The sequence below is a fragment of the Apus apus genome, chromosome 1 (genome assembly GCF_020740795.1).
Source record: "Apus apus isolate bApuApu2 chromosome 1, bApuApu2.pri.cur, whole genome shotgun sequence".
NCBI classification, from domain to species: Eukaryota; Metazoa; Chordata; class Aves; order Apodiformes; family Apodidae; genus Apus; species Apus apus.
Window position 1 is genome coordinate 125051050 of NC_067282.1, and position 70988 is coordinate 125122037.

A 70988-nucleotide genomic window follows, 5' to 3' on the forward strand; every position below is an offset into this window, starting at 1 on the left:
ATTTCAATTTGTTTTAAATAGTTATTGATCAGACATAGAATCTGTCCCATGAGAAAAGCCTAGGCTATGAATTTGTATGTTTTAAACGGTACAAAAACATTTCTTATTAATCACTTTGTGACTCCCTACAATACGGTACAAGAGAAAGTTGGATTGTCTGGATTCTGATTCTGTCTTGAAATAATGATATTGTGATATTTGAATCTAGATATTCTGCTTGAATATTTTACCTATTATATTGCTGTAGACTGCTCCTCTGCCCCCAGGTCCCCATTAACCCAGAGGAAAACTATAGCAACATGTCCTGTGTGAAAGGCAGTTTCTCTTTCCAGCCCATTTACCTGAGTCTTCGGGCAACATTTACAGTGTATCTGCCTCACTAGTTAGGTACCTCATCAGTTACTTCCCAGGTTAATTCCCCTCCTCAGCTGCATTATGTTGCCATCTTATTCTCGATACCAGCTCAGAGATCTTTCTCCTACAGACAAAGAACTCATATATTACTGAGTCAACACTTCCGGATCAGCATTTCACAGTCACCAGTTTAATGAGAGAGGTACATATCTCTGGTGCATTAGTTCCAGTCCTGCTTCCATGCAGTTCTGCCAATGCAAAAGTAGATAAACGTAGGAAATACAGCCCGTAATGATCACTTTAAACACCCCGTCATTCCACCAGATGGTATAATTTCACTTAAAGGAGAAAGAATAATTTCAGAAGCACAGATCTTTGCTTGGTTTTGGTGTCGGTCTCTGGGGTTGGATTAAAAATCCATCGATGGCAAATGTAGTTGCTGTGATAGTTCCCACTGTGCATCAGAAATACCGTGGTAGGACTGTGTGAGCAGTCTTCTTAACACAAGTTAAGAGATTGTGTCAGAGGCAGTGGTATCACCCTGAATCATTGAAGTTGGATTTGTAATTAGTACAGGTACAGGTGAGACAAGTAAGGGAAGAGAATTTGTTAGATTATCACTTCAGGAACAACTCAAATTTCTGTTACTTTGTCTGTGTGCTAAAGCTACATCAGGGTCCCAAAAAAAATTATTTGCAAAACAAGATCATGCTTGCTGGTTCTGAGTAGGAGAAGGAAGAAAAGTAATTAAGGTTGGAGTGTATGTATTGTATTGGCTGTTTTTCCAGGAAGAAAAATTCCAGCATACACCAATACAAAAAAAAAAAAAACCAAAAAACCCAAACCTCTTTACTTGGTTACCCTAAGCATTTTCTGTTTTGTTCTGGAAGCAAAATATGAAATGGCAAAATAAAACATACAAGGGTAAATTAAAAGACAGTTGTCATGTATTACAATATCCCTTCTGATAGAATCAGAAAAACTTCCACCTGAGTTAGTTTGAAACTTTGTGTGTTTTCAAAAGACACAGCCAAACAAAGTACTTGTTTACAATCTTGTGCAGGAAGGAGTTTCGTTTTCAGCATAAGTGTAACTGTTACAGAGATCTCTGCTATTGGCTTACGAGAAACTTGTGCCACAGACCCATATAAACCCCTTATTGGGGCATACTCACTGTCTACTGCTGCAGACATGAGGATGTGGGCAACTTGGTGTGTGGCCATGTACTTCGTTGGAGCAAGTAAGAACTAGCAGAGCCCTGACATCTGCTCGGCTGCTGAGAGAATGTAGCATTTTTGGGTTTACTGTGTTTTTGGTTTTCTTTGTCTTATAGGAGCTAAAATCACCCAGACTCCAGATCTTGTATTGAAGGAAGACAAGCAAGCTACTCTGACATGCAGTCAAAATGATAATCATAATTTTATGTACTGGTATCTGCAGCAGCCAGGGAAGGGGCTGCAATTGATCTATTACTCCAATGGTGCAAACGATGAACAAGAGGGTGACATTCACATCGGATACAAAGCTAAAAGATTAAACCTTTCAGACTTCCGTTTGGATATTGTATCTGTGAAGATGAACCATTCTGCTGTCTATTTCTGTGCCAGCAGTTTGAACACAATATTAAAAAGTCATTTGCTTTCTTTACGTAAACTTCTGTCCTTTTCAGCACCTTCCCTCAGAAGGGAGCAGCTCTCAGTACAGGAAAAGGGTACCTAGGCCAATAGCTTACTTGCAAACCAGATGTTGCCAAGGAGCTGAAAGAAGAGAGGCAAAACAGGTCTTTGAAGCATAGGCTAATAGCTGAGCTCTTCTTTTCTTCTCAGTAATTTATTCTTTATCTCATGAGAACAATCAATGAAGTTATTTAACCAAATGCAGGCATAAAATAAGGGAAAAGGAAACTACAATCTACACAGCCACAAATTATTGCCCCACTATGCCATTTTCTTACCTGACTCATAGCAGTTACTTGAAATATGTCTAAGATTAAAATACTTCAGAGAGAGTGACTTCAGGGCACTGGGCAAATGGTTGAGGGATCTGGGGCACAGGTGGTGTTTTCTTCTGTTCCTTCAGTGGTGGGGAACACTGAAAGTAACAGGAAAACACAACTGTGTAGCACATGGCTCAGAGGCTGGTGCCATCAGTGGAATTTTGGGTTCTTTGACAATGGGTATTTCCACATGGCACCAGGCCTCCTGGCCAAACGTGGGGTGGAACTGTCACCAAGGGGAAAAAAAAGATTCTTAGCCAGGAGTTAGTGGGGCTCGTTGAGAGGGCTTTAAATAAAGGTTGAAGGGGGAAGGGGATAAAACCAGGCCCACTACAGATGAGCCATGGGGTGACAAGAGGGTGAGCATTAGCAGGGCTCATAGACAGGGCTTTGAACTAGATTCAAAGGGGGATGGGCATGTAGGATGGTGTGCTAGTGAAGACTCTGCCATCTCAGTTGAGATAGGGCACAGAGATATAATGGGAAACAAAGAGGCAAGGGTTATAGATGGTTGAGAAATCATGGAAACACCTGAGAAGGGTCAGGTAGGAATTAGGACCATGCCCACAAAAAGTTGATGGGATCCCTAGCTGATCTGAAGTGCATCTATACCAATGCATGCAGCATAGGCAACAAACAAGGGGAGCTGGAAGCCATGATGCCACAGGAAAACCTCTTCTGACTGGAGTGCCACGACTGATGGCTACCAGCTTTTCAGGAGGGACAGCCAAGGAAGGAGAAGTGGTGGGGTGGCCCTGTAAATTACGAATTGTTATGAATATCTAGAACTCGAATATAGTGACAAAGCTTAGGGAAGGGTAACAAGGCTCATATTACATTGGGAGTCTGCTATAGACCTCCAAACCAGGGCAGTGAGGTGAATGAACTGTTCCATAAACATCTGGGTGAAATCTTGTGGTTGTTTGCCCTTGTTCTTTTGGGGGATTTCAACTTCCCTGGTATCTGCTGGTATTACAACACAGCAGAGATTGAACAGTCCCGGAGGTTCCTGGAATGTGTCAAAGATAACTTCCTGACACAGCTGGTTAGTGAACCAACCAGGCAAGGTGACTTAGTAGACCTGCTCTTTCTGACCAGGTAAGGGCTGGTGGGAGGTGCAATGGTTGGAGGCTGTCTAGGGTACAGCGACCACGAATTGTGAAAAGTTCTCTATTCTTAGAGCCAGGAGGGGGAGCAGCAACACTGCCACCTTAGACTTGCGAAGGCAAACTTGTTCTGTAGCCTGATTGCCAGAATCCCTTGGGAATCAGTTCTGAAAGGTATAGGAGTCCAGAAAGGCTGGATGCTCTTCAAGAAGGAGTCTTGAAGGCACAGGAGCCCATATGCTCTAAGGAGAGCTGGCGGCATAGAAGACCAGCCTGGCTGAACAGGAAGCTTTGGCTGGTGCTCAGGGAGAACAAGAGAATCTATGGCCTTTGGAGGAAGGGGCAGGCTACTCACGAGGAGTACAAAAATGCTGTGAGGCTCTGCAGGGAGGGAATTAGAAGGTTCAAAGCCCAGCTAGAAATCAATCTGGCCTCTATGGTAAAGGATAACAAGAACAACGTCTATAAATAGATTAACAACAAAAGAAAGACCTGAGAGACCCTCCATCCCCAGTTAAACGCGGGAGGAAACATGGTGATGGATTATGAGGAAAAGGCTGAGGTGCTAAATGACTTCTTTGCCTGAGTTGTTAGTAACAGGACCAGTTACATAGAGGGAATCCAAGTCCCTAAGTTAGAGACCAGGGACCTCGAGCAGAATGACCCCCCCACAATCCAAGAGGAAATGGTTGGTGACCTGCTGCACCACGTAGATGTGCACAGATCTGTGGGGCCAGATGGGGTGCACCCAAGAGTGCTGAAAGAGCTGGTGGGAATGCTCACCAAGCCACTTTCCATCATTTATCAGCAGTCCTGGCTGACTGGGGAGGTACCAGCAGACTGGAAATCAGCCACTGTAACCCCCATATATAAGAAGGGTCAGAAGGATGATCCAGGAAATTACAGGCCTCTTAGTCTGACTTCACTACCAAGGAAGCTGATGAAGCAGATCATCTCGAGTGCCATTGTGTAGTACATTCAGGACAATCAGATGATCAGGCCCAGTCAGCATGGGTTCATGAAGGGCAGGTCCTCTTTGGCTAATCTGATCTCCTTCTATGACAGGGTGACACACTTATTAAACAAGGGAAGGGCTGTGGCTGTTGTCTACCTTGACTTTATCAAGGCCTTTGACAAGGTTTCCCACAACATTCTCCTAGAGAAGCTGGCTGCTCGTGGCTTGGATGTGCCCATGCTTTGCTGGATAAAAATCTGGTTGGATGGCTGGGTCCAAAGAGTTGTGTTGAATGGAGTTAAATCCAGTTGGTGGCGGGTCAGGAGTGGTGTTCCCCAGGGCTCATTTCTGGGGCCACTGCTCTTTATTGATTATTTGGATGAGGGGACAGAGTGCATCCTCAGTAAGTTGGCAGATGACACTAAGCAGAGTGTCATTCTGCTTGAGAGCAGGGAGGCTCTGCAGAGGGATCTGGACAGGCTTGGTCGATGGGCCAAGGCCAATGGCATGAGTTTCAATAAGGCCAAGTGTTGGGTCCTGCACTTTGGCCACAACAACCACCAGCAGCACCACTGGCTTGGGGAGGAGCGGCTGGAGAGCTGCCCAGCAGAGGGGGACCTGGGAGTGCTGATTGACAGCCAGCTGAACATGAGCCAGCAGTGTGCCCAGGTGGCCAAGAAGGCCAACGGCATCCTGGCCTGCATCAGAAATAGGGTAGCCAGCAGGACCAGGGAGATACTCAGCCTTGAGCACTGTGTGCAGTTTTGGGCACCACAGTATAGGAAGGACATCGAAGTGTTTGAGAGGGTGCAGAGAAGGGAGACTAGGCTGATTAGGGGTCTGGAGAAAAGGTCTTATAAGGTGTCACCGTTTGACTCAGGTCCGACAACAATGCTCTCGATCCCCTCCCCCCCCCACCCAGTCAGGGAAGGAGAGAGAGAAAAGGAGAGAGACTTGGCTGGATTGAAAACTAAACTACACAGCTTTAATTAAAACACTAATGAATCACACAAGAAAATATATACAATTATATACAGATATATTCAGATATGGGCAAAAGCCTCTCGCCTCCCCCCACCCCCAGCAACTCCCACAGCACTCCCCTGAACTGGGAAGAGTCCCGAGAAATCCCGGAGCCGCTGCTGGAGAAAGCGGAGAGTTATGAGGGTCAGGAGAGCTCGAGCCTAAGGGTCGGCAGTGATGGATGAGCAGAGTCCTCCCCGGACGCCGGCCATGGATGGAAGAGAGCGGCGAGAAGAAGGAGGAAGCTGTCTTCTAAAATCTCTGTCCTTCCTCTGAGCTTACGTAGATATATGGAATGGAATATCTTTGGCCAATTTTGCTGTCTGTCTAACTCAGCCTCCCACGGGGGGGGTCAGAGATCTCCCCATAGTGTCTGAGCCGGCGGAGTGAAGGTGTAACCTTGAAGCCTCAGTAGTTAGAAAAACATTCCACTGTCTTATCAGCCTAGCAGAACACACAGTTGCTAGTTACAAGAAAGCTTACTGAAGGAAAAAAAATCAGTGAAAAGAAAAATTGGCTTAATCCTGGCTCAAGCCAGGACATAAGGAGAGGCTGAAGGAGATAGGACTGTTCAGCCTGGAGAAGAGGGGGCTGAGAGGAGACCTCATTGCTCTCCACAACTACCTGAAAAGAGATTGCAGTGAGGTGGGTGTTGGCCTCTTCACCATAGTGACTAGTGATAAGACAAGAGGAAAGAGGGTCAAGTTGCACCAGGGGAGGTTCAGATTGGATATTAGGAAAAATTCCTTCACAGAAAGAGTGATGAGGCATTGGAACAGGCTGACCAGGGAGATGGTGGAGTCATAGTCCCTGGAGGTGTCAAAAAAACAGGTAGACAGTTGGACTAGATTATCTTGAAGGTCTCTTCCAACCTGAATGATTCTATGATTCTATGACTTGTATGTGCACTCTGACTCCTCTCTCAACATTGCCAAGCAGTGGAAGCCACAATGCTGTTCACTGTGCTTGGAAAGGTTCCCCTAATCACAATAAATCCATATCATGAAGATTGCTGGTACTGATTTGAAGGGGGCTGAACAAAAGATGATATAAAAATAGAAGGTAAGCCACAGATTGGAATAAAATGACAGATAGTGTGATTGATGCATTGTGATTAGTCATTGCATGAGGTACTCTTTGGTGTAAGCACTCTGTGATTATTATATAACAAATTGTCCTAATTCATACTAAACCAAGAAAGCACTAAACAAAATCCTTGTGATGCATAAAAGTCACCTGCAGAATTTGCTAATTCTGAAAGAAATTAGAATAATTATGTGGTTCCAGTAAGAGTGTTTTGGAAGGAGGTGTAGAATGAGAACGTTCCATAATTAGATACAGCATCCCAATCTGAACTAAGTAATATTCATTAATAAGTCATTGTAAAAGCTGTAGGACAAATAAGTATCTATAGTACCACATATGCAGGATAAATCATACTGATCTTCAAGGGAAAATCTCAATTTGTGATTATTACGCAGCATTTCTTCATTGAGAAAGAAGTTATTGAATGACAGGCACGTCCTCTGGGGAAAAGGTGGCAGAACATGTATCTGAATCCTTTCAGTATCAGCTGACTGTCTAGGGAGCAGCTTTGCAGAAAAGCAGTTGAACATGAACAAACAGCAAGCCCTTTCAACAATGAAGGCTAATTACATGTTTAGGTGCCTTAGCATGTTGAAGAACTTCGGAGGTTGTTTGGAATGCTACCTCTACTGTACATATACCCCCCTACCCTGCCCCAGCCCAGTACAAGATGTCAGCAAATTGTAGAGTCTAGCAGTGAAACATTAGGAAGACCAGGGCAGTGGAGCAGAAGCAAAATAAGAGAAGCTGAGTGAATTGATTTTGTTCATTTTGGAGAGGAGAAAGCTAAAGGATGGCTTATTGTTTGTCTTCAACTGTATTAACAGAGCTGGAGTCTTAGAGGGGCACAATGGAAGCCAATGGGAATAAGCTGCACCAAGACAAACTCTGATTAGATGTTACGAAAAAGTACTTCCTCTTGAGGGTTCTTCAGCACTGGAACAGAGTTCTCAGAGAGCTTGTCAAATCTCTGTCCTTGAAGATATTCAGAAATTACCCGGGTAAAGCTCTGAGCAACATGATCTGTCTTTAGAGATAGCCCTATTTTGAAGAGCAATTTGGATTGAAACCTCCAGAAGTCCCCTCCCATCGAAGTTATTCTGCAAGTATATTATTTTTATCATCTTGTTTGCCTGGAAAAAGTGTAGTGTTTTGTTTGGGTTTTGTTTGTTGTTTTTTGTTTGTTTTTAAATGTGTAAAAGCAGGTCAGCAACCCCCAAAGCCTCCAAGTCTTTAATTTTTATGTCTTGCACAACAGGAACAGCAGCTGCACATGCAAAACCCATCTGCAGACTTCAGTAACAAGAAGATTGTGTGATAACATGCGACAAAAACCCCATCAACTTTCATAAAGCCCATATGTGTCACTATTTCTGTACAACTGTAATATGGTGAACAGAGAGCTGCATGCTGTGCCTCATCCTGAAAGGCTGGGACAGCACTGTGGTAACAGGCTGATGCTTTATCAAACCGTTCCTTTTTTTGACTAAATGTCAAACCGCATCCTGTTTTGCTGAAATTCAACAGTTGTTCCCTTAAAGAGATATTTTCAAGCACATTTTGGCACATCATCTGCTCTTGTTCTGAGGTACCATTTTCTAAAGCTGTGGCCTTCAGAGATACTTCCTTCTTCTGTTGAAGAACCTGGCTATGCTAGACAGAAGATCCCTTCAGGGTCTCCACTCTGTGCCTCCTACTCCTGCCTTGCTATTGTGTTTCCAAATGTTCTGCTTCCAAAGCACCACGAATATGTCTATCTTGGCCTACATTATTCCTGCCTCTAGTTAGGATACATTTACGCTTTAAACATATGACTGTTCTCCATTTATTCCCAAGTCAGATACTTCTGAATTACCACTTGCTTAATGTATGCCATAAGGTAATAGCTTCATAAAATGCAAAGTGGATGAAATAACTCCACAAACACTCTCCAGGATTAGTAATCCCTTGGTTTTATCATTTATGCTGCAGACAAATGGTGGCCACAAACAGTTTTAAAGAACCACACTGTGGTTCCCCTTCCTCCTCCCCACAGGTTAGATTCTCTTCCTGTTTTCTGAGTTGCAACCTTTTTTTTCCCTACTTTGCTTTTCTTGGTCTTTCTTATTTTCTTTTTCTTCCTAATTTTCCTTTTTTGTTACTCATCTTTCCACACATCTTTATAAAACTTCATTCATTGTCTTGTGCAATACCTCCCTCAAGTTCTTTCCCTCTTAAAACAGGGGCAGCAATGGTGTACCAAATTGAACTCTTTTCCCCTTCTAAGCATCAGAACAGATTCAGGTGGTCAGGGTAGAAACCAGAGGTAGAAACCTCTCTTGTTTTGATGCGTAAAAAAAGATGGCCACAACTGGTGGTATGATTTTATCATTCTTCACTGAAACCTAAAGCAATATGGTCGAGAGCCTTGAATGTATTTTTTGTAGAAATATGCTTGTTGGACACTTAATGCTGAATTCAAGATTCAGTGTGAGCATGTGGAATCAGGATCTGCAGTCTAAATGACAATTATACTTACATAACATTTACGTTATCTTTCCAACACAGTGAGTATTAAATATGTGATGCTATATATGCCACTTCAATAAAAATGAATAGGTTATTTGAACAGAATGTGTTTCCAAGTTTTAAAATATAAGGGTAAACAGCAAGTACAAAACTTCCTTTTTTTTCTGGATACGAACTAAATAGCTGAGCTGACTAAGGCTTAGGTACTAATTGAAAAACATTAATATTCTAGTTTGTTATGCTAAGCTATAAAATGAGCAGGGGACAAACTGATCCTCTGCATTCATCCTCTGTTGACTTTGTTTCTGTGCATGTCTGTCTCGTCAGGTCAAGATTTTTCTGAAATTTCTTGACTTATTTAATCTCAATGTCTCCTTATCCTACAGTCTTATAAATAATAATAATCAGGCAAACAAACTGACTACCTTCCAAAACCTATAGCCTACAAAACCTTTAACCTACAAAATTTCCCCGAAGAACAAAAAATGAATGTGTTTTGTTTTTAGCAAAGGAATGTGTTTTCTTACCTAAGTTAGTCAGCTTAGTTCCCCTCAAATCTATCATCAGATCTTTTTCAAACAAACAAATGCATTAATTGACAGGTGACTTCTAATCTATTAACTGAATTTCTGTTTGCTACTCCAGTGAACCTGGTGCGATCACCATGCTCATCTTGAGAAAGAACAGTGAGAAAAAAGCAACTGCTGTGCTTCTCCTGAAAGGGTGTCACTTCTCTGGCTAGTGTTCTGTTCCCTTTTCTACCAGCGGTGAATTCTGCATTTATTTTGGACAGAAATCAGCCTATATTTATTAGCAGTTGTGTGAGGGGTGATTTCTTCACTTCTTGAAGTCTTGCCATCATTACTTTATTTATTATCTCAATTCAAAATAAAATTAATTCTATGAAATTTTTTGTGTGCAATGTACAAGGTATCAAAATGATAATTTTATGTTCCCTTCTGGTATTACGACAGATACATGAGCTCATTAAAATGGTAGCTTTGAAATTGGTTTCCAAACTGGTTTTCTTATAGGTCTTGTTAATGGCTTGATAATGCCAGCTGGTGGCAGCCTGAGGCATGCTTGCAGTTTATCTTTTCCAAGAAAAATTAGGCATTCGCCAAGTTTATTCTTTTGCAAGACTACGTTGGTTGAATACAATGAAGGAGAGATGTATTTTCTTACCACCTGTAGCTATTCTGCAATCTTGAGTGCATGGGTCATCTTCAATACTGCAAAAACTGACCTAAATTATGTACAGGCCATTCTAAGCAATTAACATAAGGTATAGTAAAAGATCAGTAGCTCTCTATGTGGGGTCATCCTTCTTCTCAGGACTGTTTCTGACATGTCCCAGGGACTAGAGCAATTCCTTCTGGGCCACATTTCCCAGTCTGGACAACCTTACCATCACTGTAAAGATATCACAAGATAGGAATAGACAAAACAGAGTGCTTATCCTTTAGCAATATAAAAACACTAGCATCATCTCAATCACAAATCAGGGTAGGTGTGGTACAGGAGGACAGGAGAACCTTATGAGTGTTAAACAGAAGTACAGCACAGATGGAATGCTGTTCACACATCCTGCCAGTGCTTAATTTTTGCATAGGAGTCTAAAAATATATTTGTTATTTTATTTTATTCTCACTCTTAAATATGTAAGTTCTCTTTTGTCCAAGTAAATTTCAAAACTTCATTTACTTCCATTAACCCTTATTTTAGCTTCTGAGCAAAACAGTACTCTGAACAAAATAGCAACTCAGTCTTCATGACCTATTTATTACTTCATTTCTATTATGAGAAAAGCAGCAGTGAGGCTCTTCTACAACAGCAATAGGAATTACATTTCATAAAAAATGAATGGGAGAGCTGTGCTGGTGTATAAATGCTTCCATACTTTCTAGCTGGCAACATGCATGATATTGCAGACAATACCAAAAAAGACTAAAAACTTGTATTTTTTTCCTTCCTCTGCACCGGGTAAATTTATGACTGGTAAAACCACCGGATCACCCCTTCTTTCCTCCACCCCTTCTTTCCTCCACCCCCATTTTTCTTTTCTTCACTGAGCCTAAGTTTGGGCCCATCCTCACAGATTCTGAACAGCCGAGGCACAAAACCTATTGACATGTTTGGGATGAAACCTAGGCAGTATATTTTTCCTAATGCTGACAAAATGTACCACTGTCCATCTAAATAGTGCTGTGCAGTACACATGGGTTGATTGATGTCCTTAAATACACTAAGGTAGCTAAAAATTAATAATAAGTTCTAATTATTTTATTTGTGGTTACTGGATCCAATATCCCCATAGTGATGAGGCTGCTGCAGCTCCCCTTGTTGAGGTCAACCCAGTGTGTATTCCCAATAGCCATACAAACACATGCATAATACAAAAACAGGCATACACACAGCCAGCCACATAAATCAATATAGACAGAAACATCATGAAAACACAGATAGCACTAACAGACCCGGATATATGAGCCACAGAGGCCTGCAGCCCCACTCTACTTCCTGCTGTAGCTTCCCTAACTCACAGGCACAAACCCTTTCACACTCCTTCGTGCACACATACACACATGCACGCAAGTGCATCCCAGTAACTGGCCTTAGACAATTAATCTAACCAGCAACCGGCCCAGAACTCCCCAGTCCTTCAGTTACATTAAACACCCACATGCACAGTGAGACCCACACTTATAAAATACAGATCTGCCAGAAACTAGCCTTAGACATGCAGTCTGCTTGCTAGTTGGCCCTGGATGCTTACTCCCTCAGTCACTGGTTCTGATGTGTGCAAGCCTCTGAGGCCTGCAGCCCCACTGTAGTTGTTGTAGACACTGTAAGTACTGTATGAGAGCTACTGCTCTCATAATAGATAAGCTGCTCCTATAAGGATTGTCAGTTAGTGCTTTTTAATGTGAGTTCCATGTTATACTACACACCACTGGAAGTTGTGTTGTTGGACATCATTGTTACAAAAGACCAGATTAAAAAAACCCCAAAAACAACCAACAGCTCATGTTTCTTGAATGAAAAGGAAGTTAAAACTTTATTGCTATTTCAAGCAGCTGGATCCTTAGCCTCTGACCATTAAGAAGGTGTTAATTTTAAAGATAAGATACTGTATTATATGATAAAATACAGTAAAATGTGATATGGAAGTACAGGAAAAACACAGCAGTGATGGCAACAAAGTGGAAAGAACAGGAGAGAACAGAGAACCACCAAGAAGTAATATTCAGAAGTTCTTAGACAGAAACATAGATCCTTTGCTATGGAAAGGTAGACATAATTTGCTGCATTCCTGCTGAAGTAATGAAGAAGACTCTTCATTTATTCTCTACACAACTTCCCATTAGCCTAATTGAAAACAAAAGAGAATAAACAGATTAAAAAATCAAACAAAAGGAACAAATATTACAAACTATGTAATAATGGACTACATTTAACATGTCCCAACTGTTGTGTTATCTGACAGCATTAACAGTAATGACCGTGTTGTATCTCCATGCTTTCTCCCCTTTTTGTACGAAGAACACATCTTAACCTGTACAAATTACTTGTTTGCATACTGAACCAGTGTCTTTGCACACAATTTTTTGTGTTAGATTACTAATTTGGTGGCTTTCTATAACAGAGTGACTGCATCAGTGGACAAAGGAAGAGCTATAAATATTATGTACTTGGACTTCTGTAAGGCCTTGGATATGGTACCTCACAACATTCTTACTGTAAAATTGCAGGTATATGGGTTTAATGGATTAACTGTTACATGGGTAAGGAATTGGTTGTATGATCATTCTCAAAGAGTTACAGTCAATGGCTCAATGTCCAAATGGAATCCATTAAGGAGTGGTTTCCCTTAAGGCCCCATATTGGAACCAATACCATACTTTTTTCAGTGTGTCATTGATAGTGGGATTCAATGCACACTCATGAAGTTTGTAGATGACTCCAAGCTGATTGGTGCAGTTGACATGCTTGAGGAAAGGGATGCCATCCAGAAGGACCTGAACAGGCTTGAGGAGTGGGCCTATGTGAACATCATAAAGTTCAACTAGGCCAAGTGCAAGGTCCTGAACATCGGTTGGGGAAATTACTGGGATCAGTACAGACTGGGAGATTAATATCCTGAGAGCATCCCTGTAGAGAATGACTGGGGGATGAAAAACTGTATGACAACCTTTTACGTGCACTTGCAGCCCAGAAAGCCAATTGTAACCTGGGCTGCATCAAAAGAAGCATGGCTGGCAGGTCAAAGAAGGTGGTTCTCCCCCTCTACTCTGCTCTCATGACACCCTGCCTGGAGTACAGCATCCAGTTCTGGGGCCACCAGCACAAGAAAGACATGGACATGTTAGAATGTGTGCAGAAGATGGACACAAAAATGATCAGAGGGCCAGAATACCTCTCTTGTGAAGAAAGGCTGAAACAGTCGGGATTGTACAACCTGGAGAAGAGAACCCTCTGAGGAGACTTTCTTGCAGCCTTTCAATGTACAAGGGGGCTTTTAAGAAGAGAGAGAGAGACTTTTTACCAAGCCTTAGAAAGAACTAGGGGCAATGGTTTTAAACCAATACAGGGTAGCTTTAAATTAGATATAAGGAACAAATTTTTTACAATGTGTGTGGTAAGGCACTGGAACAGGTTGTTCAGAAAAGGTGTCAATGGCCCACTACTGAAAGTGTTCAAAGTCAGGCCTTTGAGGAACCTGATCTAGGGAAAGATGTTCCTGCAAGAAAGGTTGGAATAGATGCTCTTTAAAGGTCCCTTCTGAACCAAACCATGATTATGATCCAGTAAAGTACAAATCTACTCCCTATGGTATCCTTGAAAAATGACACAAAAACATAATTGAGACTGTGTTCCTTACTTACCCTCAACTCGACCAGGTCACTTTTCAAATACATCTCCCAGTCTCACCTTTAAAGTACTGAGGCTTCCGGGAAGTATCTTTTAGCCATATGAGAAACTTAGCAATAAAAAGTATTTCCTTGTAGTTAGTTAAACTTCTCTCATGTGTTCACATTTGTCCTGCTGTTCTTTGTAAATCTTTCTTCAGATTTGTGCCATGTAACTCCTCAAAACTCTTCCTTATTACTTTTACTGCAGGCATGAGTCCCAATGCTTATAGAAGAGTACAAAATATGTAATATTTCCCTTCTTTACTTTCTGCAGAATTTTTCCTTAATTCTCACCTTTTTGCATGTGTTTAAAGAGTATTTCAAGAAGGTATGCTAGATAGAATTGATTTTTTATTTTTTTAAATTCTGGAAAAAACAATAATAAAAAACTCATCACTAGCCTGCACAAAGCCCTGCAGCGCACATGGAGAACAAGCCTGCAGCTGAGAACAGATTTAATCTGTATTTGCTGATCCTTGTACTAGTAGTGAGTAAGCTCAACCTGCAAGTAGCATACCAGCCTACCTTGGCTTTCCATGCCAGACTGCTCACCAAAACCGCATAGAGCAAGGCTTTGCCACAGAGAATGAGGTAAGTGAGCTTCAGAGAATTTCCATACCACAAGTAGGACTCTGCAAATCAAACATCATTTATGTATTGACTTATCATAATCATAGCATACTAGACCTAATGTATCTTTAATTAAATAAGAAGGCTTGAAATATTTAGCTAAGCAATACAAATGAACGAGAGCTGAATGAACGGCTCTGTTGACACAAGATAGCAGAGGATGGGAACTAACACTGATTTACAGAACCAAAAAAGAAAACAAGTCTAGGAAAGACAGAGATTGGCTTTATGCTAAGAAAGTATGTCCTGACTGGGAATGTTTAACTGTTATATTGCCACACCTACTGAAAAACTAGTCTGTTCATGTGACTCCCTTCTCAGAAACTCAAATTAAACTGAATCAAAAGTATTTTTTTTTCACTTCTCATTGTCAGTGGCCTTGTGAGTGCTGCTGATATATCAGGGAATATTTACACATCCCAGAAAAACTTAGTATCTGCAATTCCTATTCTTACAGAACAGCCTGATCCTGGTTCAGCTGTAAGACTCCTGAAGCATTAAAGATCTGGGTGAAAAACAGGAGTGTGTGTCTATGTGTATACATAGACTAAAGAACATTATTTTTAATATGCGTATCCTTGTAGTTTGGAGGAGAATGTGATTTGTAATAAGAAGCATTCTGAGTTTGGTACTAAGAAATATTTAGAATTCCAGAATCTGAATCTTGATGTCATTATCACTTTGGCTAAGTACAATTTTTTCCTTTTGTGGCTGAGCAACCATCTTCCCAACAGAAGGCAGTGTTAAGGACTGGCAGAAATTATAAAAAGAGCAAATGACACTCTATAGGGAGGTTGCAAAATTTCTGTTATTTCAAAAGGGAATCATAAAGAAGAGCTAAAAACCCAAAACACAGCTGCATATAGCATACACATACAAACCTCCCAAAGTTCTTTCTTTCTCTTCCTTCCTTCCTTCCTTCCTTCCTTCCTTCCTTCCTTCCTTCCTTCCTTCCTTCCTTCCTTCCTTCCTTCCTTCCTTCCTTCCTTCCTTCCTTCCTTCCTTCCTTCCTTCCTTCCTTCCTTCCTTCCTTCCTTCCTTCCTTCCTTCCTTCCTTCCTTCCTTCCTTCCTTCCTTCCTTCCTTCCTTCCTTCCTTCCTTCCTTCCTTCCTTCCTTTCCTTCCTTCCTTCCTTTCCTTCCTTCCTTCCTTCCTTCCTTCCTTCCTTCCTTCCTTCCTTCCTTCCTTCCTTCCTTCCTTCCTTCCTTCCTTCCTTCCTTCCTTCCTTCCTTCCTTCCTTCCTTCCTTCCTTCCTTCCTTCCTTCCTTCCTTCCTTCCTTCCTTCCTTCCTTCCTTCCTTCCTTCCTTCCTTCCTTCCTTCCTTCCTTCCTTCCTTCCTTTTCTTTCTCACTTGCTTGCCTGCCTGCCTGCGTTTTTCAGTCTAACATACAAAACACTTAGATGAGGAAGTACAAGTTATTCTTGTAGTAGAAGTCTCACACACCTTGTACATAGTGTCAGTAAAACTAGAAATAACACATACAGATATTTGGCTGTAGGGAAACACACATACCTTTTGAGAGTGCACATCCTGAAAGACAAAAATCAACTGAAAGTCATGTTTCTCATCAATACAAAGAAAACACAAATTTTAGAAGTTTTAGTTTACAATAATTAATTAATTTTACTATACTCTATATTTTATTATGTTATATAGTATACTATGCTACACTGATTTTTTAAATGAAAATATGAGGAAGCCTTTGATAAACTATAGATATACAATGATAATGTAGATACAGAGGCCCAGGAATATGAAGAGACATATGCAAATACTTATATATATTTATATCTATGCCATAACAAATCCTTGTATGGAAGTTGCATATAGATGTTTTACATCATAACCCCTATCCTTTTGAATTGTGCTTTCTGGTTTGTACAGTATAGTGATAAACATTTTTTACTCACCAGCATCACCGTAGATGAATTTATGTATTGATTGCAGGGTTTCATTCTTAAAAAAATTGGCAGCACACTCAAAACGGTTCAAAGGGTTGAACCATTCCTGGGCTGAGATCCTCAGTCGGCTGGTCAATGAGAAGGTACTCCCATTCTGCGTGGAAAATTCATCTGTCCCCACCCCTTCTGTCCTCCTAGCATCATTCACCTTCCAGACCAGATTCAGATGATCAGGATAGAAACCAGAGGCCAGGCATACCAGGGTGGCCTTGCTCTTCTCTTGGATCTCTTGCTTTGATGGGGAAAAGATGGCCACAACTGGAGGTACGATATCATCATCTTTCCCTGAAACCGAAAGCAATAAGATCCTCTATTACTGTCTTCCATCAGAAATGCCTTAAAATTGTCTATTAGACAATTAATATATATATATTAAATAAATAAATAAAATATATATTAGGTAAGTAGACACCAGGAAACTGAAGGCTTTTGTCTTCACTCATTACACAGAAACATAAGAGGTCTGGCTACAGAAATGCTGGAGTGTTTGAATTTCTAGCAATATCTCTGCCAGAAAAATACAAAAGCTGAAAGGAAGCTGAGCAAACAGGTAAGCAGAAAAGTACCCAGTAGTATTGTAAGGCCTGTTATCTGTAATACTGTACTAATATTTAAGATTGTTATAAGGCACAACCATCTTCAACTGACTGTGTTATATTCCTGGAGATGTAGTAAGACATGATGGTTATTGCAGTTTTCAGAATTATACTGCCATGTGATAATCAACAATCATGATAAACCCAACAGGTCTGCAGAATGCATATGGAAACAGAAATGCAGGGACAACCATGGAGCAAAAGATAAAACTTACACTTTCTTGGTAGGAAGGCACTATAAATTGTAGATACTCTTCCTAAACCATTCCTTCCTTCCTGGAGTGGAGAGGAATAGCAGAAACTTCTATCTTTCATAGATCTTGACCCCTAAGACCTAGAGTTTGCCTTTAACTGTGATTCTGAACCATGATTCTCAGTGTTTACAAAGATCCCTTTTGTGAAAACATGTGAGCTCGTACAGATTTCAGTAGACGTAATTAGAAAGCAAAGGAGGTAACTCCCAGAAGAGTTAACATGGCTCTGCTTTGCTGCCAGTAGACATGAGCAGAGGTGGGTAACTTTTACTGCTTACTTCTAGCACTTGGCTTTATGATTTTTTTTTTACTATCTTAAAAGTATCTCTGACATAAGTTCATTGGTTCATAGCCTAAATGGCTAATAAGTGAAGACATGGAAACAGATAGGGAGTTCACAAAAGAAAAATGAGATTGAACAGACTAAAACAAAAAGACAAAGAGGATGGCAGGCAGAAAAGGAAAACAGAAAGAATTATAAAAGTACCCAAAAGACAAAGAAAGCCAAAGATTGAGCATGCTTGAAATGGAATAAGGAGACTGGTACAAGCAAGAGCAGAGACAATTTTAAAAAAAAAAAAAAAAAAAAAAAAAGAAGTGTTAATACCCATTCTGTTCTGATCTTTCACAGTGTTCATGGCAGATACTGGCAAAGTGCTTAATCACTTCCATGCATAACTCATACATTCCCTCACATATTCGTTATCTATCTCAGAGAAAAAGTTCCATTCCTATAATGGCAAGGTCAATTTCATGATTTCTTGTTATCTCTAACTCCTACTCTCTATTTACAATCACCTGTGCATACGCTACACATCATTAATGCAAGGGAAAAATTCAGCTGTCCTCCATATTGTGCATTTGGGTTAATCATAGCGACTTACCTATAAATCTGAGCGAAGTGCCAACTCCAAAGGTAAGTTGTGTAGTTAAAAAGCACAGTTATACATGAACAGACTATAGCCCACAGTGTCTTCTGTGGGTTATTCTTGCCAGTCACTTTGTTCCTTAAAGTGGTACTTTTTAAAGGAGCAGACATCAGTTTGCTAGCAGATACGACAGTAGCAGATAGAAAAGCATATTTTGCCCTGTATTCCAAAACACCTTCATATAAGTAATTCTAAATCCTTTTTTGGAAAGGGAGAAAGAAGAGAGAGCAAATAGGGGAAAAAAAGAAATAATAGAGGAGAAAAATCCACTGAGAGAAAAATAATATAGTCCTTTTTGAGAATTAGAAATCATGAAAGGACTATTAGAGGAAGTCTTTGTCCCAAGACAACGTTAGGCAGCTCGCCCCTGAAGAGGGGAGCAAAGTACCAGCAAGACTCCTCTTTCCCTGTCTGATTCAGCAGACACAAGAATACAGAATCTACCCTTGAAATGTTGCTTTTGATTGTTACATAGATGAACTGCAAGACCTTGCAGACCAAAAAAAGGATCTTTCATTCCCAACCTCTACAAAGTTTTGGAAAATGAGAGGAAACAGAATAATTTCTTCCTCTCTGCCTTCATGAAATTCTCAGTAAGGGAAGACAGAGGCAACAGACGCAAGGATGTAAAAATTCATGCCTGCAAATGTACACTTCCATATTAGCACATCTCATTTTATATAAGCAATTACTAAAGCGTTATTTTTGTCCTTACAGCTGCATGAAAGATCATAAATATTCAACTACTAATTAAAAATACTCTTGCCCCCTAAACCAGTATTACATATATCACAGAGTTCTCATTTCTGTCTTACCTAAGACTGTGAGTTTTGTCCCACTGCCGAAATACAGTCTTTCATTATTCACACTGTTTTGCAGCTGCAGGAAAACCTCTCCTCGACTCTCAGTCCTCTGAGCCAAACCTGTAGACTAACCCTCCCCTCATGGGGTATCAGCAAAGGAAGAAATACAAAGTAAATACTTTATGGTCCCCTAATAAAAAAAGAAAGGTCTGTAAGGGAACACCACCACATCTGTCTGTCTAATCAGGTGAGATCAATCTCAGAAGTACGTCTTCCGGAGTCCTTTTGCTTCAGGTTTAGGTTAATCAGGTGAAGTTTTTGCCACTTCTTTTAGGACATGTATCTATTTATCTAGGTGTGCTATTAGGAAATATTTCCTGTATGCAGAAAGTAATTTTCTTTGTTTATTTTCAGCTAAACAACCTCATTTCCCTAATTTCTTAATTTCCTTTCAACATCATGGCTATTCTTCTCTGGTACAATAAACATCTTACTTTTACTTACAAAATAACTGGCAATATGTAACACAGGGCCCTGGTCTGTTCTCCCCACTGTTGAAGTTTCTAAACATCCCTTCCTTTCTCCTTTCTGGGAAGCCAGCCTCTGGTTTTTAATTATCTCTGTTCTGTTAGCTATGTTTATTAGAGTTAGTCCAAAGTAGACTGGGTTGCTAGCACATCAGAAAACACCAGTTTAATAATCAAAGGGAGAAAAAGGTAGAAGTGAAGTTCTCTGAGAAGACCTAGGATTTGAAGTGGTTTAAAAGAGAAAACAAAAATTTCTTACCTATTACTGTAAGTTTTGTGCCATCGCCGAAAATCAGATTATTGGTCACTGTGACAAAGTGTTGTACCATAAGCTAAGAAAAGGAGTGCACTGCAGTTGACTTTAGTAAGCTGAAAACTTACACAATGTTTACTATATCTAGAATCCAAAAGATCCCACAATCTCTGTCTAAAAGGCTCTGGCAGAAAATCAGCTTGAAATCTCATTGTATAATTTGTAGCACTTATAAAATAATTTTCAATAGTTTTTTGATACTTATCTTTATTGTCTACATTTCACCTCAAGTTGTTTTACTAATTTTCCATAATCACCAGGTTATGTCATTCATATTACCTGCTATTCTTGTTTTACAGTTGTGGAAACCATGCAGATGTACTGAAGAGAGAGAAGTTGTCATTGTCTAGAAAAGTAATTCCTCTACACCTAGACTTTTAGTCTTGTACTCTAAGCCTTGTGAAGTCGTCCTTTCTGTAACTTGTGGAGTTAATAATAAAATTCTTGCTTTGTGGTTGTCACAGTCGCATGCTTTTTCATGTAGGTGGTTCACCTTTCTGGCATTGAACTGAAACAAATCCATTTGTTTTCCCTTCAATGGCAGGCAAGTCATCTTGAAGAGTCTTTCAAGATTCCATTGAATTTGCTGATAGTTAAGAGTAATCCAAATAAGGAGAGTCTAGAAGAGGCAATTGGCTGATGTCAGACAAACTCTTCATATTCATTAGAAAGAATAGCAGTGAGACTGTGGAGAATTACTAGAGAAAGCCTTTGGGCTCACAGGCATGAGTCAGTCAGTGGATGCTGGAGGCTTATTTAAGGGAGAAAACTCCAGTACATAGCACCTCTGAGAGATGCCCGCTAAGTGCCAGAATTCTTTTTCTAACACTTATCTCATCAATAAAGAACAAGTTTGCGGTCTATTGCGAACATTATTGCATCAGAAAAAAAATACTAATTCTCAAATACTGTAATAGGTTTAAGGTGCACCTGCAGTCAGTCTAGTTTGCTGAAAATTATTTCAATGTTTCAAAATCTCCTGGCTTGTTTTCCATAGAGGGCAGGCTCAGTTCTCAGGTGATGAAGTCTTAGCATACTGGGTCCATAAAAAAAAAACAAGACAGAACACGCTCATTATGCTGCAGAATTCTAGGTAGCTGTCTTAACACACTCTCCCACAAGGCTTAAGCATATAGGGTTTTTGTAAAGGCCTCCCATGGAACGTATCACTGTGGATCCCCTGTCCCCACAATGATACAACTTAGTACAAAAACAAAACCACCTATGGCTCCATCCTCTTATTTTTGTCACCCCGTTGCCATGAAAGATTGCTGTAGGAACCACAGGCCACATCCTTCCTTTGCCTGTGCTGTTTCTGTGAGATAGCTGGATTACCTCATCGTGTATCCATTATCCCTGAATTCATATTTATATCCCAACAATTTTTTTCCTATAGACAAAAAAAAATAATATTTTTTTCCTTTATTAGCCAATTTTAAATGCAGTTATTTTTTTACTTGGTAACTTCATTACAGTGTTCATTCTGCTTGCCTGGCTTGATTGTGAATATCCTCTCTGATCTGTGTGCCACTCGTCACAGTTGTTCTGAAAGGAAGGGAAGTAGGATGCTGAGCTCTTGTTTATCTCTGACTGCTCTGTTACAGGAAGCAGAATTAAAAAGTTCTCCCAGGTGCCTGTGACCCTGACTATGGTAATGCTTTGTCTAGGAGTAAGCGTGTGCCTTCATTTTGGAGACTGTCTGAAGAGGGTGGACACCGGCTGTGACAGGTAACAGGATACTTTTAGTAACTAAATGGAGACACAAGAAGGAAAGATCTGTGCCAGTGAGACTATGTGTGCCAGCACACACTGAGGCAATACAGGGACAGGCATGTGAACAAACCAGTTTAGGTTTGGGGCATACAGAGCCCTGACCTAGTCTTCTCACATGAAAAATAAAAACATAGTCTGCAACATGACCAAGTACTTACAGTAAACTTGTTCATATTGCTCTTTAATGGTTTCACTTCTTGATTAAAGAAAAGGCTGTAAGTACAGGACACAATATTTTGAAAGATGGCAATTATTCTAGGAAAATTTCAAGGGTTTTTTTTTGTTGTTGCTGCTGTTTTGTTAGGTTTTTTCATAAATCACAGAAGAACCCATAATTTCTGATACAGCCTGTACAGCTGGGAGCAGCTGTTAGTGCCCCAGGAAAGAAAATGAGCAACAGACTAAGCTGAAACATTTAGGACCAGGAGATAGGACTACAGAAGGCAAGGTATTACACAGCATTTCTATGTGTATTTCTGCAACAGCAAAACTTTATGCTTAAGTCACTAATTCTGAGAGTGACTGCACACATCTCTGTGTGTTTAGATTGAATTCTTTTAAAAAATATATTTGGGATTTTGTTTGTCTGGCTCTGCCCAAACAGTACCACTAATAGTGAGATACTGTTTTTCTTCCTTGAACATAGCCTGCCTCTGACCTCAGCACTGTGTATTGAGGATCTAAAAAACATTCTACTAACATTTCTTTAATATTATTCTTTCTCTCGCTCCATTAGTGCCCTTACTGTCACTAGCAGACTCTCTCTCATATGATGTCTTTAAGACCAAGAAAATTCCTTCTGTATTCATTTTGAGCGTTTCTATATGGTGCTGACATCACCCCAGGGCATGTTCATAAGGCAACTTCCAAGACATGCCAGTAGAGACCAGTCTTGTCCCACTTTAATGTTAATCTGTAACTTGTCAAAAAGAAAGGCCTTGTAGGCCATGAATTCAAACCAGTGAGAGGGAGAGAAGAGAGTAAAGACGGTACATTGATCTTCCATGTTTCTCATAGGAGGCTTCACGGACTAAACTGTGTAAAATTTCAGACCAGAGAGAGGTGGGAATATGCAAGCAAGAGATGTTTAGGTACACATTTTCTAACATTAATACATTTTAGTGGGGGAATTTCACAGGAAAGTAACAATCATATCACTTATATAGTCAGCCAGAACTACAGAGACACCCTGAGTTGTAGAGATTTTTGGGGGCACACTAGGAAGTTCTTTTCATAAAGATTCAGTACTTTTGACCATGAACATTTAAAACTAAGCAGAAGACACTTTTTAGGGCATCTCTCTGTACTGAAAAGGTAAGATGATGGAAAGAGAGGATGTGTAAAATTACATCCTGTGGTTGGTTGACCTTGGCTGGCTGCCAGGTGCCCACCAATCCCCTCTATTACTCCCCCTCCTCAGCAGGACAGACAGAGGAGAAAATAAGATGAAAAAAAACTTATGGGTCTAGATAAAAGCAGTTTAATAAATACATATTTTTTTTAAAACCCAGTAGGCCACATGCAGAAGCAAAGGAAAACAAGATTTATTTTTTTACTTTGCATCAGCAGGTAATGTTCAGCTACTTCCTGGAAAGTAAAGCCTCAGTACGTATAGCAGTTGCTCCAGAAGACAATCGCCTTAATAACAAATGCTCCCTCTCCTCCTCCTTTTGCTGAGGTTTTTATTGATGAGCCATCATATGGTGTGGAATACCCCTTTGTTAAGACTGGGTCAGCTGCTCTGGCTAAGTTCCCTCCTGACCTCTCGCCCAGCTTCAGCCTACTGGCCTTTGAAGCAGGGGTATGGCATGGAGAGAAGAGCAGTTTAAAGAGACAGCCTTGATTCCTTGTGAGCACTGCTCGGCAGTAGCCAACACTGGTGTGTTATTGATACCTTTCTAGCTAAAAAGTGCAGCTCTATGAGGGCTTCTGTGGGGAAAGTTAACTCCATCCCAGCCAGACCCAATATAGATCCCTATGCAGATAGTGATGCTATGCCATACTATATATTTATTTTTTCTTTATTACTTTCCCTTTGTTTCCCTTCTCTTCCAGCCTGTATCTACTCAAGCTTCTTGTTGGAGGCCATTGATTTGCACCCAAGTTGTTCCGTTAAAGAACAATATTGTTTACCAAAAGTTCATCTTCTGCTCCCAAACCAATACCTCTATTGGATGATTAACATAAGATTAACTGTCCTGTTATTTCTATTCTGAATCAGTTCTTGTCTCACAGGAAGCCTGAGAAACAGCAGCTGTGATGGGAATATCTTCTCTTTAACATCTTTGTTAATGATCTGGATGACGGGACAGTATATACTCTCAGCAACTTTGCAGACAGCACCAAACTGGAATGAGTGGCTGGTACACCACAGGGTCATGCTGCCATCAAGACAGACCTGAGAAGCTAGACAAATGGGCCAACAATAACCAAATCAAACGCAACAAAGGGAAATGCAAAGTTCACAGCTGGGGAGGAGTAATCCCATGAACAAATATATACTTGGGGCGATTCATCTGGAAAGCAAGTTGGGAGAGAAGGACCTGAGGGTCCTGGTGGACAGCAGGTGGAACATGAGCCAGCAATGTGCCCTTGCTGCAAAGAAATTGAATGGTATCCTGGACTGCATTAGACAAAGTATTGCCAGCATGTTGGGAAAGGTGACTCTCCCCTATATTCAGCACTGTTAAGGCCATACCTGGAGTACTGTGTCCGATTTAGGGCTGTTCACTACAAGAGAATTGGTCATACTGGGGAGTGTTCAGTGAATGGCCACAAGGACAAATAAGGATCTGGAGCACCTCACATAGGAGGAGAGGCTGAGACAGCTGTGACTTTTTAGCCTAGAGAGAGGAGGATCAGGAGGGATCTAAGTCATGTATGTAAGTATCTGAAGGGAGAGTGCAAAGGAGACATAGACAGGGTCTTTTCAGTGGTGCCCAGTGACAGGACCAGAGGAACTGGCACAAATTGAAATGTAGGTTGTTCCTTCTGAGCACAAGGAAACACTTTTTTACTGTTAAGATGACTGAGCACTGGAATAGGTTGCCTAGGGAGGTTGAAAAGCTGTCTAGACAGTCCTGGGCCACTGGGTCTAGCTGGCCCTGCTTGAGCAGGAGTTTTGAGCAAGGTGACCTTCAGAGGCTCCTTCCAATTTCAAATATTTTGTGATTCTGTGATTTTGTGAAACCCTCCCAGTACTTGCAGGATGATCACATCACATCATTATCTGCACAGAGGTGTGATTTACACAGCCTCTCCTTCCGTCATCTTATCTTTTAAGTGGCCAGTACAACCTCTAGGCTGCAGGTAGGCTATGACTGACAAACTGTTATTTATTATGAATATATCTGTTTACACAGATGTGCCTGAGATGTCACTGCTGAGCGTCTCAAATAAGTACCTTTGCTTATGGTTTCTGTAGCTACAGCTCCCATTCTGAAACAAAAGATGAAGGAGAATAAATCTGAGGATAGGGAGTGTGACAAGGAGCTTGGTTGGACTTAATGATTGTTAATATCTTTTTCGACCAAAAGAATTCTGATATTCTAAAGGGAGAAAATAACTGTTTCATGAGAAACTTCTTAGAATAACTGATTTTTGGTGCAGTGTCGCTTCAAGCTGGCAAAAGTAGCACTTCATATGAGAAAACTGTAAGTCAGAGTTGGAATAGGGACCTGTGACTGCAGAACTTAAAGATGTCAATGACCACTGTCTGTCATTTTCCACTATCACCTGGGAATTGCACAGCTGTGACCAGTCAACAGCCAACTCATTAATCTGCTGAACACTGAAGGCTACTGATAAGTATGTTTTTGCAGGGCCTTAAAATTGCATTTGCCACTCTAAAAATGTTCAAGAGTTGAGAATTCCTCTGTTCCCAAAGCTGATAAAACAGGTTTTCAGAGTTTATGCAAGAGGTCTGAGCTAGGACTGTAACATAATAGTTTTCAGGAACTGGAACACACAAAAAATACGTTAAAAACAAACACACAAATGAACAAAAACTCACTCAGAAGTCACTCCCAAAGTTGCCACCATGATGTTTATTGGTTTTTTATTCCAGCAGAAACTGCTTTTTCTAACAATTTTGCAGGGCTTTTGAATCACCAGTAACAATTCCAGACATCAACAGGGTGAATGTGTTTGGTAACTGTGTAAAGATGATCTTTATATAAGAAGATTAGAAGCTGAAGTGAATATGGAACTTGGTGTGTCTCTGCTGTGTGAGAGACAATACTTTCCCAGTGCTTCCCTGTGGGATGTCTGTAGAATGATATGAACAGTAAGTAGTTCATAGACCTGAGTGAGTTCTGAGGAGCACAAGTGCTCCCTCAGAGCAAGAAGTGGTGTGTTACGCTCTTTGCTGAGCAGCTCCCGGAGTCAGAAGAATATTAGCTACCAGGGTGTGCAAAGAATGGTGTGTGAAGCTAAGTCTTTAAAAAATGGCTTTGGAGGACTGGGGTAAGTCTAGGGTGCAACTAGATTTAGCCTTTTCAGAGCCTCCACCGTGTCCAGGGTTAAACTACAACGAACACAAATTTCTGCCATACATCCAGATTTCCCTAACCAAGAAGAGTTTAGCTTCTTTTAGAGTAAAGCCTGGAAGCAAAGTAACATTTATGTAGTATGGCCTATCAGAAGACCAGCATCCTGGCATGAAATCAAATGATTCATCCTGGCAAAAGTGATTAATCCTAGCAATTTCGGTGAAAAGGAGTTTGGGCATCTTTTACAGGATATGCTCCCAGCTGATTACCACTCCTTGCTCCCACCAGCTATTGTCATCACCTCCCACTGTTTTTTTTGTTGTAATCAAATATTATGTTTTGCTTCAGCATATCCATCTTTGCCACATCAGTGAGCAGCACGGTACATTTTCTGCCTGTGACAGTTATGTGCTTGATATGCTATGTCCTCCAAATGAGCCCATTGGACAAACTATCAGTCTGTGCTCAGTGGTGTGCAGGCTGTCAAGGACACAAAATACACAAAGTATATACAAGTATACAAAATACACAAGTATATAGCCATACTTTCTTAAAGATACCTTCTGGTCTTTTACATGCTGTTTCCTTTTTATTTTTTAAGAAAAGGTAAGTCCTAGGCTATGTGATGAAAACAGGAGCACAGACAGGCAGTGGCAGGTGGCAGAATTCTAATCATACCTAGCACTCACTTTTCCCAGACCCATCACAAAAGGGCAATTAGTTCCTCGAAGGCTCACTTCTGCAAGCAATGAAGACAGAGGCAAAATGGGAGAAAATTTCTGCCTTCAGTTGTACCTCACAAGGGAAACACCAGGTGACAGCAGCTTTTTGTGGTTTCCTTTCTCTGCCCGTGGGGTTTTGCTGTGAATAGATGCCTTTGTCCACCTCAGAAGTGTATGCATTTCAGGAGGAGGGAAGAGAGGGATCCTGCATTAAGTGGTGTGTGGAGCATGTGAATAAAAGTGCAGCAGGGCACACTGTTCCTTGTAAAGCTGTCAAGGGGCTGGCCCTTCCACACTGGAAGATATGCCTGGTCCCCTGGGTATGCTTCCTTCCACCTGTACTGGTGCCATATAACCAGAGCCTGGGCTCTCCTCTTACACGAATGAATCTCTCATTGGGTGAATGAATCTCTCTGTCTTTGGGTGGATCATCAGTATATGGAAGAACCATGTATTCTCCTTCTGCTTTATACTCTTTTCTTGGTGCTATGGTGGGGTTCATGGGGAACAAGAGGTTCAAGAGGTTCAGAACATGGCTATGCTTCTATAGCACAGATCCTAAGGGTATCTGCTGTCTTTCACTAACCACATCAGCACTGCCTCAATTCTTAATGGTGATTTATGTGTTTGTATTTCTGAAGGCTTTTTGTCTTTGAAGCTAGATGCTGCTGCACTGCTTTGTCTGTCTGTCTTCCCTCCAAAAAACCCTGACTCTATTCCCCCACTTCTTCCTTGTCTTTATTCTGCTCTTGATCTGTTCCTCTCCAATCTGTCTCACTCATATTTTTCAGAGACTCAGTCTCTCACTCAGGCAAGGTGAGGATTTTATTTTAGTGCTCAATCCCCCTGGTGTGCTGTGTGATCAGGAATATGTGGCTACATCCTTGGATGTCACATTCTTGATCGTCATCACAGAATGTTCATTACTGTCTCTGCTTATCTCAAACTTCACCTTGCTGTAACCTGCCTCATAAGAGTTCTGCATCCATGAAGAAGTACTGGCTACTAACTTCAGACCATTTCTCAGAGGCTGTTGGTACCAGAACATACAGGCAAGTGTGGTATAATTCTGGTAGCAGGAGATGTCCACAGTCTCTCCAGTTCTCTTAAAGGTTTCTTCTGGCCACTGTGTGATGAGGTTTCTGACCCCAGCACCTGCATGTATGTGAGAGAAAAAGAGAAATGGAGGAGAAGTACAAATGATGACTAAGAAAAGTCCCTTACTTCATACTAGCCCTGCATGGCCTGGTTGAGAGGTGTGCTGCAGATAGATCTGTCACTCACCAGGAAAAAGAGCAAGCAAAACAGACAGCATGGCCTATCAGCTGTCCCAGAAGTGTGTGACTGCTCATTGTGAGTCAAGAGAGAAGAGGCTAGAGACATCGATGCCCCTCCTCTTGTTCTGATTTTCACAACATAGGCAGTGTTCTGAGCTCCCAACAAAAATGTGAGAGTGCTTGAAGACCAAGTTTCTGGCTGTCATGTCTTTCATTCCAACATCATACATGCCTGGGTATTGTATCTGCCAGCCATGAACCTGAGAATATTTGCCTCGTAATTGATTTTTTTACTCATTTGCACCTGTGGATATAACTTGGGGCCATCTTTCCAGAAGGTTTATTCCTATAAATATAATCATATATTGTTTTATTCTAGAGACGATGTTCTTCATACCTCAAAGATGATACCTTAGAATTTATGTTAGACAGAAACAAAAATCAAGATAGCAGAGGTACAAAAATCATGTTTAATCACAGATTATTTACTCCCATTTTCCAGTCAGTGAAGTATATTCCCTGCAGTTTAGTCTTCCTAGAAACTCTAACTCACTTCCTAATTCTAAAAAGCAAGGCATCTTTGCGAGCCTTTTTTTTTTCTGAAAGCAAAAACTGTGGTTAGACATTAGTCTAATGAACACTCGTTTTTTCCAGTCTGCCAAGTATATCCCAGTTAGCCTTATCTTAGTCTATACCACTATCTATTCTTTTATGTATATGTAAGATTAAAAAATCTTGCATTTTTATAGTTTATTCTTTTCTTGCAAGTACTTTGAAATATACATGTTTACATTCGATTATTTTCTTCAGTAATCCTGATATTGCACCTTCCAAACAATAAGCATTATTACTGAAGTTTTCTCTTCTTCTTCCTGTTTTGTTGATATCGCCCCCACTGTCTCCAGAGCCTGAAGCCTGAAGCTCTAGAGACATTCATGTTCATAGTTGAACTTCTCCTTTATGAGGAAAGGCTGAGGGAGCTGTGTCTCTTTAGCTTGGAGGAGGTCTTCCTTCACAGCAAGGTTTTACTCTAGCATCCTCACTTGTATGTGGCTGCAAAGTTATCAGCAGAGAAGAGCAGCAGTTAACCACAGGTAGAACAACTTGGTGCCACATAGGGACTGACAGACACTTGGAACAGAATAGGGAACTGTTGCTGCATTCAAAGGTGTGTATGTCCCAGAGCTCTAGGAGCTTTATGAAGCTTTCATGGAAGCAGGACAGTCTTGCTAGTTGAGCATCCTGTCCAGATGGCATCTGTATCCTCAGATGGCAGCTGTAGCAAGGATGGAAGCATAGATGGATTACTTCAGACCCCAGAGCAATGCTGAGGAAAGAGCAATGGAGGGGCAAATGTTTGTCTCCTGGTGCTGGTATCATGGCAGCTCCTTAGGTAAAATGAGCTTTTCACTAGGTGCCTGGGAATAGACACAGAGAGGTGAAGTGAGGTTTAAACTGGAGGCAGAGGTGACTGTCTCACACAAATGTCTAAGTAGCAGGATTTGGATTTTCAGGAAGACTCATCCAAGGAGACAGCCAAACTTCCTTCAGAATGCTGGCAGCATGTCCAGTTCTGGGCTCCCCAGTTCAAGAGGGACAGAAATCTATGTGAAAGAGTCCACTGGAGGGCTACGAGGGTGTTTAAGGGACTGGAACACCTGCCCTATGAGGAAAGGCTGAGAGACCTGGGACTTTTCAGTCTAGAGAGAAGACTGAGGGGGGATCTAACTGATGTCTATAAATGCATGAGGGCTGGATGTCAAGAAGGCACGGACAACCTCTTTTCACTTGTGCCCTGTGACAAGGGGCAATGGATTCAAACTTGAGCACAGTAAGTTCCACCTCAACATGAGGAAGAACTTCTTTACTGTGAGTGTTACAGAGCACTGGAACAGGCTCCCCAGAGAGGTTGTGGAGTCTCCTTCTCTGGAGACTTTCAAGACCTGTCTGGATGCCTTTCTGAGTGATCTGCCCTAGTTTTTTTGGGGTTTTTTTGGTCCTGCTCTGGCAGGGGGCTTGGACTTGATGATCTTCAGAGGTCCCTTCCAACCCCTAATATTTTGTGATTCTGTGATTCTGTAGCAGCAAAGGTAATGATGGCTTCAGAGGCAACGTGGTGAGCAGTGGTGGACTCCCTGTGGACATGAGGTCCAATACCCTTGGCTCAAGGAGAAATGAAGCCCCCCCCACAAAAAAAAAAAAAAAAAAAGGGCCACAATAATTTTCAGGAAGGGCGGGGCTGCAGTGGGACTGCTGGATAGGACTTCCATAGGTGGGGGCAGATGTCACAGCTCCACGGCAGTGAGGAAGATGAGCAGAAAATATGCCAAAAGAGTAAAAAAACTGTTCTAAGAGAGGTATCAGGGCAGGGGTTTATGGGAAGATTTGAACTCTGTGGGGAAAGGTGAAGACCCTCCATGCCCTAAGTAATCAATGAGTATGAGGTAGGTCCATTCAGTGCAATGGCATTGCTGGGAGCAGGGGAATGCAGATCTTCTACATCTGGTTTTGTGTTTTCTGGAGATTTTAGTTCCCCTTCTCCAACCTTATACTCATTCTCCAGGAAACTGTCAGTAGCTTTGATGGAAACATTGCAGGATCTGGCAGTTTCTATGGCGGTAGCATAAGTTGAAATGGAGTTTCTTCCTGGCTTAATATTAGCCAGGATCGGGGCATTACCACAAACAGAATGAAGCCCAGGGAGCCGGGGCGAGGCATCTGATTTTTGCTTTCTGCCGCTTGCTCCATCACTCAGAATACCTCAGCGCTTGTGTCTCTTGAGTTGATCTTGGCTGTTCTTTGGACATCTTGAACTCCAGTGATCCACCTTAGCTCCCTCCACTCTCTCTGGAGAGTGTCTTCAACTACTCCAAAGCCCTTCCCTCTATCCTTGCCTCTGCCTCTCACTCTTCCCCTCCCTCTCCTGGTTTCCCAGTCCCTTTTCCACCCAAACCAGATGCTGTTCCTTAGGTGTCACAGCCTCCCTTGGCCACACTCCTCTCTAGAGGCCTCAGGTCTGTGCTTTGGACAAGAAGGAAAGAGGAGGGCAGGAAAAAAATATCTATTAAGGCAACTGGAGAATTTCCCGGACCTAAAGAAATTTTGCTCAAAGGCTGGAGAAGGAAACGTGCATTGCAATCAGTTGCTCTCCGAATTAGAGTTGAAGATTTATCCAAGTAATACAGGAACCCACTATAGGGGAAAGAAGGCAGGAGGGTGCTCTACCTGGGGATCCTTTCTGAGAGATTCTAGTGCCTGAACACAAGAGGAGTCATCTGGAAAGACATGCTCTAAGGAGAGTTTACTTTGCTTTGGAAGGCTAGGTATTTTACTCCCTGAACAAGCCCCTTCCAGAACTAGGAAACATTAGGGCAAATGTTCCCATTATTTAAGTCCTATCCCCACTTCTCATCTCAGACTGAACAAGAAGGACACAGCAGTAGTCAGATATACCCACTTTCTAACACACACACATCTTTATAAGGGCAGGTCTGACCTGGCCCCTTCCATTGTGCTCAAAAGAGGCCAAGCTGCTGGCAGGACCCTGTGTATGCTCTCTAGAAATTGAAGGTGGGTAATTAAAAAATTACTTTGGGTAATTATCCAGACTTTCTTGAAGGACTTTGGTAGCCCTGACTATTCTTGTCTAGGTCATGGGATACACTCTGGCAGATGGCTGAGAGTCCAGAGTGTTCTGCACTTCTTTTTGGTCTCTCACTGGGATATTTGAGCAGGGAACTGTCTAACACCAAGTAGTTTCTGGGGACAAGGGAGGTCAGATAGAGTGCTTTTTAACCTCACAGCCTTCAATCAATTTTTCTTCCACGAGTGTGTCCTCTCATTTTTTTTTTGAGGCCATATTAACCTTTTGCTTTTGCAAAAAAACCCTCAGAAGAGGCTTCACAGCTTTCCTAAAAGAGGAGGAATTTTCCTTCACTTGTTTTCCCTAGCTTTGTTTGCTACCCTTAATTCTTGTACAGGAAGAGACAGCAAGAAATCCACCCTTCTCCAGTCTCCCCATGCCATTCACAATTTTACACACCCCTGTCATGTCTTACCTACTCCATCTCTTCAGGAGACTGAGATATGGCTGAAAATAGAAGACACTGAAGAAAAGTGCAGACAGAGAGGACAAGGCGAGAGGCTAGGACAGGGTCCTAGAAAGGGCCCTCATCCTCTTAACTGGAGATGTGCTGGCTACACAGCAGCAGACTGGAAGTTTTACACAGTTGAGCCAAGGGTTTCTGGGGTAGTAGAAGCCAACAGGGAAGTACTGGAGAAATACCTCATAGGAATTATAGCCAGTAAGTCAGCTTGATCAGGAGCCCAACTAAATACCTCTATGCAAACATGTAGTATGGGGAATAAACAAGAAAAGCTAAGAGACATGCATGTGCTTCCAGTGCTACAATCTTATTGGCATAGTGGAGACCTGGTGGGATGACTCCTAGGAGTGGAGTTTTGGAATGTAAGGTTTAGGAAGGATAAGCAGGGTGGTGGAGAAGGTGGTGTCACCCTCTATGTCAGTGACCAGCAGTGTGCATGGAGTTCTGCCTGAGGGTGGTTGAGGAGGTGACTGAGAGCTTAAGGGTCAGGATTAAAGGAGTACAGAGCAACTGTTGAAGCAGCCAGGGTTCAGATTAGAAAAGCTAAAGCCCTCAGAGAATTAAATCTGACCAGGGACATCAAGGGCAACAAGAAAAGCTTCTATAGGTATGTTGGAAGGAAGACTAGGGACAATGTGGGGTCTCTCTGGAAAGAACAGTGAGACCTGCTTACCCAGGATATGGAGAAGGCTGAGGTACTCAATGACCATTTTGCCTCAGTCTTCACCAGCAAACTGCCCAAGTCACAGAAGGCAAAGGCAGGGGCTGGGAAAATGAAGAATCGCCATCTGTAGGGGTAGATCAGGCTCAAGACCCTCTATGGAGCCTGAAGATGCACAAGTCCATGGGACCTGATGAGATGCATCCTTGGGTCCTGAAGAAACTGTCAAATGAAGTTGCAAAGCCGCTGTCCATTAGATTTGAGAAACTGTGGCCATCCAGTGAAGTTCCCACTGACTGGAAAAGGGAAAGCAGAACTCCTGTTTTAAAAAGGGAAGAAAAGAAGACGTGGGCCTCACCTCTGTGCCCAGCAAGATCGTGGAGCAGATCCTCTGAGAAACTATGCTAGGCACATGGATTATAAGGAGGTGATTTGTAACAATCAACATGGCTTCAATAAGGGTAAATATATGGCTGCCAAATTTTGGTGGCCTTCTATGAGGAGGTTATAGCGTTAGCGGGTAAGGGAAGAGCCGCATGACAACCTTGTCTCTAAATTGGAGAGACATGGTCTTGATGAATGGACCACTCAGTGGATAAGGACTTGGACAGATGGTTGCACTCAGAGAGTTGTGGTCAATGGCTCAATGTCCAGCCGGGGACCAGCAATGAGTGGCGTTCCTTGGGGGTCAGTGTTGGGACCGGTGCTGTTAAACATCTTTGTCAGTGACGTGGTGACGTCTTTGTCAGCTGTGTGGTGCGGCTGACGTAGTGGAGGGAAGGAACACCATCCAAAGGGAACTTGACAGGCATGACAGGTGGGCCCATGAGGGGAAGGACTTGGGGATGTTGGTTGATGAGAAGCCCAACATGAGCCGGCAATGTGCACTTGCAGCCAACAAAGCCAACTGTATCTTGGGATGCATCAAAAGAAGTGGGACCTGCATGTTGAGGGAGGCAGTGCTCTACTCTTGTGAGACCCCACTTGGAGTGCTGTGTCCAGTTCCAGGGCCCCCAGCGTACGAAGGACATGGAGCTCATGGCACGAGTGCAGAGGAGGGCCATGACAATGATCAGAGGGCTGGAACAGCTCCCCTAGGAAGAAAGGCTGAGAACGTTGTGGTTGTTCAGCCTGGAGAAAAGAAGGCTCTGGAGGAACCTAATTGCAGACTTGCAACCTATTACGCATTGCAAGGGTAATGGTTTAAAGCTGAAAGAGAGTAGATTTAGATTGGATATTAGGAAGAAATTCTTTACTGGAACAGGTTGCCCAGGGAGGTTATGGATGCTCCCCCTCCCTAGAAGCATTTGAGGCCAGGTTGCTTTGAGCAACCTGGTCTAGTGGAAGGTGTCCTTGCCCATGGCAGGGGGTTTGCAACTAGATGATCTTTAAGGTCTCTTCCAACCCAAACCATTCTATGATTCTATGGAACTCCTCTTCTTTAATGCTCCTGGGAAGCTTAATCTCTGCCGGCCCATGGTCTCACCAGGTTTTCCTTTCCCAGGATCTTGCATCAGCCGGGACAAATGTATTTAGCTTATCTGAGTCCAGTGATGACACAGCTGACCAAAAGACTTGAACTAGGAACATGTACTCCTGGAAATGCAAGCTGCCATTGCTTGTCCTTTGCTCATATCTAGCACAGCTGTGCTCCATTCAACAACCCTCCTCCTACCTGTGGCCCTGGAGCCACCAGCATTCTGCTGCAGCATCACTGAAGTAAATGAGAGATTATTTGCAGCTGCAGAAGCAGCTCCAGGAGTGTATTTTTTGAAAGACCCACAGAAAACCCTTACAGTGGGTCTCTGGAATGTTGAACAGCATTGAGCAGATGAGGGTATTTACTTTTCAGGAAGGGAGGGATTTGTCATCCTCAAGAAAGGAGGGAGGGGCAGGAAGAGCTGTTCCAGTTTCAACCTGAATGCACAGGAGTTTCTTCATCCTTCGCAGTTTTCACTGAAAGGCCTGAAGGGCAGTTCTGAAGCAGTCTTTCTGCTGGATGATCTCTGCATCACAACCACCCTGTTTGCCTTCATGTGAGATCAGTATGCTCCATGAGTTGCTGTGCTGCCATGCACCCTGGAGTTCTGGGATTCACAGGAGCCTCTAAAAGGGGCCCCTGAGAGGCAGACAGGAGAGTGGGAGGGCCTTAGGTTCCCTGGGTGTCTGCCATAAAGGACTTAGGAACACAAGAACCGCAGGAACTACGACCCAGGACTTTTACTGTCAGCTCTGTCTGTAGCCTGGGAAGAGGTCAGGAGAAGCAAGTAGCACAGAGAGTCTCAGAGAGACCTTTTTCTACAAGGCAATTACCAGCCAGCCCTATGTGATGCCTTTCCTGCTGTTAAGAATAACTGATCAGGTAAAGATCAGAGTAGATTAAATAAGTGACAAGGTAAAGCAAAGCAAAGTTCCAAGATAAAGACAGGTGTGGTGGAGATTCCCAATTCAGATGCTGAATTATTGGATTTTCCTGAAATTTGGGTGGATACTAAACCAAATATTAATCCCTATGAAAAAAAGGAAAAGGTTGATGTTTTCCTAGCCTAGGTGTTACCCAAGAGATTATTAGAACGATGTCTCAGGAAAAAATTATTTTAAAAATCCTGAAGACAGCTTGTTTATATGCCAGTGACATCTGTTGGACAAAGAAGTTATAAATCTACAGGAAGATCAAATTATACATGATTCTGAATTAGAAATTGTTCTTCCTCTGCTTACTTATGAGGGGATTAGATAGCTTTGGTAATTCTTGCCATGCTTAGTGCTATTACGGATCTTTCCCTTTCCACAGGAACCTTCTAATCCTTATTTGTTACACCAGATAAACTATGTTTGTAAAAAAACTGTGCCCAGATACCAGTTTAAAGCTCAGGACAAGTCATGCAACTGCATGGAGGAGTTCCTGGCCTTGGACTCGTGAAAGAAACGAAGGAAAGTTTCCATCTGCACAGTGTGACTGTGCGTACCAGTCCTCCAGAGCTCTCAAAAAATGGATCAAGAAATGGAGTAGAAAGATTATTCATGTTTTGGTCTCTCGTGCCATTTCAGCATCTCAAAGCAAATGGCAACTGTTTACAGTCACTTGAGGTTACCCCATGTCTCCCAGGAGCTAATGTGATGACCTTGGTAGCTCCTTGGAAGATGATTATTCATCCAACACATTAAACTTTAGCAAACTCAGCATCATGACAGAAGTTATCACTCTTTCAGAGAAGGATTTCAGAAGATCTCACTACTTGTGTTCACAGTAATTTTGTTTATATAGATTGTATCCATAAGCATCAATGTTACGCTGAAAGTCTTCTGTGGAAAAAAATAGTGTTTATAGACCTTTCCAAAGCTAAATAAAAAGCGTGGTTCAGTACTTAGGCTGATACAATCATACAGATTGGGAGAGAGAAATCTTTCAAAGAGATGTGGAACACATTCCCACATTTGAACCACTGAACTTGAAGGTAGTGGGGGGCACAGAATAGGTTTTCTTACTCACTTATTGAAATTAATTTTGAATAATTCTATTTGGGAAAACACCGTGTTCTGTATGATAATGCACACACACCCCCCTTACTCAAGAAAAAGAATTTCTTGAAAAAACCGTGACAAACTTAACACTGAGCTTCTTTATTTTTCTGGTTTTAGAGATTTGGGGGTTTTGGGAGAGGGATTTGGTGTTGTTTTTTGTTGTGGGGGCAGGGTTTGTTGTTGGTTGATTTGTTGTTGTTTGCCTCTTTTTTATTATTATTTTTTTTTCTTCAGAATAAACGTACAGCATCTTATTGTCCATTAGCTAGAACATCCAGCTTCTGGTAAAAGTCCACATTTTTAAGAATGACACTGTCAACACAGAGGAGACTCAAAAGAGTTTGAGGATTGCTATGAACAGGTACTGCATGTAAGAATGAGGCAGAAAAACAACTTCACATCTTCCAAAGTGCAAAGGTATTTTTAAATTGAAGGCTGCCCTCTGAAATAATTTAAAATAGCTCTCTATCTTAGGAAAGGTTTATGGTTAACTGATACCTTATTTGCACTTTCTACCAGTGCCTGTTAATGCCCACGTCTGGATCTTCAGATTTTCCACTGTGTACTTTTGTCTGAATAAAACCTTGGACTAGAGATAAGGTGATTTCAAAAAATGTATTTCTAGCAGCTCACACTTCCATTCCACCAGTCTGGGCTCGAGGCTGTGTCAAGACCATGAAACACATACTCTTTCTCGCCTTTGTTGGTGTGGCTGGTGAGTATATTTTTTTACTTTTTACTTATGTCATTTATGAGGAAGATAATTTTCTGAGCAAATTTGCAAAGTAGTCTGTTGTGGGAAAGTGAAGTCCAGTTTCAACCTGTAGAAGTTTTAAGGGCGAGCACTGCAGCTTCTTTTGGCTGCTGTCTGTTTGTTTCGCTTAATGTGGCTCTTGACCGAGGAAGAATGAAACGCGTCCGTAGCTTCAAAAAACACTGTCTCCCTCTGAGGACTATGACGGTGCAAGATAACACCTCTGAAGGATAACTCAGAGTAGTTACCTCAGAAAGGTAACTCAGGAAGTCCTAAAGATACCGTCAATTTTTTGAGTAAGGGTGTGTGCTCCACGGAAATACCACTGCAGACTTGCTTTTTACTTGCGCTCAGTTCACTGTTGACTGCTGCTGCAGACAGGATTCTGAGACAGACCCACCTTTGGTCCAATCCAACAAGAACGTTTGAATGTTCTTCTGTTCACTCTGGGACTAGCAGCCAGTGCTTTAGATGCAGATAAGTGAGACACCAATCTAAGTCTGATCATCTTGTTTTAAGGAGTAGCAAATTAACGTCCATTAGACTTGCCCAGCGCTGCTACCATGAGTTTATACAGAAGAACAGCCTACAAGTGAGAGGCTTCAGTCAGTCACTGGGGAACAAGATGCCTTATGCCAGATGTTGACATATGCCACTTCTTATCTCCCAGTTGCCTTCCCCATCAACACTGATGATGATGACGACAAGATCGTGGGAGGCTACACCTGTGCAGCGAACTCTGTCCCCTACCAGGTCTCCCTGAATGCTGGCTATCACTTCTGTGGAGGTTCCCTCATCAACAGTCAGTGGGTCGTGTCGGCTGCTCACTGCTACAAGTCGTGAGTGGACTTATTCTTCTGTAATCTATTTCTTTCTTCTAGTTCACTTCTAGCAGGAATTCTGAGGGGAGAGGTTCACCTGTGCAAGCGACTCCATTCTAACAGAAGGCAACCAAGGAATGGGTGACTCATTCAGGAAGCCGGGCTGGGACATCATAAGGGGTTTTCTACTTCTGCAAATGTTTATGTGAATGCAGAGCACTTTCTGAAACGACAACGTGATGATCTAGCAATGAGTTGCAGGCTGTCCTTCCTTATAGATCGCCTTAATCTTGCTACAACTTAGTCACTAGAGGACAAGAAGAGGAACGAGGTCAGGGTGATAGCAGTCTGCCTCTTTCCAGAATATTTCTATAAGGCACTGTTGTATATGTAACTTGTTCCAGCTCAACAAAAGAGACCTGGAGAAATTCACCGTTTGTGCTGGCAGCGGGTAAGATCTCAGTGTGGATCCTAGGACTTAGTGCAGGACAAGAAAGATGACCTGCATGAAAAGAGCTACTACCATAGCAATGTTGAAGCAAGTGCATACGGTGACATGGAGGTTTGTCGCAGCCTGACAGTAGCAGTAAATTATATGCCATTCCTTCTCTTTTCCAGTCGCATCCAAGTGCAGCTTGGGAAGCATAACCTGGCAAGGAAAGAACCAACAGAGCAGTTGATTAGTTCAGCCAAAGTCATCCGCCACTCTGGCTACCGCCCTTCAACACTGGACAATGACATTATGCTCATCAAGCTTGACAAACCAGCCCAGATCAACCGCGCCGTCCAAACCGTTCCTCTGCCTACCAGCTGTGTGGCCACAGGCACCACATGCCTGATCTCTGGCTGGGGCAACACACTCAGCAATGGCAGTGAGTACTCATGAGGGCCCAGGGGGCACTCACAATTGACTCCCGACAGTACAGGGAAGTGCTGTGGGACAGGCCTTTTTCAGTGATTAGTCTGTGTAGGACAGTAACTGTTTAACTGCTCTAAAGGCCAGCTTTGATAAGGTCCTTCCTCTTCTTCTGTGCTATGAGCATGGACTCACTGAAGCCATCCAGGTGTTGTTGACCAGCATGTTCACACTGCCATAAATATTGTGGCAGCGCCAAGCACTGCCAAGTTAACTAATGTCAATAGAGTGGTTAGTTTGCTGAGAACAAGATCACGATCTGGGATTGTGGATCTAAAAATACTACAAGAAGCTGCATTCTTCTACGCTAATGGCCAGAGGTGTGGATGGTGACTGGTGTGCAGTCCTCTGATGACAGCTACAACTACACCAGAGGAAAGGATGGTTTTCCTGAGGCCCAGGTTTCCTCCAGCATGGGTGCTACAGGAGTAGCTCTGACCTCCACACTTGCCCGTGGATTATTTTCTAGGTATCAAAAAAATTAACATGGCTGCAGTCTAGAAGGGGGACCCATGGGTAGGGTCTGTTCGGTTTAAACAGTGAGAATCCCTGCTGTCATTCCTGTTCAGAGGAAAAATTAAAACAAGATGTTCAGGGATTACTTTTTTGCTAAGAAAGATCTTCTCTGGGCTCTGAAGTTATCTCAGAGATGTCATCAACCATGTCTTTCTGTTTTCTTATAGACAACTATCCAGACACCTTGCAGTGCCTGAAGGCTCCTGTACTCTCCTCCAGCAAATGCAGCAGTGCCTACCCTGGACAAATTACCAACAACATGATGTGTGTAGGATTCCTGGAGGGAGGGAAAGACTCCTGCCAGGTAAAATACCTACCTCTTCTTTCCCATATATTTCTCCCCTGCCTTTTGCTAGTAGGAGAGGCCACCGTATTAGAGAACCTGCTATACTCACTGCGCTGGCATGTCTGAACGTTGTCTTTTTGAACAACAGCAGAGACTTAGGCTGGAAGTTGCTTATTGAGCGAGGCTTTTTTCCCCCCACTCAGTTACTCATTGTCCTCTTTTCTTTCAGACCCCTAATACCTCTTGCCCTAATTCTCCACAAGCAGACTCTGCCACCTCCTGCACCTTGGGCTATTTAAAATGGAGAAGCACTGCACCAGTGTCAATAGTAACGGTGGGGACTGTAGAGCTTAGGATACAAATGTTAGTTTTGGGCACATTGAAAATGGAATAGCCAGTATGCCAAGGTCCAGGCAGTCTGGAAAACAAACACACCTGACAATTGCTCAGCACTTTACATCTGCCTAGCTCCATGGAAATATTTGGCAGAAAAATATTTGAGACACATGTATCCTAAGCATCTGCCAAGGCCTGCACCTGTCAAAAATAGGCAACTTAAGTCATCCTTAGCTGTGGTGCCCTTGGAGCGAGTAAGGTACAGTAACATCAGGCATAGTGTGGTAATCAGAAATTACCTGTGTAGAAAGAGCTCCACAGCACGCACTCGAGTGTCAGAGGTCTCTGGGATCCCTGGCTTATCACTCACGCTGATTCCATTTGCTGAAAACCTGTCTCCTTCATGTGCACAGGGGGATTCCGGCGGCCCAGTGGTCTGCAACGGGCAGCTCCAGGGCATCGTCTCCTGGGGTATTGGGTGTGCGCAGAAGGGCTATCCTGGCGTTTATACTAAGGTCTGCAATTACGTCTCCTGGATCAGAACAACTATGTCTGCCAACTGAGACACTCTGGTTCTATGTGACCTGCTTTTTTGCCTCATCATTTTCTTCTCTTTTGAGACTGGACATAAAAAAATTATCAAAAAATAAAGACTCTTAGGCACCCTTTCTTTGTGAGATGTTTCTTTGGGTCCTTCCATAGGCTGTGATGTGGAGGACAGAAGCAGGCAGTGTCACTCTGGGAAAAAATATTTCTTCTTTGTAGTGCCTCTCAACTAGCAGGGTCTCGGAACGTTTTCCAGGCTCATCTTCAGGACAGACAAGGAGGCTGAGAGCAGTAGCGTGGAAACAGTCCCAGTCCGCAGTCACTATCCCCATAATGTGTCATGGTCTTCAATAGGTAAAGAAGAAATTCCACTCTGCAGAGTATAGGTCATCCTTGATTCTCAGATTGTTGGAATATCCTCACAGGATCTGCTCTCTTACTTGGCTGGAACATCACTAATGCCTGCAGCACCACCAGTGGCTGGCTGGGATGAGTGAAAATAACACTCAGGCGCAGCAGTGGGTGGTATGAACCCTGCAGTTGCCTGGTATGTGTGTGCATGCAATCACAGGAACATGATGAGGCTGGATGGAAGCCTGAGTTTGAGGCAGAGAGGATGCTGTTGGGTTTTCCTTTCTTCATTCCACATTGGCTGAGATCTCCAGAAAAAGAGGTATTATGCAAAGGAGACAAAGATACGTGGCATGGTTTTTGCTTCTCCCACAAGATACGTCCCACATCTGACACTCCATTCCCAACTCCCTGAAACTTCAGGTGCCCTGACACCTGCAGTGTGGGATTGTCTTTGCTTGGCCCAGTGCTGTTCGTGCCATTGCCCTCGGCACAGAGCAGGCTGCTGACATGATGATCCTGGTGTACATTGTAACTTGACAGAGAGGAGCTCCACCAATGGGCCTTTCTTCTCCAAAGAGAGATCTGAAGGGAGAAAAAAACATGTTTTGAAGAGCAGTTCGCTCTCTCTGGGCACGAAGGAGAGGGTAATGTGAAGTGATGAGGAAAGCACAAAGCTCCATTGTTAGAGGGGCTGTGAAAGTGCAGCTAAGAGAATACTCTAGTTATGAATGGCTTTCAGTCCCAGCACCTTCCTTTCTGGAGCAGTTGCTGAATGTTCTCAGTCTGGGATTAGATGTCTGTGTAGAAAGAAGTGAAAGGAGGGTTTATGTTTCCTGACTAGGAAAGCTCAGCACTCCACTGTTCATGGGGCCGTGAAAGCTCTGCTAAGGGAACTTGGAAACCAGCAATAGGATTCAGTCCCAGCTCACTCTGCATGGGAGCAGACACAACCCAGTGGGGAGCAGTGGTGGGGCTGAGGTGGCCCTGGGCCCTGCACGGCTGCAGGCAAACTGCTCCATGCCTGTGATGCACATACTGCGCTCCACTGACTTACTTCTGTGGGTGAGCATGTGTGTGTGTTTGCATAAATGGGAGACAAGTGTTAGCACAGGAGCATGATGGGGCTGCGTGGCCTCTGAGCATGTGCATAGCACAGGGATGCACAAAAGAGGCACCAGATGAAGGGAAGAGAAAGAGAGTTCAGGAATGTATGTTTGTGTCTGTGCCCGTCAGCTCTCTCCTCTCTAGATACCAGCACACTCACAGACTGACCAGCGTGCAAGCTGCATTGTGGAATCTTCTCTGTGTATCCCAGTGCTCCATGTCATGTTGCCCAGGTGTTACAATCCGATAATCAGATCCATGGAGATTCTTTGCGATCCCACCAGGGCAAAACAAAGATAAAACAGTATTGGGTGCACAGACAGGCTTTTATTTAGGTACAGATCAGCCAGTAGGAGTTATAACACTATATTTGTCATAAGTTTATAATAGGTGTGATAACTAACCCTAAACTACGAAAGTGAAAGTTCAGGAAATGGAATAAAGAGTTAAAGGGAAGTCAACACCCAGAGCTCCAGCTGCATCCTGTTGGTCTTGTAGTCAAAGGTGGGAGTGGTGGAGGTCCAGTCCTAGGAGGTGTCTTGAGAGTGGCACTCTTTTATACAGTTAATTCCTGGAATAGGCCACGGCTGTCACCCAATCACTGTTCCACATGTTTAGCAAAATCAATTATCACCTTGTGCATTCCTTTGGTCCAATTATCCCTATCTTTTTCTGCCAGGTTGGTGATATACACGAAACACTCTTTGAGACTCTTAATTAATTCAAGCCCTGGTTATCACCGGGTGTCCTTGCTCAGTGTTAGCTGTGGCACCAATTGTGTGCCTCCTTGTCCACAGTCTCAGCACATCCAAAACCAAACTCCCCTGTTTGCAGTTGCCTGGGGCAATTGCCACATTCTTGACACATCGTGTGGGCTTGCTGAGTAAAACGGTTCAGTGAGTTGCTGAGACATCTCTTTAGTCCAGCAACAAACCCTGCTTAACTCTTAGATGTCTCAAGACAAACACCAGATGCCCTGAGTGTCTGAATACGCTGTTTATCTCTTAGATTGTTAGAGACAAGCACCACATATCCCAAATGTCACCTCAGGTGTCAGAAAGACTGCTGACCTGTCATCTTGGTGTCTGCTGTAGCATGACAGAGAGGAGTTCTGTAGCTGTTCTCTTTCTCCAGAGGAAGATCTCAAGGAGAGAAAAGGCTACCTTTTGTCTCTGCACTGAGACTGGCTTTTGGGAGACTGCACCATGGAGCAATTTCTGAGAACGGTATTCGCTGTGGGATATCATGCTACAAACTTCCCTTCTCCATGACAGAGAAGAGCTGATGCTCTACTTTTTTCGTAGCATTCTGCAAAGGAGTAGCAGGACAAGGATGGCCAGAAAGAGAGAAAATCTTGTCTCTTCTCTACATGGGGCACTATCCAATCCATGGGGTTCACCAATCTAAGGCTGTGGGAAATTGTTGCAGGCAGGAAATGAGGGTTGCAGTTTGTGTACACTGATGCACTGTCTGTGTTTCAGGGACATGACAGAGCCTCTGCACGTTTGTGTTGTGCTGTGGACCCACCAAGGCATGGCAGTGGAAGGCTAGCAAGTGATCAGGCTGCTCAAGGCTGTCATGTGCTTTGCAGTGAAGATGTTCCCCTGTGTCCTTTTAGCAAAAGGGTGCGGCTTCTCCAGCTTGCAATCCTTCTGTTGCAGGTCCAACTGGTTCCCATTGCATTCATTTCCACAAACTGCCTACAGGAGATTCAGGAATGACCCCAGATTCGTCAAAAGAAAAGGGAAAGAAGAACAAAGGCTGTGGGCTAAACTGAGCAGAAAACAGGGAGAAACCCCACACCCTCCCCCAGTACTCCAGGTATAGTGAGAGGAGGCTGAGCTAAATATGCCCATGGGAAGGGTCTCCAATTCCTACAGGGCTCCCTGGGGTGTGCAGGAGGCAGGGAAGTCCATTGGAAACCTTGCAGAGCACACGGTATTTGAGGAGTAAGTGCTCTCAAACAGGCCATGCTTGCTCTGTTGTGTCCTGTGCTTGAGAAGCCCATATGTTAGCATGATAAACTTCAGTGTGGGAACCTGCTGGAGTGTCCCAGGCTGGTCTGTGTATTCTGGCACTGGTGTATTCTGTGACAAAGATAGCGCTCTACCCTGTCAGGAAACCTTCTGCTAGCCACTCAGCTTGGTAACATAATCTGTAATGTATAGAATATGTTTGGGAAAGGTGAACTGTATGTGAATCGAGGGATGGAAGGCAGTGGTCCTGACACAGACACCACTGTACATGTGGTGCTGTGGTGCACACATCCCTTGGCCACAGGATAACCTCAGCCAAGTAACGGAGGAGCATGTGGGCAGCTCCCACTGGCTGCTACCAGCTACTGCGCCACCTGCCTGGCCTTCTTCTAAAAGTGCACCAAGAGCTTCTCACGGGAAGATCCTTTTTGTTTGGCAGTGAGGATGATCACCACGTTTGACTGGAGTTAAATGAGACAAAGTCTATGGAGTGCAGATTGAAGAGAGACAGAAAGACCCCACCTTCTGGTTGGGGAGCGAAAGGGAGGAAGAGAAGGGAAGAAGGCTTGACAGAAGTGAATATAAGGTAAATGAGTTAAACAAAAAGGGAAGCAGAGGAAGCAATGAGTGGAGAGGGATCGTCCTGCCATGCGCAGCACCGAGGAGGAGGAAAGCAGGTCCCTTTTGTGCAGAGGGAGGTTTGTGTTCAGCCACTGTGTTTCACTCTCAGCACAGTAATACATGCCAGAGTCGTTGAGAAAGGCATACTGTATTGTGAGGGTCATCGCATCTCCTTGTATCTTCGTGGCCTTGAAATGGCTTTGGAAATCCTTCTCAATATTTGCATCGGCACCTTCGAATGCATAAGCCACTAGGATCAGCCTGGAGTCCTTCCCCAGGGGCAGCCTGTACCAGTACATAACTGTGCTGGAGGATTTCTTCTTGGAACAGATCAGATTGACATCTTGGCCTTGTCGTACCACTCTGTCTGGGGTCTGTTCCAGAGCCAATGCTGGAAAAGAAAAGGAGGCATGTTGAGGAGGAGGAAAAAAGGAGAAACATGAAGTAGGTTGATAGAGATGAGGATGAGAAGGAAGACAACAGGCAGGAAAGCAGTGGAAGGGATGGGACAACACTTCAAATCTGCAGGTGAGTTTCCAGTCTCTCTCTGATAGATGAGGAACATTCCTGGGCAGTTTGTGTCCAAAAAAGGAACCATTCCAGGCCTGTGTACAGAAGATAAAAATAGACATTGCAGAAGATTCAAGGATTCCTGCCCACCTCGTTCAATGGCCATCCTCAGCACAGGAGGCTTGGGGAACGCAGTACTGCAAGCAACAGGGTATGCAGCTGGGACAGCAGCAGTAGAATTGGTGGAAGTGCTTGGGAGCCAGTTGGATTCACTTACCCATACAGGCCAGCATGACCAGAAAGAAACAGCAGGGAACCATGGGGAAAAAGCCTCTGTCCTTTTTGGGACCCGCCTTTTGTAGCTGCCCAGAGGTATGTGAAGAGGAAGCACTGAGTGAGCATGAGACATACTAGGGCTGGGCAGGACATGAAATGTGAGAAAGGATTGGCTGTGGAGGAGCACTGGGCAATGATGTACACAATCACAGGAAAGTATAAACCCTACCGAGATGTGGGGGGAGGGTTGAGAAGGGACAAGGGAGTTGCATGGACAGAACTATGTTGAGGTTGCATGGGAGTCTGTGTCCAAAGAAGAGTCACAGAGTTGTCAGGGCTGTAAAAGACCTCTGAAGATGATCTAGTCAAACCCCCTTACCAGAGCAGGATCACCTAGAGTACATCATGCCGGAACACATCCAGACGGGTTTTGAATAACTCCAGAGAAGGAGACTCCACAACCTCTCTGGGCAGCCTTTTCCATTTGTCTGTTACTCTCGCAGTAAAGTTTTTCCTTATGTTTAACTTGAACCTCCTATGCTCTAGCTTCTGCCCATTGCCCCTTGTCCTGTCATCCTTTAGATATTTATAAGCATTTATAAGATCCCCCCCTCAGTCTCCTCTTCTCTAGGCTGAGCAGATCCAGGCTCCCTCATAGGACAGATGCTCCATTCCCCTAATCATCTTGGTGGCCCCACACTGGACTCTTTCCAGCAGTCCCTTATCCTTTGCGAACTGAGGAGCTCAGAACTGGATGCAGTACTCCAAATTTTACCTCACCGGGGCAGAATAGAGGAATGCTGAGAGGTTCTTTTACTCTTCTGAAATACTTAAGAGTCAGAATAATGAGGTTTGAAGAGCACACATGTCCGATGAATTTTTTTCTCTCTCTCTGCCAGCCGTGGCTGGTTCTTTTGCTGCACTGTGAGCACAGCACTTAACATTAGTGAGAAGCAGGACCATGTAAACCACCACAACAGCCCCAGGCATTCTGCCTGCTGAGGGTTCTCCTGGGCTTTGCAGTGAAGCTCTTCCCTCAGCCCTTTCTCTGAAGACCAAAACTGTGCCTGCAAGTTTCAGACACTCTCTTGCAGTAAACTGTGTATCCCACTGCAGTTTCTTTCTTTTACTGTCTGCAGCAGAGTCAGGAATGTTCTGAATGTCACAAAAGAAAGAGAAGGATAGGAGTCTCAGCTGCCCCACACCATCCTTACCTAAAACATCTTTCATCCTGGGGCTAGGAGGGGCAGGAAACAAAGCAGGTAAGTACCCCCCTTCCTGGCTGCTTCCTGCAGTCCTCTCCTTCACAGAGCAACTGCAGCAACAAGAGATGCTCAGGATCCCAAGCCTTTGCCCACTCCAACCAAGCTGGTCACACACATCTTTGACTATTGGAAGTGCTCCAGGATGGTGCTGTGACAGGGATGGAAGGTATATGAGGGGAGTGTGTGTGTGTTTGTGTGTGCACGCGTGTGTGTGTGCAGGGCTCTCTCCAGCCTGTGAAGAGCCTAGGGACTGTCAATGCAGTGGGATGGAAAGGAAGAAAGAACTGAGTGTGGGCCAAAGCAGGAGGCATGAGGGAGAACAGGTGCTGAGAATTTGGGCCAGGGTGGCCTGTCCCTCCACCTTTCCTCATGACCAGCAGTAGCCCAAGTTCCTCCAAAGACAGATTATCCCTGGGATCTGGGGCCTAGATGTGGAGCCCTGGGTGTCTCAGCCTGGTGCTGCCTCTGGGGGAAGAGCTTCTGGCAGCACACTTCGGCAAATTCAAGGAGTACTCAAGGACTGAGACCACCTATGTCATTGCCCCCTCTGCTCTGGAAATGAGCCTGCCAAGGGGGTTTCCTTTTCTGGCAGGACTGAGCTTGTCCTCCAGAGGAATGTGCGGGATGCCACTGGTATGCAGCTGGATTTTGAAAGCAACTAGGATTTTGAAAGCAACTGTACAGCACAATTTCATTTGCTCCTGCTCCACCAGTGACACCTCTCTACTGCTCTGCGCACAGGCTCAAGAGATTCAGGCCACTGACATCCTTCACAGTGTCCTCAGGTGTTTCTGCTCAGGACATCCACACAGCCTCTTCTGAATGGGGCAAACTCAGCATGGAGTAGTTGGATAACCCAGTGGGCACCCAGGGATTAGCAGCTGGTAGAGTGGCAAAGGTGAAAGGAACCCAGGAAACAAATGGCAGAGGCCTTCACCATGCCAAGCCTTGCTGGTAGCACCTTTCCCTCCTCATAGGAACTTTCAGACCCTGTGCCTGGAGCTCTGCCTGGTGACAGGGAGAAATAAAGAAGTGGAAGTGCTTCTGAGGAAGAGCTCTGTGAAAGGTATGAGGAAAACTGTACATAGGTGGTAAATAGGAGACACTGGATAAACAGGTGGAGACTGTGGTGTTGCACAGTTCACTTGTGTGCTAGACAGCATCTCCCTCTCTCCACACCTACAGCATGAGCTGGAGCATCTCTGACCATGTCTATGTTTCACACTCTGTGAAGCATTTCTCAGCTTCTGTCCTTGGTGGACTGTGAAAATATACTTGAACATCCCTTTCCCCTGGGGACTTCCAATCTCTTGCTATTCAGCAGCACTGAAGGTAAAGAAGAGTAGGCAAGTCCGGGCAGTCCTCTTGTCTTGTGGCAAACAGCAGGAAATGCAGTAGGTGGGCCAGACCAGATGCTAGGAAAGAGTGGAGAACCCAGCAATCCCTTCTGAAACTTCTCTGGGACTTTCTCATCCTGGTCCCTGTCCTGGTCACCAGGACCATCCTGGGATGTCTCCTGCTGTGGGCAGGGACAACTCCACATTTAGATCCTGTTGCCGCCCTCACACCTTTAAGCCATAGAGCCCATTACCTGCCAATACAGGGCAGATGAGGCATTTGGCTCCAGGTGATTTCTGGGTTGTCTCCTGCCTGGAGGTTTCTCATCTTGATAAGCCCATGTCCTAGATAGCTGGGGATGTGGTTTGCAAATTTGTGACTCCCACAAGTTTCCCAAAAAAAACAAATGTAGAAATTGCATATCAGACCTCCTCACCCTCTCCAAGTTGCTCTGTTCTCTGTGGTCACCATTTGTAGCCTTGGTTTCCTATCTGTGGTTCTCCTTAAACCCGAAGCCCCATGGGTCTCTGCTGAAGGGATTGGAGGGGGCGTGGAGGAGTCTGAGACCCGAGTGTATCTTTTGGGGATGAGGAGATGAACTGACATAAATGGGATGCATCCCTGTTTAAGCTATGGCTGTTTCAGTCATGCATATGAAGAATCTTTAGATGTGTTGCTCCTCCTTTCCATTTGAGAGTGGGAAGGACTGCTTGATGCTATCTTTCTCAGCCTACTTCTGGAAAGCCAGGCATGTCTGCAGATTAGAGCCAAGGGCAATGCCCCAGACACTTTGTTTCGCCTGGAGGCCATAGTTGTGTTTGTTGTTTTTTAAATTAGGGCAGGGAGTGCCTGGATGTCAGGTTGCCTGAGGAGGAAATGGTTTACAGCCAGATGAAGGAAAAGCTTCTCACAGTCACTTCTGGGAAAAGGGTTGGGGGAAGATTTTTATTTAAACATTGGGGTGACAGGAGCATACTCTTGGCTGCAGGAGTTTATGTTGGGAAGAAGGAAAGAGAGTTTTAGGATGCTGGGGGGTTAATGGATAATTAAGGTCAACTTCCGGGGGCGGGAGGTGGACCTCATGGCTAGGGCTCAGCTTTTGGAGCATCTCAGTGGAGTGTCCCATTTCAGTGACGTACCAAGTGCCTGCTGAGCCTGGATTGGAAGCTCTTCCACACACTTTGGAGGAGCTGGGTGCAGATCAGGCTATGAAGGAAGTACAGATGCATAGAGAAGCAGAGTCCTGCTCTTTCAGCAGTTACCGGTGCCACCTTGTGGTAAAAATCTTAACTGCACTAATCAAACCATGCCTGCTCTTTCCAGGGGTTCATTTGTGGGACTAATAAACCACCAGAATATTAAATGGGAGAGTTGTCTGTGCTTTACCTCAAATCAAGTGCATTGCCTCTCCATCAGGAAAGAGGTATGGGCTGGACATTAATGGAACAGCAACTCCAACATCTGAATTTCTTCTGGCTCTGGGCAAGGAGCAGATAACCAAGTGATGGAGAAGCCAACGAGGAGAGGTGTTATGCTGGACCTGGTTCTCACCAACAAGGAAAGGCTTGTGGGGAATGTGAAGCTCCAGAGGAACCTTGGCTGCAGTGACTGTGAAATAGTGGAGTACAAGCGAGGAGGTAACACAGCAAGATCTCTACCCTGGACTTCAAAAGAGCAGACATTGGCCTCTTAAGGGACCTGCGTGGCAGAGTATTATAGGGTAAAGCCTTGGAGGAAGAAGAGCCCAAGAAAGCTGGTTAATATTCAGGGACGACCTCCTACAAGCTCAGCAGCATCCCAAAAAGAGGAAGTCAGGTAAAAACAGCAGGAGAACTGCATGAATGAACAAGGAGCTCCAGTCAGACTTAGCTGTAAAAACAAAGTCTACTGAGAGTGGAATCAAGGACAGGCAGCCTGGGAGGAGTACAAAGAAACTGTTGGAGCAGCCAGGGATCAGATTAGGAAAGTTAAAGCCCCCCAAGAATTAAATCTGACCAGGGGGACCTGCTTACCCAAGATATGGAGAAGGCTGAGGTACTCAATGACTATTTTGCCTCAGTCTTCACCAGCAAACTACCCAAGTCACAGAAGGCAAAGTCAGGGGCTGGGACAATCTAGGTGTAGATCAGGCTCGAGGCCATCTGTGGAGAAAAAAGATGCACAAGTCCATTTTTCTTCCACGAGTGTGTCCTCTCATTTTTTTTTTGAGGCCATATTAACCTTTTGCTTTTGCAAAAAAACCCTCAGAAGAGGCTTCACAGCTTTCCTAAAAGAGAAGGAATTGTCCTTCACTTGTTTTGAATGTACCAAGACCCCTAGCTTTGTTTGCTATCCTTAATTCTTGTACAGGAAGAGACAGCAAGCAATCCACCCTTCTCCAGTCTCCCCATGCCATTCACAATTTTACACACCCCTGTCATGTCTTACCTACTCCATCTCTTCAAGAGACTGAGATATGGCTGAAAATAGAAGACACTGAAGAAAAGTGCAGACAGAGAGGACAAGGCGAGAGGCTAGGACAGGGTCCTAGAAAGGGCCCTCATCCTCTTAACTGGAGATGTGCTGGCTACACAGCAGCAGACTGGAAGTTTTACACAGTTGAGCCAAGGGTTTCTGGGGTAGTAGAAGCCAACAGGGAAGTACTGGAGAAATACCTCATAGGAATTATAGCCAGTAAGTCAGCTTGATCAGGAGCCCAACTAAATACCTCTATGCAAACATGTAGTATGGGGAATAAACAAGAAAAGCTAAGAGACATGCATGTGCTTCCAGTGCTACAATCTTATTGGCATAGTGGAGACCTGGTGGGATGACTCCTAGGAGTGGAGTTTTGGAATGTAAGGTTTAGGAAGGATAAGCAGGGTGGTGGAGAAGGTGGTGTCACCCTCTATGTCAGTGACCAGCAGTGTGCATGGAGTTCTGCCTGAGGGTGGTTGAGGAGGTGACTGAGAGCTTAAGGGTCAGGATTAAAGGAGTACAGAGCAACTGTTGAAGCAGCCAGGGTTCAGATTAGAAAAGCTAAAGCCCTCAGAGAATTAAATCTGACCAGGGACATCAAGGGCAACAAGAAAAGCTTCTATAGGTATGTTGGAAGGAAGACTAGGGACAATGTGGGGTCTCTCTGGAAAGAACAGTGAGACCTGCTTACCCAGGATATGGAGAAGGCTGAGGTACTCAATGACCATTTTGCCTCAGTCTTCACCAGCAAACTGCCCAAGTCACAGAAGGCAAAGGCAGGGGCTGGGAAAATGAAGAATCGCCATCTGTAGGGGTAGATCAGGCTCAAGACCCTCTATGGAGCCTGAAGATGCACAAGTCCATGGGACCTGATGAGATGCATCCTTGGGTCCTGAAGAAACTGTCAAATGAAGTTGCAAAGCCGCTGTCCATTAGATTTGAGAAACTGTGGCCATCCAGTGAAGTTCCCACTGACTGGAAAAGGGAAAGCAGAACTCCTGTTTTAAAAAGGGAAGAAAAGAAGACGTGGGCCTCACCTCTGTGCCCAGCAAGATCGTGGAGCAGATCCTCTGAGAAACTATGCTAGGCACATGGATTATAAGGAGGTGATTTGTAACAATCAACATGGCTTCAATAAGGGTAAATATATGGCTGCCAAATTTTGGTGGCCTTCTATGAGGAGGTTATAGCGTTAGCGGGTAAGGGAAGAGCCGCATGACAACCTTGTCTCTAAATTGGAGAGACATGGTCTTGATGAATGGACCACTCAGTGGATAAGGACTTGGACAGATGGTTGCACTCAGAGAGTTGTGGTCAATGGCTCAATGTCCAGCCGGGGACCAGCAATGAGTGGCGTTCCTTGGGGGTCAGTGTTGGGACCGGTGCTGTTAAACATCTTTGTCAGTGACGTGGTGACGTCTTTGTCAGCTGTGTGGTGCGGCTGACGTAGTGGAGGGAAGGAACACCATCCAAAGGGAACTTGACAGGCATGACAGGTGGGCCCATGAGGGGAAGGACTTGGGGATGTTGGTTGATGAGAAGCCCAACATGAGCCGGCAATGTGCACTTGCAGCCAACAAAGCCAACTGTATCTTGGGATGCATCAAAAGAAGTGGGACCTGCATGTTGAGGGAGGCAGTGCTCTACTCTTGTGAGACCCCACTTGGAGTGCTGTGTCCAGTTCCAGGGCCCCCAGCGTACGAAGGACATGGAGCTCATGGCACGAGTGCAGAGGAGGGCCATGACAATGATCAGAGGGCTGGAACAGCTCCCCTAGGAAGAAAGGCTGAGAACGTTGTGGTTGTTCAGCCTGGAGAAAAGAAGGCTCTGGAGGAACCTAATTGCAGACTTGCAACCTATTACGCATTGCAAGGGTAATGGTTTAAAGCTGAAAGAGAGTAGATTTAGATTGGATATTAGGAAGAAATTCTTTACTGGAACAGGTTGCCCAGGGAGGTTATGGATGCTCCCCCTCCCTAGAAGCATTTGAGGCCAGGTTGCTTTGAGCAACCTGGTCTAGTGGAAGGTGTCCTTGCCCATGGCAGGGGGTTTGCAACTAGATGATCTTTAAGGTCTCTTCCAACCCAAACCATTCTATGATTCTATGGAACTCCTCTTCTTTAATGCTCCTGGGAAGCTTAATCTCTGCCGGCCCATGGTCTCACCAGGTTTTCCTTTCCCAGGATCTTGCATCAGCCGGGACAAATGTATTTAGCTTATCTGAGTCCAGTGATGACACAGCTGACCAAAAGACTTGAACTAGGAACATGTACTCCTGGAAATGCAAGCTGCCATTGCTTGTCCTTTGCTCATATCTAGCACAGCTGTGCTCCATTCAACAACCCTCCTCCTACCTGTGGCCCTGGAGCCACCAGCATTCTGCTGCAGCATCACTGAAGTAAATGAGAGATTATTTGCAGCTGCAGAAGCAGCTCCAGGAGTGTATTTTTTGAAAGACCCACAGAAAACCCTTACAGTGGGTCTCTGGAATGTTGAACAGCATTGAGCAGATGAGGGTATTTACTTTTCAGGAAGGGAGGGATTTGTCATCCTCAAGAAAGGAGGGAGGGGCAGGAAGAGCTGTTCCAGTTTCAACCTGAATGCACAGGAGTTTCTTCATCCTTCGCAGTTTTCACTGAAAGGCCTGAAGGGCAGTTCTGAAGCAGTCTTTCTGCTGGATGATCTCTGCATCACAACCACCCTGTTTGCCTTCATGTGAGATCAGTATGCTCCATGAGTTGCTGTGCTGCCATGCACCCTGGAGTTCTGGGATTCACAGGAGCCTCTAAAAGGGGCCCCTGAGAGGCAGACAGGAGAGTGGGAGGGCCTTAGGTTCCCTGGGTGTCTGCCATAAAGGACTTAGGAACACAAGAACCGCAGGAACTACGACCCAGGACTTTTACTGTCAGCTCTGTCTGTAGCCTGGGAAGAGGTCAGGAGAAGCAAGTAGCACAGAGAGTCTCAGAGAGACCTTTTTCTACAAGGCAATTACCAGCCAGCCCTATGTGATGCCTTTCCTGCTGTTAAGAATAACTGATCAGGTAAAGATCAGAGTAGATTAAATAAGTGACAAGGTAAAGCAAAGCAAAGTTCCAAGATAAAGACAGGTGTGGTGGAGATTCCCAATTCAGATGCTGAATTATTGGATTTTCCTGAAATTTGGGTGGATACTAAACCAAATATTAATCCCTATGAAAAAAAGGAAAAGGTTGATGTTTTCCTAGCCTAGGTGTTACCCAAGAGATTATTAGAACGATGTCTCAGGAAAAAATTATTTTAAAAATCCTGAAGACAGCTTGTTTATATGCCAGTGACATCTGTTGGACAAAGAAGTTATAAATCTACAGGAAGATCAAATTATACATGATTCTGAATTAGAAATTGTTCTTCCTCTGCTTACTTATGAGGGGATTAGATAGCTTTGGTAATTCTTGCCATGCTTAGTGCTATTACGGATCTTTCCCTTTCCACAGGAACCTTCTAATCCTTATTTGTTACACCAGATAAACTATGTTTGTAAAAAAACTGTGCCCAGATACCAGTTTAAAGCTCAGGACAAGTCATGCAACTGCATGGAGGAGTTCCTGGCCTTGGACTCGTGAAAGAAACGAAGGAAAGTTTCCATCTGCACAGTGTGACTGTGCGTACCAGTCCTCCAGAGCTCTCAAAAAATGGATCAAGAAATGGAGTAGAAAGATTATTCACGTTTTGGTCTCTCGTGCCATTTCAGCATCTCAAAGCAAATGGCAACTGTTTACAGTCACTTGAGGTTACCCCATGTCTCCCAGGAGCTAATGTGATGACCTTGGTAGCTCCTTGGAAGATGATTATTCATCCAACACATTAAACTTTAGCAAACTCAGCATCATGACAGAAGTTATCACTCTTTCAGAGAAGGATTTCAGAAGATCTCACTACTTGTGTTCACAGTAATTTTGTTTATATAGATTGTATCCATAAGCATCAATGTTACGCTGAAAGTCTTCTGTGGAAAAAAATAGTGTTTATAGACCTTTCCAAAGCTAAATAAAAAGCGTGGTTCAGTACTTAGGCTGATACAATCATACAGATTGGGAGAGAGAAATCTTTCAAAGAGATGTGGAACACATTCCCACATTTGAACCACTGAACTTGGGAGGTAGTGGGGGGCACAGAATAGGTTTTCTTACTCACTTATTGAAATTAATTTTGAATAATTCTATTTGGGAAAACACCGTGTTCTGTATGATAATGCACACACACCCCCCTTACTCAAGAAAAAGAATTTCTTGAAAAAACCGTGACAAACTTAACACTGAGCTTCTTTATTTTTCTGGTTTTAGAGATTTGGGGGTTTTGGGAGAGGGATTTGGTGTTGTTTTTTGTTGTGGGGGCAGGGTTTGTTGTTGGTTGATTTGTTGTTGTTTGCCTCTTTTTTATTATTATTTTTTTTTCTTCAGAATAAACGTACAGCATCTTATTGTCCATTAGCTAGAACATCCAGCTTCTGGTAAAAGTCCACATTTTTAAGAATGACACTGTCAACACAGAGGAGACTCAAAAGAGTTTGAGGATTGCTATGAACAGGTACTGCATGTAAGAATGAGGCAGAAAAACAACTTCACATCTTCCAAAGTGCAAAGGTATTTTTAAATTGAAGGCTGCCCTCTGAAATAATTTAAAATAGCTCTCTATCTTAGGAAAGGTTTATGGTTAACTGATACCTTATTTGCACTTTCTACCAGTGCCTGTTAATGCCCACGTCTGGATCTTCAGATTTTCCACTGTGTACTTTTGTCTGAATAAAACCTTGGACTAGAGATAAGGTGATTTCAAAAAATGTATTTCTAGCAGCTCACACTTCCATTCCACCAGTCTGGGCTCGAGGCTGTGTCAAGACCATGAAATACATACTCTTTCTCGCCTTTGTTGGTGTGGCTGGTGAGTATATTTTTTTACTTTTTACTTATGTCATTTATGAGGAAGATAATTTTCTGAGCAAATTTGCAAAGTAGTCTGTTGTGGGAAAGTGAAGTCCAGTTTCAACCTGTAGAAGTTTTAAGGGCGAGCACTGCAGCTTCTTTTGGCTGCTGTCTGTTTGTTTCGCTTAATGTGGCTCTTGACCGAGGAAGAATGAAACGCGTCCGTAGCTTCAAAAAACACTGTCTCCCTCTGAGGACTATGACGGTGCAAGATAACACCTCTGAAGGATAACTCAGAGTAGTTACCTCAGAAAGGTAACTCAGGAAGTCCTAAAGATACCGTCAATTTTTTGAGTAAGGGTGTGTGCTCCACGGAAATACCACTGCAGACTTGCTTTTTACTTGCGCTCAGTTCACTGTTGACTGCTGCTGCAGACAGGATTCTGAGACAGACCCACCTTTGGTCCAATCCAACAAGAACGTTTGAATGTTCTTCTGTTCACTCTGGGACTAGCAGCCAGTGCTTTAGATGCAGATAAGTGAGACACCAATCTAAGTCTGATCATCTTGTTTTAAGGAGTAGCAAATTAACGTCCATTAGACTTGCCCAGCGCTGCTACCATGAGTTTATACAGAAGAACAGCCTACAAGTGAGAGGCTTCAGTCAGTCACTGGGGAACAAGATGCCTTATGCCAGATGTTGACATATGCCACTTCTTATCTCCCAGTTGCCTTCCCCATCAACACTGATGATGATGACGACAAGATCGTGGGAGGCTACACCTGTGCAGCGAACTCTGTCCCCTACCAGGTCTCCCTGAATGCTGGCTATCACTTCTGTGGAGGTTCCCTCATCAACAGTCAGTGGGTCGTGTCGGCTGCTCACTGCTACAAGTCGTGAGTGGACTTATTCTTCTGTAATCTATTTCTTTCTTCTAGTTCACTTCTAGCAGGAATTCTGAGGGGAGAGGTTCACCTGTGCAAGCGACTCCATTCTAACAGAAGGCAACCAAGGAATGGGTGACTCGTTCAGGAAGCCGGGCTGGGACATCATAAGGGGTTTTCTACTTCTGCAAATGTTTATGTGAATGCAGAGCACTTTCTGAAACGACAACGTGATGATCTAGCAATGAGTTGCAGGCTGTCCTTCCTTATAGATCGCCTTAATCTTGCTACAACTTAGTCACTAGAGGACAAGAAGAGGAACGAGGTCAGGGTGATAGCAGTCTGCCTCTTTCCAGAATATTTCTATAAGGCACTGTTGTATATGTAACTTGTTCCAGCTCAACAAAAGAGACCTGGAGAAATTCACCGTTTGTGCTGGCAGCGGGTAAGATCTCAGTGTGGATCCTAGGACTTAGTGCAGGACAAGAAAGATGACCTGCATGAAAAGAGCTACTACCATAGCAATGTTGAAGCAAGTGCATACGGTGACATGGAGGTTTGTCGCAGCCTGACAGTAGCAGTAAATTATATGCCATTCCTTCTCTTTTCCAGTCGCATCCAAGTGCAGCTTGGGAAGCATAACCTGGCAAGGAAAGAACCAACAGAGCAGTTGATTAGTTCAGCCAAAGTCATCCGCCACTCTGGCTACCGCCCTTCAACACTGGACAATGACATTATGCTCATCAAGCTTGACAAACCAGCCCAGATCAACCGCGCCGTCCAAACCGTTCCTCTGCCTACCAGCTGTGTGGCCACAGGCACCACATGCCTGATCTCTGGCTGGGGCAACACACTCAGCAATGGCAGTGAGTACTCATGAGGGCCCAGGGGGCACTCACAATTGACTCCCGACAGTACAGGGAAGTGCTGTGGGACAGGCCTTTTTCAGTGATTAGTCTGTGTAGGACAGTAACTGTTTAACTGCTCTAAAGGCCAGCTTTGATAAGGTCCTTCCTCTTCTTCTGTGCTATGAGCATGGACTCACTGAAGCCATCCAGGTGTTGTTGACCAGCATGTTCACACTGCCATAAATATTGTGGCAGCGCCAAGCACTGCCAAGTTAACTAATGTCAATAGAGTGGTTAGTTTGCTGAGAACAAGATCACGATCTGGGATTGTGGATCTAAAAATACTACAAGAAGCTGCATTCTTCTACGCTAATGGCCAGAGGTGTGGATGGTGACTGGTGTGCAGTCCTCTGATGACAGCTACAACTACACCAGAGGAAAGGATGGTTTTCCTGAGGCCCAGGTTTCCTCCAGCATGGGTGCTACAGGAGTAGCTCTGACCTCCACACTTGCCCGTGGATTATTCTCTAGGTATCAAAAAAATTAACATGGCTGCAGTCTAGAAGGGGGACCCATGGGTAGGGTCTGTTCGGTTTAAACAGTGAGAATCCCTGCTGTCATTCCTGTTCAGAGGAAAAATTAAAACAAGATGTTCAGGGATTACTTTTTTGCTAAGAAAGATCTTCTCTGGGCTCTGAAGTTATCTCAGAGATGTCATCAACCATGTCTTTCTGTTTTCTTATAGACAACTATCCAGACACCTTGCAGTGCCTGAAGGCTCCTGTACTCTCCTCCAGCAAATGCAGCAGTGCCTACCCTGGACAAATTACCAACAACATGATGTGTGTAGGATTCCTGGAGGGAGGGAAAGACTCCTGCCAGGTAAAATACCTACCTCTTCTTTCCCATATATTTCTCCCCTGCCTTTTGCTAGTAGGAGAGGCCACCGTATTAGAGAACCTGCTATACTCACTGCGCTGGCATGTCTGAACGTTGTCTTTTTGAACAACAGCAGAGACTTAGGCTGGAAGTTGCTTATTGAGCGAGGCTTTTTTCCCCCCACTCAGTTACTCATTGTCCTCTTTTCTTTCAGACCCCTAATACCTCTTGCCCTAATTCTCCACAAGCAGACTCTGCCACCTCCTGCACCTTGGGCTATTTAAAATGGAGAAGCACTGCACCAGTGTCAATAGTAACGGTGGGGACTGTAGAGCTTAGGATACAAATGTTAGTTTTGGGCACATTGAAAATGGAATAGCCAGTATGCCAAGGTCCAGGCAGTCTGGAAAACAAACACACCTGACAATTGCTCAGCACTTTACATCTGCCTAGCTCCATGGAAATATTTGGCAGAAAAATATTTGAGACACATGTATCCTAAGCATCTGCCAAGGCCTGCACCTGTCAAAAATAGGCAACTTAAGTCATCCTTAGCTGTGGTGCCCTTGGAGCGAGTAAGGTACAGTAACATCAGGCATAGTGTGGTAATCAGAAATTACCTGTGTAGAAAGAGCTCCACAGCACGCACTCGAGTGTCAGAGGTCTCTGGGATCCCTGGCTTATCACTCACGCTGATTCCATTTGCTGAAAACCTGTCTCCTTCATGTGCACAGGGGGATTCCGGCGGCCCAGTGGTCTGCAACGGGCAGCTCCAGGGCATCGTCTCCTGGGGTATTGGGTGTGCGCAGAAGGGCTATCCTGGCGTTTATACTAAGGTCTGCAATTACGTCTCCTGGATCAGAACAACTATGTCTGCCAACTGAGACACTCTGGTTCTATGTGACCTGCTTTTTTGCCTCATCATTTTCTTCTCTTTTGAGACTGGACATAAAAAAATTATCAAAAAATAAAGACTCTTAGGCACCCTTTCTTTGTGAGATGTTTCTTTGGGTCCTTCCATAGGCTGTGATGTGGAGGACAGAAGCAGGCAGTGTCACTCTGGGAAAAAATATTTCTTCTTTGTAGTGCCTCTCAACTAGCAGGGTCTCGGAACGTTTTCCAGGCTCATCTTCAGGACAGACAAGGAGGCTGAGAGCAGTAGCGTGGAAACAGTCCCAGTCCGCAGTCACTATCCCCATAATGTGTCATGGTCTTCAATAGGTAAAGAAGAAATTCCACTCTGCAGAGTATAGGTCATCCTTGATTCTCAGATTGTTGGAATATCCTCACAGGATCTGCTCTCTTACTTGGCTGGAACATCACTAATGCCTGCAGCACCACCAGTGGCTGGCTGGGATGAGTGAAAATAACACTCAGGCGCAGCAGTGGGTGGTATGAACCCTGCAGTTGCCTGGTATGTGTGTGCATGCAATCACAGGAACATGATGAGGCTGGATGGAAGCCTGAGTTTGAGGCAGAGAGGATGCTGTTGGGTTTTCCTTTCTTCATTCCACATTGGCTGAGATCTCCAGAAAAAGAGGTATTATGCAAAGGAGACAAAGATACGTGGCATGGTTTTTGCTTCTCCCACAAGATACGTCCCACATCTGACACTCCATTCCCAACTCCCTGAAACTTCAGGTGCCCTGACACCTGCAGTGTGGGATTGTCTTTGCTTGGCCCAGTGCTGTTCGTGCCATTGCCCTCGGCACAGAGCAGGCTGCTGACATGATGATCCTGGTGTACATTGTAACTTGACAGAGAGGAGCTCCACCAATGGGCCTTTCTTCTCCAAAGAGAGATCTGAAGGGAGAAAAAAACATGTTTTGAAGAGCAGTTCGCTCTCTCTGGGCACGAAGGAGAGGGTAATGTGAAGTGATGAGGAAAGCACAAAGCTCCATTGTTAGAGGGGCTGTGAAAGTGCAGCTAAGAGAATACTCTAGTTATGAATGGCTTTCAGTCCCAGCACCTTCCTTTCTGGAGCAGTTGCTGAATGTTCTCAGTCTGGGATTAGATGTCTGTGTAGAAAGAAGTGAAAGGAGGGTTTATGTTTCCTGACTAGGAAAGCTCAGCACTCCACTGTTCATGGGGCCGTGAAAGCTCTGCTAAGGGAACTTGGAAACCAGCAATAGGATTCAGTCCCAGCTCACTCTGCATGGGAGCAGACACAACCCAGTGGGGAGCAGTGGTGGGGCTGAGGTGGCCCTGGGCCCTGCACGGCTGCAGGCAAACTGCTCCATGCCTGTGATGCACATACTGCGCTCCACTGACTTACTTCTGTGGGTGAGCATGTGTGTGTGTTTGCATAAATGGGAGACAAGTGTTAGCACAGGAGCATGATGGGGCTGCGTGGCCTCTGAGCATGTGCATAGCACAGGGATGCACAAAAGAGGCACCAGATGAAGGGAAGAGAAAGAGAGTTCAGGAATGTATGTTTGTGTCTGTGCCCGTCAGCTCTCTCCTCTCTAGATACCAGCACACTCACAGACTGACCAGCGTGCAAGCTGCATTGTGGAATCTTCTCTGTGTATCCCAGTGCTCCATGTCATGTTGCCCAGGTGTTACAATCCGATAATCAGATCCATGGAGATTCTTTGCGATCCCACCAGGGCAAAACAAAGATAAAACAGTATTGGGTGCACAGACAGGCTTTTATTTAGGTACAGATCAGCCAGTAGGAGTTATAACACTATATTTGTCATAAGTTTATAATAGGTGTGATAACTAACCCTAAACTACGAAAGTGAAAGTTCAGGAAATGGAATAAAGAGTTAAAGGGAAGTCAACACCCAGAGCTCCAGCTGCATCCTGTTGGTCTTGTAGTCAAAGGTGGGAGTGGTGGAGGTCCAGTCCTAGGAGGTGTCTTGAGAGTGGCACTCTTTTATACAGTTAATTCCTGGAATAGGCCACGGCTGTCACCCAATCACTGTTCCACATGTTTAGCAAAATCAATTATCACCTTGTGCATTCCTTTGGTCCAATTATCCCTATCTTTTTCTGCCAGGTTGGTGATATACACGAAACACTCTTTGAGACTCTTAATTAATTCAAGCCCTGGTTATCACCGGGTGTCCTTGCTCAGTGTTAGCTGTGGCACCAATTGTGTGCCTCCTTGTCCACAGTCTCAGCACATCCAAAACCAAACTCCCCTGTTTGCAGTTGCCTGGGGCAATTGCCACATTCTTGACACATCGTGTGGGCTTGCTGAGTAAAACGGTTCAGTGAGTTGCTGAGACATCTCTTTAGTCCAGCAACAAACCCTGCTTAACTCTTAGATGTCTCAAGACAAACACCAGATGCCCTGAGTGTCTGAATACGCTGTTTATCTCTTAGATTGTTAGAGACAAGCACCACATATCCCAAATGTCACCTCAGGTGTCAGAAAGACTGCTGACCTGTCATCTTGGTGTCTGCTGTAGCATGACAGAGAGGAGTTCTGTAGCTGTTCTCTTTCTCCAGAGGAAGATCTCAAGGAGAGAAAAGGCTACCTTTTGTCTCTGCACTGAGACTGGCTTTTGGGAGACTGCACCATGGAGCAATTTCTGAGAACGGTATTCGCTGTGGGATATCATGCTACAAACTTCCCTTCTCCATGACAGAGAAGAGCTGATGCTCTACTTTTTTCGTAGCATTCTGCAAAGGAGTAGCAGGACAAGGATGGCCAGAAAGAGAGAAAATCTTGTCTCTTCTCTACATGGGGCACTATCCAATCCATGGGGTTCACCAATCTAAGGCTGTGGGAAATTGTTGCAGGCAGGAAATGAGGGTTGCAGTTTGTGTACACTGATGCACTGTCTGTGTTTCAGGGACATGACAGAGCCTCTGCACGTTTGTGTTGTGCTGTGGACCCACCAAGGCATGGCAGTGGAAGGCTAGCAAGTGATCAGGCTGCTCAAGGCTGTCATGTGCTTTGCAGTGAAGATGTTCCCCTGTGTCCTTTTAGCAAAAGGGTGCGGCTTCTCCAGCTTGCAATCCTTCTGTTGCAGGTCCAACTGGTTCCCATTGCATTCATTTCCACAAACTGCCTACAGGAGATTCAGGAATGACCCCAGATTCGTCAAAAGAAAAGGGAAAGAAGAACAAAGGCTGTGGGCTAAACTGAGCAGAAAACAGGGAGAAACCCCACACCCTCCCCCAGTACTCCAGGTATAGTGAGAGGAGGCTGAGCTAAATATGCCCATGGGAAGGGTCTCCAATTCCTACAGGGCTCCCTGGGGTGTGCAGGAGGCAGGGAAGTCCATTGGAAACCTTGCAGAGCACACGGTATTTGAGGAGTAAGTGCTCTCAAACAGGCCATGCTTGCTCTGTTGTGTCCTGTGCTTGAGAAGCCCATATGTTAGCATGATAAACTTCAGTGTGGGAACCTGCTGGAGTGTCCCAGGCTGGTCTGTGTATTCTGGCACTGGTGTATTCTGTGACAAAGATAGCGCTCTACCCTGTCAGGAAACCTTCTGCTAGCCACTCAGCTTGGTAACATAATCTGTAATGTATAGAATATGTTTGGGAAAGGTGAACTGTATGTGAATCGAGGGATGGAAGGCAGTGGTCCTGACACAGACACCACTGTACATGTGGTGCTGTGGTGCACACATCCCTTGGCCACAGGATAACCTCAGCCAAGTAACGGAGGAGCATGTGGGCAGCTCCCACTGGCTGCTACCAGCTACTGCGCCACCTGCCTGGCCTTCTTCTAAAAGTGCACCAAGAGCTTCTCACGGGAAGATCCTTTTTGTTTGGCAGTGAGGATGATCACCACGTTTGACTGGAGTTAAATGAGACAAAGTCTATGGAGTGCAGATTGAAGAGAGACAGAAAGACCCCACCTTCTGGTTGGGGAGCGAAAGGGAGGAAGAGAAGGGAAGAAGGCTTGACAGAAGTGAATATAAGGTAAATGAGTTAAACAAAAAGGGAAGCAGAGGAAGCAATGAGTGGAGAGGGATCGTCCTGCCATGCGCAGCACCGAGGAGGAGGAAAGCAGGTCCCTTTTGTGCAGAGGGAGGTTTGTGTTCAGCCACTGTGTTTCACTCTCAGCACAGTAATACATGCCAGAGTCGTTGAGAAAGGCATACTGTATTGTGAGGGTCATCGCATCTCCTTGTATCTTCGTGGCCTTGAAATGGCTTTGGAAATCCTTCTCAATATTTGCATCGGCACCTTCGAATGCATAAGCCACTAGGATCAGCCTGGAGTCCTTCCCCAGGGGCAGCCTGTACCAGTACATAACTGTGCTGGAGGATTTCTTCTTGGAACAGATCAGATTGACATCTTGGCCTTGTCGTACCACTCTGTCTGGGGTCTGTTCCAGAGCCAATGCTGGAAAAGAAAAGGAGGCATGTTGAGGAGGAGGAAAAAAGGAGAAACATGAAGTAGGTTGATAGAGATGAGGATGAGAAGGAAGACAACAGGCAGGAAAGCAGTGGAAGGGATGGGACAACACTTCAAATCTGCAGGTGAGTTTCCAGTCTCTCTCTGATAGATGAGGAACATTCCTGGGCAGTTTGTGTCCAAAAAAGGAACCATTCCAGGCCTGTGTACAGAAGATAAAAATAGACATTGCAGAAGATTCAAGGATTCCTGCCCACCTCGTTCAATGGCCATCCTCAGCACAGGAGGCTTGGGGAACGCAGTACTGCAAGCAACAGGGTATGCAGCTGGGACAGCAGCAGTAGAATTGGTGGAAGTGCTTGGGAGCCAGTTGGATTCACTTACCCATACAGGCCAGCATGACCAGAAAGAAACAGCAGGGAACCATGGGGAAAAAGCCTCTGTCCTTTTTGGGACCCGCCTTTTGTAGCTGCCCAGAGGTATGTGAAGAGGAAGCACTGAGTGAGCATGAGACATACTAGGGCTGGGCAGGACATGAAATGTGAGAAAGGATTGGCTGTGGAGGAGCACTGGGCAATGATGTACACAATCACAGGAAAGTATAAACCCTACCGAGATGTGGGGGGAGGGTTGAGAAGGGACAAGGGAGTTGCATGGACAGAACTATGTTGAGGTTGCATGGGAGTCTGTGTCCAAAGAAGAGTCACAGAGTTGTCAGGGCTGTAAAAGACCTCTGAAGATCATCTAGTCAAACCCCCTTACCAGAGCAGGATCACCTAGAGTACATCATGCCGGAACACATCCAGACGGGTTTTGAATAACTCCAGAGAAGGAGACTCCACAACCTCTCTGGGCAGCCTTTTCCATTTGTCTGTTACTCTCGCAGTAAAGTTTTTCCTTATGTTTAACTTGAACCTCCTATGCTCTAGCTTCTGCCCATTGCCCCTTGTCCTGTCATCCTTTAGATATTTATAAGCATTTATGAGATCCCCCCCTCAGTCTCCTCTTCTCTAGGCTGAGCAGATCCAGGCTCCCTCATAGGACAGATGCTCCATTCCCCTAATCATCTTGGTGGCCCCACACTGGACTCTTTCCAGCAGTCCCTTATCCTTTGCGAACTGAGGAGCTCAGAACTGGATGCAGTACTCCAAATTTTACCTCACCGGGGCAGAATAGAGGAATGCTGAGAGGTTCTTTTACTCTTCTGAAATACTTAAGAGTCAGAATAATGAGGTTTGAAGAGCACACATGTCCGATGAATTTTTTTCTCTCTCTCTGCCAGCCGTGGCTGGTTCTTTTGCTGCACTGTGAGCACAGCACTTAACATTAGTGAGAAGCAGGACCATGTAAACCACCACAACAGCCCCAGGCATTCTGCCTGCTGAGGGTTCTCCTGGGCTTTGCAGTGAAGCTCTTCCCTCAGCCCTTTCTCTGAAGACCAAAACTGTGCCTGCAAGTTTCAGACACTCTCTTGCAGTAAACTGTGTATCCCACTGCAGTTTCTTTCTTTTACTGTCTGCAGCAGAGTCAGGAATGTTCTGAATGTCACAAAAGAAAGAGAAGGATAGGAGTCTCAGCTGCCCCACACCATCCTTACCTAAAACATCTTTCATCCTGGGGCTAGGAGGGGCAGGAAACAAAGCAGGTAAGTACCCCCCCTTCCTGGCTGCTTCCTGCAGTCCTCTCCTTCACAGAGCAACTGCAGCAACAAGAGATGCTCAGGATCCCAAGCCTTTGCCCACTCCAACCAAGCTGGTCACACACATCTTTGACTATTGGAAGTGCTCCAGGATGGTGCTGTGACAGGGATGGAAGGTATATGAGGGGAGTGTGTGTGTGTTTGTGTGTGCACGCGTGTGTGTGTGCAGGGCTCTCTCCAGCCTGTGAAGAGCCTAGGGACTGTCAATGCAGTGGGATGGAAAGGAAGAAAGAACTGAGTGTGGGCCAAAGCAGGAGGCATGAGGGAGAACAGGTGCTGAGAATTTGGGCCAGGGTGGCCTGTCCCTCCACCTTTCCTCATGACCAGCAGTAGCCCAAGTTCCTCCAAAGACAGATTATCCCTGGGATCTGGGGCCTAGATGTGGAGCCCTGGGTGTCTCAGCCTGGTGCTGCCTCTAGGGGAAGAGCTTCTGGCAGCACACTTCGGCAAATTCAAGGAGTACTCAAGGACTGAGACCACCTATGTCATTGCCCCCTCTGCTCTGGAAATGAGCCTGCCAAGGGGGTTTCCTTTTCTGGCAGGACTGAGCTTGTCCTCCAGAGGAATGTGCGGGATGCCACTGGTATGCAGCTGGATTTTGAAAGCAACTAGGATTTTGAAAGCAACTGTACAGCACAATTTCATTTGCTCCTGCTCCACCAGTGACACCTCTCTACTGCTCTGCGCACAGGCTCAAGAGATTCAGGCCACTGACATCCTTCACAGTGTCCTCAGGTGTTTCTGCTCAGGACATCCACACAGCCTCTTCTGAATGGGGCAAACTCAGCATGGAGTAGTTGGATAACCCAGTGGGCACCCAGGGATTAGCAGCTGGTAGAGTGGCAAAGGTGAAAGGAACCCAGGAAACAAATGGCAGAGGCCTTCACCATGCCAAGCCTTGCTGGTAGCACCTTTCCCTCCTCATAGGAACTTTCAGACCCTGTGCCTGGAGCTCTGCCTGGTGACAGGGAGAAATAAAGAAGTGGAAGTGCTTCTGAGGAAGAGCTCTGTGAAAGGTATGAGGAAAACTGTACATAGGTGGTAAATAGGAGACACTGGATAAACAGGTGGAGACTGTGGTGTTGCACAGTTCACTTGTGTGCTAGACAGCATCTCCCTCTCTCCACACCTACAGCATGAGCTGGAGCATCTCTGACCATGTCTATGTTTCACACTCTGTGAAGCATTTCTCAGCTTCTGTCCTTGGTGGACTGTGAAAATATACTTGAACATCCCTTTCCCCTGGGGACTTCCAATCTCTTGCTATTCAGCAGCACTGAAGGTAAAGAAGAGTAGGCAAGTCCGGGCAGTCCTCTTGTCTTGTGGCAAACAGCAGGAAATGCAGTAGGTGGGCCAGACCAGATGCTAGGAAAGAGTGGAGAACCCAGCAATCCCTTCTGAAACTTCTCTGGGACTTTCTCATCCTGGTCCCTGTCCTGGTCACCAGGACCATCCTGGGATGTCTCCTGCTGTGGGCAGGGACAACTCCACATTTAGATCCTGTTGCCGCCCTCACACCTTTAAGCCATAGAGCCCATTACCTGCCAATACAGGGCAGATGAGGCATTTGGCTCCAGGTGATTTCTGGGTTGTCTCCTGCCTGGAGGTTTCTCATCTTGATAAGCCCATGTCCTAGATAGCTAGAGATGTGGTTTGCAAATTTGTGACTCCCACAAGTTTCCCAAAAAAAACAAATGTAGAAATTGCATATCAGAATTATGGCAAGATTCATGTCTCCAGATTCCAATGGATATGATTAACAAAATAACAGCTATGGCACCACCAACTAATGAAAAGGACACTCAAACCTTTTTAGGGACTGTTGGTTTCTGGAGAATGAATATTCATGATTACAGCCACTTTGTGAAACCTCTCTGTGAGGTCACCTGAAAGAAGAGCGACTTTAAATGGGATCCTGACCAACAGAAAACTTTTGAGCACATTAAAAAGGAGACTATGCAGGCAGTGGCCCTTGAACCAGTTTGAACAGGGCCAGAAATCAAAAATGTGCTCAATCCCAGGGCCAACCCTCGGGATTCTTGAGCTGGAACTACAGAGGTTCTGAGGCCAGCTACACAACAACTGAAAAGGAGATACTTGCAGCATATGAAGGAGTTAGAGCTGCTTCAGAAGTGATCAGCACTGAAGCGCAGCTCCTCCTGGCGCCCTGATTACCAGTGCTGTGCTGAGCTTCGTGTTCAACAGTAGTGTTTCTCCTATCCACTGATGCAACATGGAGTAAACGGACTGCTTTAATTAGCCAGCAAGCTGGAATAGGAAGCCCTAATGGTCCAGGAATAGTGGAAGCAATTACAGACTGGCCAGAAGGTGCACACTTTGGAATGCCACCACAAGAATTCATGAGACAGGATGAAGAAGCTCCATCATATGATCACCAACCAGAGACTGAGAAACAATTTGCTCTTTTTACTGATGGCTCCTGTTGTCTTGTAGGGAACTGCTGAAAGTGGAAAGCTGCCATGTGGGGTCCTACATGATTAGTTGCACAAGCAGCTGAAGGAGAAGATTAATTGAGTCAAAATGAATTTACCTCAATTTGAGGTAAAAGCCATCCAGCTGACTTTGGACATTGCCGAACGAGAAGGGTGGCCAAGACTCTATCTCTACGCTGACTCGTGGATGGCATCAAATGCCTTGTGGGGTTGGCTAAAGCAGTGGCAGCAGAACAACTGGCAGCGAAAAGGTAAACCTGTTTGGGTTGCTGAGCCTTGGAAAGACATAGCAGCTCGCATAGAGAAACTGGTGGTAAAAGTGCATCATGTAGATGCACACATGCCTCTGAGTTGAGTCACTGAGGAACACTGGCACAACCAACAAGCAGATGAGGCTGCTCAAGTGTTCAAAATAGACTTAGACTGGGAACACAAGGGTGAGCTCTTTCTGGCTCGATGGGCCCAGGACACTTCAGGTCATCAGGGCAGAGGTTCAACATACAGATGTGCTCATGACTGAGGGGTGGACATAACCATGGACGCTATTGTGCAGGTGATCCACAGCTGTGAGACATGCGCTGCAATTAAGCAGGCAAAACAGTTGAAGCCTTTGTGATATGAGGGGAGGTGGTCAAAGTACAGCTATTGGGGAGGCTTGTCAAATTCACTACATCACACTGCCTCAGACCTGCCAGGGTAAGCACTATGTACTCACAATGGTGGAAACAAGTACAGGATGGTTGGAAACATATCCTGTGCCTTATGCCACAGCCAGGAATACTATCCTGGGCCTTGAGAAGCAAATCTTGTGGAGACGTGGTACTCCAGAAAGAAATGAGTCAGACAATAGGACACATTTTAAAAAGAGTCTTGTGACTGACTGAGCCAAAGAACATGGTATTGAATGGATCTACCATATCCTGTAACATGCACAAGCCTTAGGGAAGACTGAAAGGTACAACAGTCTATTAAAAGCTACTCTGAAGGCAGCGGGTGGCGGAACTTTTAAAAACTGGGACAAAAAGTTATCTCAAGCCGCCTGCTTGGTTAACACCAGGAGATCCATCAGTTAGGCTGATCCTGCTCAGTCAGACCTTCAACATGCAGTAGATGGGGATAAAGTCCATGTGGTATGTGAAAGGAATGTGTTGAGGAAAAATGTTGGCATTTTTCCTGCTTCTGGTAAAGGCAAACCTGTTCAGGCAGTTGCTTTTGCTCACAGCTCAGGAGATGCCATGGGAGTTGCTGGGGGTGGGGTGAGGTAATAGGGTTTTGCACATTCCTGAACACACTTGTATATAATTGTACGTATTTTCTTTTATCATTAGTATTTAATTAAAGCTGTCTAGTTTAGTTTTCAAATGAGAAAGTCCCTCTCCTTCTTATATCTCTCCTTTTCCTACCTGGGTGGTAAGGGGAGGAGATTGAGAGCAATTTTGTAACTTGTTCAATTGCCAATCCTGAGTCAAACCAGGACAGCTATATACATCTAACACTAGAGATGAGGGAGGAACATTTTACACACATACATGGAAGGAGCTATGCTCCAAAAAGGCATGTGACCAGATTTTTGCTAGGAAAGCACAGAACTTGATTGTTCATGGAGCTGTGAAAGCTCTGCTAAGAGAACATTTAAAACCAGCACCAGCATCCTTTTCCAGCTCCTTCTGTATGTATGGAAACAATCACAGCACATTTTCATTTTTGGAGCATAGCTCTGTCTACAAGACATAAAAAGAAAGCATTATGTTAAGTGGCTAGGAAAATAGAGATCTCCAGTGGTAGTGGGGCTGTGAAAGTTCTGCTAAGAGGATCAACTGCTTTCAGTTTCATCTCCTTCTTTGTGATGGCAGTGATGTAGCATTTTTCTTATAGAACAATGCTCTGTTTGGAAGGCAGCTTAAAGGAGCATTATTATGTTAGATGGTTAAGAAAGCAGTGAGCTGCAGCACTAGTGAGGCTCTGAAAGTGCTGTTAGGTGAACATTTAAGGCAACAACATCATTCGTTCACAGCATGTTCAGTATTCCTGTGTCCTAGCACCTGCTGGAAGTTTTCATATAGTGAGAATGGCTCTCGCCAGAAGGTGAAAAATGTAGAACACTGTACACTGGCTAGGAAAGCACAGAGCTCCAATATTAGTGGGGCTTTTAGAGTACTGCTAAGGAAACATTAAAACAAGCAACAGTGTTCTATCCTGGCTCCATCTGTATGGGAGCAATCACAACTCCATTGCCCCACTAGCTAATTCTGCTGAATTCTTGTCATACAGCTGGCACACAGTCTTATGTGTTTAAACCTAGCCTAGATGTCTTAAGTGTTGCATGCAACCATTTCTGTATCTGCAAGAATGTTTCTAATTATTAATTAAAAATATTTTATCTATGCAGTTTGGTCACTTCTGTAGCAGCAACTACTTGGGGGCATCTCTGACAAAATACCATACTACTAGTGCCTGTCAATTGACTTTCACAGGTCAGGAACTGCCTGGGGAAATCTCCAGGACTGTCTTAAATTCCCACTTCGAGAGTTTGTGTTATGGGTTGCGTTATGTTTTGAGAGGGCCAGGCTAATTTTATGGTACTAATACAAAGACCTAGAGAATGGATCTTAGGACCCTGAAGGAACTAGGGAAGCAGAACAGAAAGGCATCAGTATTCCCTCCCATTTCCACTGCCATACTCTATAAAATCCAGGAGGACTAGAAGGGCAGCCCTCCTGTGTCTTCTTTCTTGATGCTTGTCTGCAGTCAGAGGTCTTGGAGAGAGGCTCCTGTTTTGTTGTCAACTCACCACATGCTCTGCAGGATCCAAATTAATCTGGTAGTGGAAAGAGACATGGACTCATCTGTGATGGTGCAGACCTCCCTGTTCACTGAGCCACACTGCAATATAACATTAGCCAACATTGTTCTTGCTTTAGTTACAATTGCAGTGAATCTGACATTGTTCTCATTTCAACAACAAGTGCAATAGGCTAATACAATCCAGCACTTTCTGATTTTGCCTACTGGAGCAGTGAGCCTGGATAATTGGGTACCTTTTCGTCCTAGTGCAAATACAGGGATTTGGGGTGATTAGGCACTCCCTAACAGTACTTGAATCTCTGCTTGCAGAACGTACCTGAGAACCCTCTTGCTCAAACACAAGCCCACTCTGAAAGTTGCCAAAGATTACCTAACCCAAATACTGGCTCTCATGCAAAGTACTGACCAAAGTCAATTATCTTGGACCCAGTAAATATTGGTCTTAAGGTGGAAACCCCTCGGAGCTCTCCAGGATCACACTGAGCTGCGACCCACATCATGTGTCTCACAAAGGTAACTAGTTCATCTGACTGAAAGACTAAGTAGCTGGCCACTTCTCTTAGGCATGGGGAAAAATGAAATTGTATTGGGCTGATATAATTTGACTCC

At 44.4% G+C, this 70988-nt stretch overlaps 2 protein-coding genes and 3 gene segments (V, D, J or C); 3 read left to right on the top strand and 2 right to left on the bottom strand.

The window, feature by feature from the left end:
- Window positions 1–1545: 1545 nt before the first annotated feature.
- On the top strand, window positions 1546–2073 carry LOC127383499 (T cell receptor beta variable 19-like). The segment is given in 2 exon segments: window positions 1546–1594; window positions 1688–2073. Coding segments are annotated over 2 exon segments (435 nt in total).
- Window positions 2074–12086: 10013 nt separating this feature from the next.
- Window positions 12087–45594, bottom strand: LOC127396063 (T cell receptor beta constant 2-like). The segment is given in 8 exon segments: window positions 12087–12397; window positions 14467–14573; window positions 16084–16101; window positions 16482–16817; window positions 19127–19190; window positions 28087–28094; window positions 44842–45129; window positions 45526–45594. Coding segments are annotated over 8 exon segments (891 nt in total).
- On the top strand, window positions 37184–40727 carry LOC127396081 (trypsin I-P1-like). Its single transcript, XM_051643679.1, has 5 exons — window positions 37184–37223; window positions 37933–38101; window positions 38702–38955; window positions 39683–39819; window positions 40551–40727. Exons 1-5 carry the CDS (start codon window positions 37184–37186, stop codon window positions 40698–40700), a joined length of 750 nt encoding a protein of 249 aa, XP_051499639.1. The 3' UTR covers window positions 40701–40727.
- A 9870-nt stretch (window positions 45595–55464) lies between the features above and the next one.
- Window positions 55465–59008, top strand: LOC127396072 (trypsin I-P1-like). Its single transcript, XM_051643669.1, has 5 exons — window positions 55465–55504; window positions 56214–56382; window positions 56983–57236; window positions 57964–58100; window positions 58832–59008. Exons 1-5 carry the CDS (start codon window positions 55465–55467, stop codon window positions 58979–58981), a joined length of 750 nt encoding a protein of 249 aa, XP_051499629.1. The 3' UTR covers window positions 58982–59008.
- Window positions 59009–61969: 2961 nt separating this feature from the next.
- LOC127383544 (T cell receptor beta variable 24-1-like) lies at window positions 61970–63875 on the bottom strand. The segment is given in 3 exon segments: window positions 61970–62122; window positions 63046–63410; window positions 63807–63875. Coding segments are annotated over 3 exon segments (561 nt in total).
- Between the last annotated feature and the right edge of the window lie 7113 nt (window positions 63876–70988).

Excerpts from the sequence above, each read along its gene's own strand:
- LOC127396072 (XM_051643669.1), top strand. The coding sequence starts at position 55,465 with ATGAAATACATACTCTTTCTCGCCTTTGTTGGTGTGGCTG. Across the intron at positions 57,237-57,963 it reads CAACACACTCAGCAATGGCA|ACAACTATCCAGACACCTTG; the intron begins GTGAGTACTCAT and ends GTTTTCTTATAG. Across the intron at positions 58,101-58,831 it reads GAGGGAAAGACTCCTGCCAG|GGGGATTCCGGCGGCCCAGT; the intron begins GTAAAATACCTA and ends TCATGTGCACAG.
- LOC127396081 (XM_051643679.1), top strand. The coding sequence starts at position 37,184 with ATGAAACACATACTCTTTCTCGCCTTTGTTGGTGTGGCTG. Across the intron at positions 37,224-37,932 it reads CGCCTTTGTTGGTGTGGCTG|TTGCCTTCCCCATCAACACT; the intron begins GTGAGTATATTT and ends CTTATCTCCCAG. Across the intron at positions 38,956-39,682 it reads CAACACACTCAGCAATGGCA|ACAACTATCCAGACACCTTG; the intron begins GTGAGTACTCAT and ends GTTTTCTTATAG.